A 72,089-nucleotide genomic window follows, 5' to 3' on the forward strand; every position below is an offset into this window, starting at 1 on the left:
TCTCCCAAACAAGCTTTTTTTGCCATAGCCCCTAGTCATGAAAACTCTTGCTGAAACTTCCCAAAAGCCTTTAAAGCATGCTTTTCCCTTCAGAACTGTTTTTGCTGTCAGTGTTATTTTCTGCTCTCGTTATGTTTTAGGGAGGAGATGTAGTTTTTAAGGCCTTCCTTCAGACCAGGAGAGTTCTTTTTCAGTTGTGGTAGCAGAGATGAGTTTGGTTTATAGCGGTATTTAGAGCAGTGTTAGTTTGATTATAAGCTCTTGTAAGTTAACGTTTTATGATTAGCCTTCCAGTTTGTAGAAGATGCCTCATTGTTGTGAAAGATTATATATGTGGAGGTGACACTTGGATTAAAATATCGCTTCATCTGCTTAGTTTTATGTTTTGAGGTTGTTCTTTTTTTTTTCCCCAGGTCAGATAAAACTCTCCAAGATATTGTATACAAGCTAGTACCAGGCCTTTTCAAAAGTAAGTAGCTAAACTGGGCTTTTTCTCAAGAGCAGAAAAGCTAAACCAGAGCTGCTGTCCTCTGTCAATGCCAGGAGTTACAGAGTAAATACTAAAAGAACAATCTATGCTTTTCCATCTAGATGAAATGAAAAGAAGAAGGGATTTTTATGCTGCTCATCCGTCGGCTGATGGTAAAAGCTTCTCATTTTGCACTTCCATAAATGTAACATTGACCTAGATGCTTTGCTCTTTCCTTTTGACTTACAAATGATGTCATGTACCGTGACATGATTTTAAGGAGTAAACTCAGCATGATAAAAGTTTATTGTTTTAACAGTTAGGTAGCTTTAATTCATAATCTTACTATGGAGATCTTTTTTCTTCTTTTATTTTTTTCTTGTTACTGAGAATTGCCATTCTTCCTGATTTGAAATTCAAAATGTAAATGATTGTGGAAATTTCTGCGCAGCTGCCAATGGCTCTAATGAAGACAGGGGAGAAGTGGCTGACGAAGACAAAAGAATTATAACAGACGACGAGATAATAAGCTTATCCATTGAATTCTTTGACCAGAATAGGCAAGTTCCAGAATGGTAATATTTTATGTTTGCCTGACTGAGAGCAGCTCTATTTATTATTTGTGGTAATTGTTTCATTTCTTCTCACAGACTGGAACGGAAAGGAAATAAGGAGAAAGAAAAATCAAAGGAAGAGGTAAATAACTTTCCTTTACTCCAGGGGAAGTATAACACACACAAACATTTTTGGGGCAGGTTTGGAGCTGAGAAAAAGACCTAGATACGTGTATCTAGAACATGAGAAGCACACCTCCTGTCATGGCACTAGGGACAGAAGAGGTAAAACATCTTCATACAGCTGTATATGTAAGCAACTTTGTAAAATAGAAAATACCTGCAGTATTAACTTTAAAGCAGAATATGATTTTTTGTCAAATTCTGCAATAAAATTGTATTTTAAGAAATAATATAAAAATTAATTTAAAAATTAATATGTAATGCATATATACATATCCCAAGAAGGGATTTATTATGACATACAAATCTTTATGTAAAAAATATTTGCCTTTTTAATTACTTTCTCTGTATCTGTGATTTATCACTTTATTTCTGTTCTTCCTTCTAAGGCAGCAGAAATTGTTATATTAGAGCTTATCATTAAATAAAGTGCATTTTTCTTAAAGATGGCATAAAATGTGCGAATACAGTTTTGGTGGGATTAATGGTTTGTTCTCAGTAGACTGACTTTCTGTACTATGCCATTAGGTGAATGACAAAAGATACTTGCGCTGCCCAGCAGCAATGACAGTGATGCATCTAAGAAAGTTCCTGAGGAGTAAAATGGATATACCCAACACTTTCCAGGTACCTCTGGGGAAAGAAGGATTTTTGGTTTTGTAATCAGTCTTGCTATTCTCAGCCCAGTGATGCTGGTGAACACTCGTTTTCTCATTGCAGCCAGTTCCAGCAAGTATTTCTGGTGTGTGCAATATGTTGATGGGATTATCAACATTATTTTTAAAATATCTATCCAGGCACTTTGGTGACACTCTGTAATTTCTGAATGCTGTAAATATCTAGCTATCAAGAAATTGCTCCTTCACATCTATTTAATAGATATGAAAATTCCCTATTCCCTGCTGGGTTTAGGGTAGCTTTTTTTTCCCCCAGTTTTCTGATATATGTAACAGCGGGGCTGCTTTCACCTCAAAGCATTCATATGCTAGGGGTAAATACCTGGGTGCTCCCTAATGCAATGTTTCATGCCTTGAACAGATTGATGTGATGTACGAAGAGGAGCCTCTGAAGGACTACTACACCCTAATGGATATTGCCTACATCTATACCTGGAGGAGGGTGAGTATCTGATTCCAGTGTGCCTCCTCCTGGGGGATGCGGGGCCTGGCCCTGGGAGGGTGCTTACCAGGGTTTGCCCTTTGCCTTGCAGAACGGGCCTCTCCCCCTGAAATACCGGGTCCGACCTACTTGCAAGAGGATGAAGATCAGTCACCAGAGGGAAGGCTTAAATAATAGCGGGGAGCTGGAAAGTGACTCTGGGAGCGACAAGGCGAGCAGCCCAGCGGGAGGCATCCCCTCCACCTCCTCCTGTTTGCCCAGCCCCAGCACACCGGTCCAGTCTCCTCACCCTCAGTTCCCCCACATCTCCAGCACCATGAACGGCACCAGCAGCAGCCCCAGCAGTAACCACCAGTCCTCCTTTACCAACAGAGCACGGAAAACATCGATAAATGGCTCCTCAGCCACTTCATCTGGTTGATGTGCCAACCAGGCTACCACCCCCCTGCCCCTTCTTTATATAGATCTCTCCATGCCATTACAGCTTTATAGATGCTAATCCATGTGACTCTCGTCCAAATTGCTTTCTTTTGTAGTGACACTGAACTTGGCTATAAAAGGTGGACTAGGTGACATTCAGGATGGACGTTAATGGAAACGCAAGATTGAAATGTAAATGGTTTTCAGAGGACTGAGAAGCAAACAAAAGTTACACCTTCACCTTGTTCTGAGTGATATGGAATTGTTTCCGTCCCCCATCATCTGGACTGGGAGTCTCCAGAAGTCGATCCAAATTCCTGGGAAGTAGTTTGCTAATCCAGACTAACTCCTCCATTGCGTTCTCTTCAATTGTTAATGTTCTTATGCTGTTTTGTGAACCTGTAGAAAGCAAGTGCTTTTTCATCTTGAAATCCAACAAAACGGAAAGAATATGCATAGAATAATGCATATATGTAGCCATGTCACTGTGAATAACAATTTTTGCGTATTAGCCATTTTGATTCTTATGTTGCATCTTTTACTCCTCTGTTGCTGCGCAGAACCGATCAAAAGAAAAGTAAACTTCAGTTTTACAATCTGTATGCCTAAAAGCGGGTATTACCGTTTTATTTACTGACTTGTTTAAATGATTCGCTTTTGTAAGAATCAGATGGCATTATGCTTATTGTACAATGCCATATTGGTATATGACATAACAGGAAACAGTATTGTATGATATATTTATAAATACTATAAAGAAAATATTGTGTTTCATGCACTCATGATATGGTTGTTAAATTTCTAAACTGGTTCGACCCTTGCAGATGCCGCCTGTTTGAGCTTTGCTCATACTGCAAGAAACACTTTGCGTGTGAGAGCTACAGTATTGGGAAAGCACATTCGAGTCTCTGATATAACCGGAAGGCAATTGGCAATCTTGAAAGGATTTTACTGGCTTTGTCTTGTTTTTTTTTTTTCTTTTCCAAGTGATATATTTTTACTTTACCAAATGCTGAAGTGATGCAGTGAAGAAAAAAAAGAAAAAAGAAAAAAAAAAAAAGGTTGATGGACATGGAAGTTTTTGACCTGTTTGATTACCTTTTTATGATTTGGTGTGGTGGGACTGTGTTTTTAAAAGCACACGGAATCATTAGAGAAGCCATAAACTATTTGGTATAAATTTCATGGAACCAGCGAGTGGCTGGGTGAAGGCATTTTATCTAAATTTGTTTAATATATATGTATATGGTACAGTACTAACTTCATTAAAATTTAACAGGTACTTTAATATTTCAGATAAATCGTGGAGAATGTTACTCTTTAATGGCCTCCAAATGGGTGCATTTTATTAGAGGCTTCTAAGGGTATTTTGGTTTTGGGGTTTTTTTCCTCAGTTGAAGGAACTTTTCCACCATAAAGTCTGAACAGCCCGGAACACTTTTCAGTTTGTGCTTTGCTTTGGTCGAACTTCATGTGTGTTCATCACCCATCAGTTATACATTTGTGAGGGTGTTTATTCTATATGGATATTGTTTCATGTTTGTACGGGAAAATTGTAGTTAAACATTTCATTGTCTCCAGTCTGCAAAAGAAGCACAATTCTTATTGCTTTGTCTTGCTTATAGTCATTAAATCATTACTTTTGCATATAAATTGCTGTTATTTGTCCTGCTTGTTTTTATAGACCAGGTGATTGCAAATCCTCCACAAGGTTCTTGCTTATTGATGTATAATGTCTTGTTAAACAAGAGTTGATATTTTTTCCTGTAGTAAACATGTACAGTTCAATTTCAGCAGTAAAAACTTCAGTTTTATATACACGAATAACTTTCATTTATAGCTGATCAAAGAAGTAAACAAATAAAAGGGAAAATTCATTGAAAAATAGCAAATGATCTTTGTTGGTAATATGGTGTTAAAGGACAAACATCTTGTTCTCATTGGAAGTCATTCTGGGTGTACAAAAGATTTTAGTGACCAAAAGAGCACTAAAATAACAACAACAAAAAAATGCCTAGAAATCGCCCTGATGTGTTTTGGTTGCCTCCCTCGAAAACATTTGCTGTTCTTTATTTGACCCCGACTTATTCCTGAAAATTAGCAAACAGTATGTTCCCACAGCCCAGTCAGCCACAGGTTTCACCTCCTGTTTCCTCAGACCTGGCCCCTGTTAAACTGCACTGCCTTGGAAGGGAAGAATGTGATTTTTCTGACGGCAAGTGCCAGGTTCTTGTGGTACTCTGGGTTTCTGTTAAAGCCTCAGTGGAACTAAATAAGTCTTCATGTAAGGATATCTCTCTCCATGTCTATCTTGGCAGTATTCTTTCAACCATATGGGTTAATCGCACCGTACTGGTTGAATTAGTTCACCCAAAGACGAGCCCTGAGCCTGGAGCAGAGGCTTGTACGTTAACACATTGATCAAATCGAGCCTGTTTGTACTTGAAATAGCTGATAATCACAACTTTTAGCATCAAAATGGAACTATTATCGGTCTTTGTAGAGTGTCCGTGAAGGATAAAGCTACAAAAGAGGACTTTGAAAATTCCCTTCGAGGTTTACTGAGTTCTCACAGCAATTTTACCATCTCCCAATCTGACATCTCCCATCCGAAAAAGACCAAAACCTTTCAGCAGCACTCGCTGGGCTGCAGGATCCGCCAAGGATGTTTGTGCTGCCATGTGAAACTTTTGTTTTGCTGCTGACCCTGGGCAGATGGCACTGCGATGCGTGTATATTGCTAAGCACAATCGGGAGGACGATCAAAGACAGCATCTTGATGTTCTACTTGGGAAGCTGTGCTCTCAACCTCCCCGGTTTCACAGGATTTTCCTTCGCAGCTTCACAGCGAACGGGTTCCCTTACAAATGTACGGAAATCCTCTCTATTTGGAAAGAATTCTCAGCTCAGTATATGTAAGAAGAACCTTTCCATTATCCGACGTTGCATTTCTTTAGATCGGGAGATAGTGCCGAGTTCTGCTGCGTTTTTCTGAGCTTTTCAACAAGCCATCTGATCAAAGAGAGAGTCAGGGGCGGTCTGTGTCCGCTGGAAAATGATGGGTTTCTATCTCTTCCGACCCAATTTTCCGCCCTGGCTGAGGTGCCCGCAGCTCCAAGCAGTGCTTTGTGTCGGGCCGGGACGGGGGAGAGGCGGTAACGATCCAGTCCCGGGGAAGGCGAATTAGAGAGAGCTTGAAGAGCAGCTCGGGCTCCGGGAGAAGGCGGGCAGAGACAGGAGGAATGCAGAGATGTGCAGGAAGAGAACGAGAAGGAGCACGACAAGGAGGCCAACCCGAGCTGTCTGTCCCCTGCCGCTGCTCAGAACTACCTCCGACACCGCCTCGCAGCAGGCCGGTGCTGGCGGGCGGGCACCGCCGGGGACCAACCGGACTCCGGCGGCGTCCCGCGGGCAGGGGACGGGGCAACGGCGGCGCTTGCAGCGGCGCCGGGGGCCCGGCAGCACCGGGCGGGCTACAGGGAGCTCCACCCGAAGGCGACGTTCTCCGGTTTTCTTCTTATGACGGGGGCAGTGAAACCCGAAGGCGGAGGCATAGCGAGCGGCAGGCGTCCTTCAGCGGGAGTGATGCTGAGGGTCCTTCCCCTGGCTGCCGATGGCGTCCCGCCGGTCACCTCCTTCTCCGCCGGGCAGCTGCCCAGGATTCACCCGTTTCGCAGGGTATTTTCAAAGCGCGGCCTCGCTGGGTCGGTACCGGGTCAAAACCTCTTGTTTTCCACCTCTGTCATCCGTTTTCTTCCTCGCCACGGTCCCGGACTGCCCGATCCCCTAGCCCAGGCGGCAGGGAGCTGTATTCCTGCCTTCCACACATCACTTCTGGACTGTTCATCTCTCACCACGCAGGAACTCCTGCAGTTCCGATCTTTGCCACAAAACCGGTTCGCGAGGATCGGTTTACTCGCCGTGCCCGGCTCCGGTTCATCAGCTCCGGTGCCGCACGGGACGGGCAGGTACCGCCGGGGCAGGCGGGAGGCTGCGGCCCCGGGGAGCACCTTGCGCCCTCCCGGTTTTAAGACGGTGAAATTCTGAGACAGTGTTTACTCAGATAAGTGTTTCCTGTTTCCGCTGTTAATTTTTAACGTTCTTGCTTCTACTCTGGGTACTTGAAACGGATTTCCTTTATTTTACTATGAACAGTTTCTTTTTCGTGCTTTCTGCCGGTCTTCTATCAAGAGGACGCCTTGAGAAGAACCTGCTCTCCCGCCCGCGGGGCCGCGGGTCTCCGCTCTTCGGGGTTCAAAGTCGTTGCCCCACTCCGAGAGTTCCGAGCCACGGCCGCTTTGTGCTTTATTAATTCAAGAATCGCAAGGGTTCTGGCAGCGAGCACTTTTTTTCCACCTCCGGCTCCTTCACTCCCTTTCCCCAAGACTAACCGAGGAGCAGAGGAGTCCCACCAGGACAACAGAAAAACCGCTGAAGCCCGGCGGGGACTGAGGCAACTTTCGGTCTCAGCGTTTTTGGGGATGGGACGTTTGTGTTTATTTAACAGCGATGATGTGGGATTAAAAAAAAATGAAAAAAGGTCGGTAACGGGTGAAGCACGAAGGACACGTAATTCCCGTGGAAAACGGAGGTTTTCCCGGCCGGGGGTGGGCAGGGAATGGGATTTCCACTCCCGGGCGCTACCGCGGGGCCGCGGGCACGCCGGGCAGGACAGCGGCGGCCGCGGAGAGGCCGCGACTGGCGGCGCCGGAGGCGGGCAGTGGCTTCGGGGTGCGAAGGGCCCCGCCGCCGGGACGTGGGGCAGCCACCTCCCGCGGAAGGCCGGCGGGGAGCTGCGGTACGACCGCGCTTCGCTGCGCGCTGCCTACCAGCGGGGAGGCGGGAGGCGCGGAACGGCGCCGCTCGGCCCCTCCGGAGCCACGGACCGGGCCTGGTCCCTGCCGGTGCCCCCCGCGGACCGCTCCGCCACCGACCCGGCTCCGCGCCCCCCGCCACCGCCCGGGCAGAGGCCATCTTGCGCCTGCGCAGCTCTCCCGCCTCGCGCCCGCGGAACTTCCCCGCGCACCCTGTTCGAATCTGGCGGCGCGCAGGGACCCCCTGGGCGCTCCGCGCTGCACCGCGCAACGCTGCGCGGCGCCCCCCGCGCAGCGCTGCCCCAGCGGCCTCCGCGGGAAGCCACGGCCGCGTGCGGCGCCCCTCTTCGCCGCCGGGCCGGGCAGGGGGAGGCGGGCACGCCAGGGTGGGTGCACACCCGGCTGCCACCGCCCTCCGGAGAGGCGTAGCTCCCGCACCGCCCTGCTCTCCGTTCTGCTTTCCCTCCCCCATCCTGCCCCTGGGGTGGGTGCTGCAGCGAGCCCGGATATTTGGGGATGTGCGCAACGGGAAGGGGGCACAGGGACGTGACTTTCCGGCATTCCCGGTCCAGCTGCGGGGCGCTGCAATTCCATGTCCCCGCCCGCCCTGCCGGAGGGACCCGGCCTCCCTCTGAGGCCGGCCGGCCCCTGCCTTTCCCCCGGGCATGGCGGAGCCCAGAGGCGCTCCTACACCCTCAACCCCCCGTCCGGAGAGGTGACAGGGCCGCGGTAGCCATTTGGCGCCTGTATTTTCGTGGCACGCAGTGGAATATCGCACCTCGTCTAGACAGACAAAGGGCTGCATGTTCCCCATCGCCGGGGAAAGGCAGATGCGTTCCCTGCGCCGGTGCTCTCAACGGTGTGGCTGGGGAATATTCCCCAGGGAGAGGCCGGTTGAGTTCTCCCGGTGGCGGGGAGGCACTTTTACAGTAGCGGAGGCGGCCCGCAACCCTTCCCCCTCCGCGCCCGGCGCCGGGCTCCGGCCACCGGTGTCTTTCCCACGCCGCATCCCCGGCGGCAGAGGCCGAGGTCGGGAGGTGCCGCCTCGCATTCTAGGGCCTCCGCGAAGCGCGGAGCTCCTGAGCGGCCCTTGCTCACTCCTCCCTCGGCAATTGCTGGGGATGCTCGAAAAGTGCCTTGTCGACGAGGCGTTCTCTGATCTGTGAGACAACGTCGTCGTGCCAAAGATCCTGCTGTTGTTGGAGGCCTCTGAGATGGACTGATCCCAAATAAAAATACACAGAAAAAAAGTAAAAAAACCCCAAACAACAAAACCCACACCCACAAATAAAACAAAACAAAAAATCCCCCAAAACAGCCTTGTACACACAACCCAAAAACTTCAAATGGGAAATACGATAAAAAATCCCCAAGCAAACCTCAAACCCAACCAAAACCAAAAAAACCCCAAAGCAATGGGAAAGCGGTGCTGTAAGGGGAGGTGTTGGCATAGTCAACGTGTTGGGGTGCTCAGTGAATGACGCCTCTGAGAGGCAGCTCTCGCTGCGCGGGGTGCGGAGCTTGTGCGCACTCTCTGCGGGTTCCCGGAGCCAGCAGCCCGCGAGCAGTGCTGGGCTGCCCAGGGCACGGAGCCGCCGTCCCCCCGGCCACCGTGTGCTCTGGTGCCGCCGGCCGGGACGTGTCCCATCCGGAGGGATGGGGTTTGGTCTCCAGGCTGGGTGGGCTGGTTGCGGAGGGCGAAGGTTGAGCCTGGAGCCCAGGGGGACAGCGAGCTAGGACGCTGCTCCCGGGCAGGAGGGCAGGGAGAGCCCGGGGGCACGGCGGAGCTGGCAGCAGCGGGGGACGGCGGAGGCGAGGCAGGCGCTCCGCTCCGAGAGGGATGCCTACAAGCCACGGGCTGCCATTTTGTCTGTTTTACGTGGGCTGCCTTTCTCCTCTCCGGGAGCGCCGTGCGCGGCGGTGGCAGCAGCGCCGGCCCTGTCCCGGCCCTTGCCCGGCCGCCCCCCAGGAGGCAGCCCGGGGCTTCAGGAGAGGTCCCCCCAGGAGAGCGCCCGCCGGCCTCTGCCTCTCCGGCCTCGGCGCTTTCCCTGCCACCTCCGCCCTAGGTGCTCGGGGTTTGCAGGCTGTTCAGCTGATTTGTTGCTAATAGCAACCACACGACAGCGATTTGCAGCCTTTTCTGCTGCCAGTGCCTCTCGTTACACCTTCTTCTGCAGAGCGGGGACCGTCCTCTGGCTGCGGCGTGTCCCCACCCCTCCAGCCGCCGCAGCCGGGGACAATGACGGGGCGGGAGGACGGGGCGGCCTCGGCTCCGCCGGGCAGTGCGCAATTTGGGTCCTTCCCCATCAAGAGCTAAATACTGGACAGCTCCAGCCCTCCCTGCGCCGCGGCCGCGCAGGCTCCGCGTACTTCGCATTGTCTGGCAGTATTGTTGTGAGCTACCAGCGCCCGCAATCCTGCCGGCGCGGGGGGAGAGCGCTGCTGGGTTTACATATGTAGATGTGGGCAGCGTTCAGCGCCAAACCGACACACACCCTCCCCCGGAGCAGCAGACACAAAGGAAGACCTCGTTCCTTTCAAGTTCCCAGAATAAATTAAGCTCCGGCTTTCAGTTTTGGAACGTCCCAAAAATATTTGTCTATTTATTTATTTATTTATTTATTTATTTTTCTTAATGGCACTGCACAAGCGCTGACGGTTCCGTAGGAAACCAGAGGTGCAACCATATGCACGTGGTATAAAGGGCTCAGCCCTACCAGCTCATATTTCCTGGTCCCATCCTACAAGTCAATCTGAAACGTTTTGCCCTTTTCCACTTTATTGTTCCCTTATAATTTTTGTTCTGCCTTTACCTAGGGCAATGGCGAAGCACCAAATCTTCACTAGCCAAGTCTCTACCGTTTGCATGCTTACGGTTACAGATTTCTGAAGCGAAGAAAAAGGAGAAGTCCTCTTTCTAGCGGGTTTGAAGTGCCTCGACGTTCCTGTCTTCGCCTCACAGAACTAGTTTATTCTATAGGAAGGTCTCACAAACTAAACTCACCACCGAAGCTCTGGAAAGAGGACCCCAGAACAGAGCGAGCCGCTGGAACCCAGAGCAAAAAATCAAGGAACAAGAGAGGGGACTCTCCACTGCTCGGTCCCTGTGACACAACTTTTGCTAAAATCAGGCAATGGCAAAGACGAACTTAAATTTTAAAACTAAATTATTCAAGGATTCAAATAACACACAGCAGTAGGGGCTATACACGGAGCTGGAGATCCTTCCTTCAGTAAACTGCCTTTGAGAGAGCACTTCGGTTCCTGCATCCCATTCACTTCCACTAACCTCTTCACACTTCACCTACCCTCTTCCAGCAGCCTGTCGCTTTCGTCTCCGAGCCGCGGAGCCAGCAGAGGAGTTTGCTCATTTCTCCTCCCACGAAACGTGCTCCGTCCTGGAAGTACCGGATTAAACCCCTAGTTTCGGTAACTCTGTAAATACCTGCTCCAAGCCTTGGACAATTTGCCAGGCTTGTTGCAAGCAAAGGAGACTCCCCAGGGGCAGATCGGGCGCCCCAGCGCCGTGCCGATGGGCGCGGGGAGCGGCCTGGGGGCTCCAGCCCTGCTGCCCCCCAGCACCGACGGGCTGTCCCGGCGGGGTTCCGCAGCTTATGTGGAAGCCGCCACGCCAAGACGCGGGAAGACCTCACCTTTTAACTGGCATCGCGGAGCTTCTAGCAGCAGAGGAGCAGCCACGGCTTGGCTGTGGGATACGGCGGGGCATGAGCCGTCGGGGGGCAGTGAGAGAGACCGTGACTCTGTCACCCAGCGCCCCTTCAGCCGGGGGCTGCCCCAGCCAACAGAGTCACCTGTTGCCTTGACCCGCGGGGCCGGCCCAAACCAGGATAGCCCGTGGGAAGCCCCCCGGCACTTCTCACACCCCAAAAAAAAACTCGAGGAGCAACTTCGCCCTTTACCGACTTCGGGACAGTGATGCTTTCCCGCCTGTTACGAGCGTATTTCCGAGTGAATCAAAGGCTGAGATTAAAGAATACCCACCAGAAAGCGAAGGCACGTTATTAAATTGGATAATTGTTGCCTAATCCTCTAGTCTCCGGTTTATTTTTTTAAGCTGACGTGTGCAGTAACGCGGTCGTTACTAACACCACCAGCCTGAGGATATAGGTTTCCCACTAATGAGCACCCCAGCAGCGGGCAATGAAGTCTCACAAGTACGTCATTTCCATAAATGATTTTCCGTCTTCAGTACTTCTGGAACCGGTGACATTTCTGTAGACCGCATTTGCGTGCTGTTTATTCCTTATTATTATTATTATTAACCATGTGAACAGAACCTCAGTATCAAGCAACGAAATGTGACAGCAAGTCTTGGAGGTACTCAGGGTGCGTTTTGTTGTTTCATTTATGGGAACATTAGACTCAATGAGACAGATAAATCAATTTACCTGTAATCAACGCATCTGCTTTTTTAAAACCCCCAAAACTCTGGAAGTAATTCATCACCGTTTGTTTATTTTTTTATTTAACTTAAGAACAGAAATAAGTATAAAGAAATGTGTTTAACAGCTGTTCCCTTCCCAAATACACATGGTGATAATTTCACAAAATATTTTCTGTGGCAAACGACCTTCTCACCAACCTGGTTTAATTTGTCTCATTTATTTGTAAAGAAAGGCATGTCGCCTGCTTGGTTTGTTTCCTCAAAGAGAGGGTTTTTCCCGCATTAAATACTCCTGGAAACACGTGGCTCACTTCATACCCCGGTACTGTTTGGGTTAACCCCCCCTCTCCTCAGCTGAGGATCCCCGGAGGTGATTTATTAAAATTAGGCGTCTTTCTTACACTTTCCCAAACTTTTAAAATGCGGCTGAAGTAACTTCAGCCTTTCAGCTTTAAGGTGTGAGACAAAACTTTGTACTGCCTATGAAATAATGTGTGTATAGTGTCAGCCACCTGATTTTGTACATTTGGAGCTTTGCAGAACAAAGTAGCAGCCTGTGAAATCCTGAAGCCACTGTGCGGTGGCGGGTGGCTGCAGAAAGGGACATTTTTTTACTGAATAGTAACTCTGGGTTTCCCTCGGAGCAGCCTGATCTATAGCAGACCTAACCAGTAACTTCGTTCACAAATATCCCGCGTCTTGGGAATCGCCCTCAAAAGATACTAGAGGAGATGGAGAGCCTATTTCCATTCAAATCCTGGCCACCCTGATTTCATTTTTCAGTCCCACCGTTTGCATTAGTTGCCACACAGACCTCCAAGGTTGGGTTTACTCATACATAAACCACGCCTTGGCCGACCGGTCGTGAAGGGAATTATTCGTAAATTATCCTCAGAGTGGAGGCACCAAGGTGGGGATAGAGGAAGGCAGCGCCTGGCTTATCTGCCAGAATGATGCTCTGATGAAAAAAATCATAGTACAAAATCCTGTTGTGGTGCACAGGAGCCGCAGTACTTGTGCTTGGCAAAGCCAGGGGGCTGCTGTGGGGCCGCCCCCCCCGGCCGCTACCCCTGCGCAGGGAGCGCAAAAGGACCTCCCGGCTCTGTGCGAATGGATGCGCAGGGCACGGGACGAGCTGCACCTTCCCCTCCAGCGGGGCCGCCGCTTCTCCGCGGCACTTGCACCGCAGCTCCAGCCCACGGGTTCGCCCCGGCGCTCCGCGGGGGCTCCGCATGGTGAGTTTATTCCCTGCGGCGCGAAAAAAGTCCAGCGTGGGCCGGCGCGGCGGCATAAAGTAATATTGGGGTTCCCGAGGAAGAATCTCAGGGGTGGAAAGAAACAGAGAAAGAGACAGAGGAAAGAGAGAGAAAAAGAAAGAGAAGGAGAGAGAGAGAAAGAGAAGGAGAGAGAGAGAGAGAGAAAGACAAAAAGAGACAGAGAGAGAAAGTGAGAAAGACAGACAGAAAGAAAGAGACAGAGAGAGAGAAAGAGAGAGAAAAAGAAAGAAAAAGAGGAAGAAAGACAAAACGGAAAGGAAAAAATTGAAATCAAAGGATCCCCTCCCCGAAGAGTAAATGCGCGGCGGCGTGCGGAGGGTGCAGCCCCGGGAGCACAGCGGCTGCTCTTATTTTTATTTTCTCCTCCTTTTTATTATTTCTCCCTCACTCAGGGGTCGGAGGGGGAGCAGGAGCCGGGCTGGGGGAACTCGGCGTGGGACTCAGCTAGGAGGACGGGGCTCTCCCGCCCGCCCTTGGCGAGCTGCGCAGCAGCGGAGCGGGACAAGGGGGCTTTCGGGACCGCGGAGCATGCACGCCCTGCGCAGGCAGCCGCTCCTCGGACCCCTTCCCGTCGAGGCGCACCGGTGGGGCGGCCGCGGCGCCACTCCTTGATATCATCGAGGGCGGCCAGGCCCCAGTCCTGCCGTCAGTCCCCGCCTGCTCCGCGCTGCCGGGACGCGGAGAGACGGCAGCGGCAGGCCGTGGAGGGTGAGCCCCTGCTCGGATGCCAGCCCTGTCCCGTCCCCAGCCCCGTCCCGCGGGCGCTGCCCGTCCTGTGCCCGTCTCTTCCGCCGCTGCGCTCTCGTAGGAGCAGCGGCTCCTGCACATGTTCTCATGTGCACCCACGGCCGCCCTGTCCGTCGCGGCGTGTGCACCCGCCGTTCGGGTGTGCCACAGGGGCCGAAGTCTTCTCGCTGCAGAACACCCACGCCCCTATGTTTCACACACGGGTGCTGCACCTCGCCCGTCGCGCAAACGCTACCGGTACCCGCAAGGCTGCGCGGCCGCGGAGCGCTGTCAGGGGCTGCTCGCGGCGGGCGGGCGCGCTGACGTCACGGGCGGCGTGGCCAAGGTCCCGCCTCTCCCCCCGCGGCACGGCTTCCGCCCGGTTGCCAGGACAACAGGTACACAGAGTGCGGGCCTGCGCGGGTGCGCAGCTTGCTGTGCCGCTGCCGCCATGAGCCAGAGACAGGTCCTGCAAGGTAGGCCGGGGCGGCGGGGCCGGGGCTGGACCAGGGCTGGCGGGGCGGCCGCTAATCCGGTGCCCCGGCTCTGCCGTCCGCAGTTTTCGAGCAGTACCAGCGCGCCCGAACGCAGTTCGTGCAGGCGGTGGCCGAGTTCGCCGCCCGGCCGCAGAACATCGACACCCTCCAAAATGCAGGTACGCTCCCCTTCCTTTCCGCCACCCGAGAGCCGGCTTCCGCGTCCCGGCACCGCTGCGTAGCGCCCGACGGTGGGGAAGGGCGGGAGCGGCGGGGGCTGGCCCGGGACGGCGGGGCTGTGCGGGGCGAGTCCCTGGTTTTCTTTCCCCCTCTTCTCCCCCAGGCTGGCTGCTTAGTTTTCCAGAGGTTTGTTCCCAAAAGGGCTTGGCTGTCCCCCTGCTCCGCGGTACGAGGCTGGGCTTGCTGAGTCCCCTGCGGCGCGGTGAGGAGGTTACATTAGGCTCCTCCGTCAGCTGCGAGCGCGGCTAGTCCCGCTTGTGTGTGGAGTTATGTCTGTGGTTTGTGTTCTGTGTTTCTGAGGTAGATTTCTCTGGCTGTGATCTCATAACTCATTTCTATTTCAGGGAAGTTTTCTCCGTGTAACCCACTTAATGTACTTTTTTGTGCTTCCAATGCAGCTTTATGTGAAGCATAGAGAAAGGAATTCCCGGTGAAGCCAGTGCTGACTTGCCTGGGAAAGCTTGCTTTAGAAGTAACTGTTTTTATACTGGCGTTGTAAGTTGTTCCTGAATTCTTCAGTGTTTTTCGCCAGCAGATTTGCTCGGTTGAAAAAGGAAGCCGCTTTTGTTATATTGCTGTCGTGGGATGTCGTGAACCAAATTGAGCATTTTTAGAAACAGGAGCTGCGGGAGCAATTCTACCAGCTGTTGTGCTGCTGGCATCTGGCAGACCCACTCTGCTTGGCCAAAGTTCCTGAGCTTTAAAGAGGAAAAAGAAGTGCTCAGTAATTGATTACCTGAAAGACAGTTTGAAAAAGTGCTGTAAATCAGTAGTTGTTTTACCATATGGTATTCATGAATTGATTATGTTTTGGTTTGTCTTGATTTTGTTTTTAATTCTTGTTTCCCAAATCTAGTAAAGCTGTCAGTCTTTTATGAGATACAATGGGATCAAACAAACAAAAGAAACGCAATCGTGTAAATACTTTCAAGTTTTTGTTGTTGTATTTACAGCTGTTTATTAAAATAGTTTTATTGAAAATCTGTTACTTAAATTCTTGTTAAAGAAACATTTGCTTTGATTATAGGAGTGACATGTTGACACCGGGCCTCTTGCATTAGCTTGTTGTGCCTCTTGGTATTTTTTAGTGAGTTAATGCCCCTTCTTTAGTTTATACAAATGAGCTCTGTTTACCAAAGGGACATCTTGGCCATAGGAATAATTTATGCCTCATTTGTAAGACGAGGTCCCTCTGTGTCCGTTAACAGTTCTGGTTTTAGCTACTGACAGAGATCCCATTTAGGCAGGCTTCTTAGCTTCAGTGTTTTTAAAAATGCAGAAAATCTCTTACTTTAAGAAAGCAAGCAAAGGGCCAAGCTAACTTCAATTAAATTGTATTTCTTCTTAAAAGAATTATGTGATGTAATCTGGTTGGTAGCTCCACCTCAGAACTGATTTATCGCTTGTACAGAAGAAATCAGTTCAGAGGCCTGAAACTTTCTTCTGGGCACAGCTGGTGTTGGTTTGAAGCTTAACTGTACGAGGATCAGGCTCTGGGGTAGTATTGTGGAAATGTGAATTTGCGTAGGTTGCCATCCTTGGCTCATTCTGGTATTGAGATGTTTTTTTGTAGGCTTTAGCTTTTCAGATGTTAGAGAAGAGGGGAATATCTGCATTTTCCAGCCTTTCTTATTACAACTTGTTTGGATGCTTGAGGCCCACAAATATTTTAGTGTCTTCCCCCACCTGTGCCTTTAAAACTAATTCATGGTTATATAACTAAAATGATGGCTGTTAGTTTTGACCTTTTCTAGATACAGATTTTAAAGCCTCCTCCTAATTAAATGTTATTAAGTGGCTTTTAAAATCCCCCACCAAATAAAACCTCATTTGATGGTGCTTTTTTTGAGCACTTAACCAAATACTTCAAGACATTGCTGTCTAGCAGGTTGCTGGCATGCCTTTTATGGTCTTGATCCAGTGTGCTCTGGAGCAATGATTTGAGAAAGAAGTATGTCTGTCTATACATGTATCTCTGTATAAATCCATATATAAAAGGGTTGGGGCTTGTTTCTTCTTCTGGTAAAGAAAGTTAGGTATCCCTTAGGGAGATTGCTGTTTTAAGAAGATGCAGAAAGTCTTTGCCTGCTGTCATTTTCCATCAGCTGTAGGAGTTAGTGGCACCTTGCAGGGTTCTTTGGTTGTCTTCTCAAAGGTTGTCAGGATTTAGTCTTCTTCTGGCTGAAGCAGAAGGCAAGATTACAGTGACTTGAATTTGAACAAAATTGAACCCGTAAAATGTACTGTACTGTTGTATTACTTGCCTCAGTTTATATTCCTGGAATATCTGAAATTCAGACTGGTAGCAGCGAGAGATCAGTGCTCAAGGAATAAAGCGTTTGGTCACATTTATTGAAGTCCTTTTGATAAATACTTAATATCTTATAAGGAAAATAAATAGTAGTTTGAGACCGTGTGCTTTGTGGAGGTGCCTCTGGACACCATGCTAACATCATGAAAGATGGAAATGTGTTTAAAAAACCAATTCTTTACTACACTGTAAGCTCTGCTTCCGTGGTATTAAACCAGGTACAAGCAGTGGTATTGTTTCAAATCAGGAGATGGCAGATGGCAACATGGAGGGGAGCAAGTGGCCACGATCAGAGGTGGGAGTTTCTTATGCTGGCTTGGCTGTCGAGAAACTTTGAGGTGCCATTATTGTGGAGACTCCTATGTATGACCTGTAAGGAGGGGGAACTGGCAAGCTAGAAAGAAGCTCAGAGAGGGCCAACAGGAAGCCCACCTTTTCCCAGAGTGTCTCTCTTCTCATCAAGCTCTGGAGCTGCCTTTCCCACTGAGCAGAAATCCCCTTACAAGTGGTTGTAACCAGGGAACTGGAATCTGGCCCTGGACTTTGACACGTTTACGGGGCACTGGTGCTTTCTGCTGAGGAATGTCCTGGGGGGGGTCTGTGCCTAGGAGCTCAACAGCTTTCTGGTGGCAGGGAGGTGCAAGGAATGATCAGAGAAATTCCTTTGTCAGAACTCATTCGCAAGTGTTTTCCAACTCTGTGGTTGGGTTGTTCTTTATGGTGGAATATTACTACGAATAATCATCACAGGGTTTGTTGTTTGAATGTTTAATTAATGGATACTTAAATAAATCTCAAAAACTCGTGAAGTTTTTCTGTTTAGTAAATACTTATTTGGAACAAAGACAATTAATTTATCAAATCTCATTTCTGGAGAGCTGCTGACTAATGGGAGAAGCTACTTTGATAGTAATGGTTTTAAATATAGTCTTTAAAAATACATATATTCATTTGGCAGCTATAGTTTATGAAGTTTGGTACTGGAATGCATTATTGAGCTCCACACCCCCTCACTCTTCCAAAATTTACAAGCATAGAAACAGACTATTTTCAATTATAATGTCAGATGAGCTTGAGCTCTCTTTCTTGTGCTGAGATTTAGTCAGCTTTCTGTCTTGTAGAAGATGTAGGAGAAAATCTGTCTGGTTCCAATAGATTTCTAAGAGTGGAAGTCACAGAGGGTCTAATTCTCCTTTACTCATCTGCATTTTGAAGTGCAGCACTCTGTAAATAATAGTTCCTTTGAAATAGCATTTTGTTTTAATATTTTTTTAGAGGCATTTACAATTCGGCATTAACAAATGTATCAGAAGACGACTTGAATTACTTCTGGATGTTCATTTTTGTATTTTCTCATAGTATGAATTAGGCTTTTATTTATTTTGCGTTAGAGCTTGTGATAGGATTGTTGCTTTTAATTTGTAAGTTATTTAAGGATACTGTTGGGAGTAAGAAGCAGTTTAGTGTTGCAACTTAGCCTTTGACTTAAAGATGTTACAGGATTGGCTCTTTAACCTCTTTCTTTGGGCTGATCACATTCTTAAGTGTAATGACTGTGGAAGTCGTAGGGAAAGCTGAGTCTTGAATGTGGAAGAAGAAATTTGAAGCTGTCGGGTCTAGCAGCCTGTGTGTCACAATGGGATCTTACCTGTGTTTGTTTCTCATCGCTGCTGGGGTAGCTTTATCATCTTGGACAGATAACTTCAACTTCTGTTCCTCTGCCTTACCTACTTAAGGCAGGGCTCTAGAAAAGCTCCAGAATGTCAGTGTAAAGGAAGACCCTTTCCCAGTGAATCTGTTCCACCTATCCTCCCATTCTGTCAGCTCACAAACCTGAGCCCAGGTCTGCTTTCCTCTCTGCCTGGTGTGAAACTACTTCTAAGGCCTTATACTCCAGCATAACAAGCTATGTTTCAGGACTGTCATCTCCTCTTTTACCTCTGGGCATCTTCCGCTGTTTCTGTTCCTCACGATCTGCGTTGGCAAGAGGGTATAGCCTGGGGGTAGGGCTCCACCACAAACCCTGGTGGCATGGCAGATTTACCTACTTCATGGTCTGGTTTTATGCAGGTAAAGGATGATGTCTTGAGCTTTGGTTGTCTCCCAGCTTCAGAGCTATTCTACAGGTCACAGGTTTTAAAAGCTGTTATTTCCAAATCTTCACAGTGGTTTGAGGAGTTGTTGTTTTTGAGACAAGACGGTTCAAATTTATTTCCCTCATCCAACTACACTGAGTCTTTTTGCTCATGCTTTTCTCAACCTCTCTTCCATATTATAAGCATACCTATTTTGAACATGACAGTTGGCCACTTGGCCCTGTGTAAGCAGGATCAGACTCTGGGAACGGATTTCAGAATGTAATTCCGTATTTTAAATTATATGAGAGAATGTGCTCTGGTAGGACAGTGCTCTGTAGAAAGCCTGCTGGGAGCACAGGGTGTGTAGGGAGGATGGCTTTTGAGTTGGCTCTGCAGAAAAAGCTGCTCCTATAAAGCACCTGTGTTTTTGTTCTACCTGGGCCTTGGAAGTGGATATGAATGGACAGAGTCAAGTGCCCCCATATAGCCAGTTTTCAACATATGGGTTTATGCACCCTGTCTTGTGAAGGATGCTGCTGGGTTTTTTTTTTAATTTGTTTGTCATTATTTTAATTTTGATTTGAAAGCTTTGCTGAGCTTTAGTGGGAGAAGTGGGAGAGAAGTATGCAATGTAGCATGAAAGGCAAAAGGAGCTGTAGTAGATCAAGTGAGGAGAGTGGCTTTTCCCAAGGCTTAAGGACATGGTGGTGCGTGATGAAAGGAAGAAAGCAGCTGTATATTGAGGAAAGTACCAGAGAGATGACAAAGAAAAGGTAAAAGTAGCTAAAGCTGGAGGGCTGGCTTTTACTGTAACTCACCTGAAAGCTCAACTGCTCCAGAATTGCTCCTCTTCTCTGCCTCCTGGCCTGTTTGGAAGAGATTTCTGAGTAAAATTTCAAAGCCAGAATTTGTTAGGAACTTCAGTCTCATTTGAGCAAGTGGTCATTAAAAAGAAACAGCTCCTTGTGACCACACTGGTTTTGGTGTGTCTATGAAGGATTGTGTGGTGGCCACTAACTAGTCTCATGAGGGGCATTTTCAGAAACTCTGTACTCTTGGAACAGGATTAGTTCTGCTTCATTAATGCAGAAACAGTGTTTGGGAAAATATCAGCCAGATCAGCTTGTAAGGAGGGACAACTTGCTGCTCCTCTATCCTTCCAGAAGTCTGCAGTCCCACTGTCAAACTGAATCTGAATTATGTCCAACCCCATCTGGTAATTGCTGTATGAATTACTTGATTACCCGGAGTCTCTGTTGCCAAGTGGTGTTTATGTTGCTTTTGATATTTGAATGATTGTAGTTGTGTTGTGCATGGAACTGTTGCAGTGAGGAGTCCTTTCTCAGGGTGAGTCACACTTGCAGAGCATGTACTTGAGACATACATACTTCGTCATCTTGGGGAGAGGCTGTGTCAAAAGGAGTGTGAAAGTTTTCTCTCACTGTTCTTCTGGGAAATTTGTTTTAAGTCTTCTGCTTGAAACTCACAGCTATGCTGCTTGTAGGAAAGGGTAGTTGGTAGCTGAAGATAAGGAGTTGGGGTGAGGCAGAATAAATTTCCATTTTATTTCCTTGCTAAATCAGCTGAAATTGATATCAGGAGCCCTCAAGAATCAAGGTGATCGATGAATGTTTGAGTGCTAATGGTAGCTTGGTGAATGTTCTTAGTGTAACAGGTAGCACACAAAAATGAAAAGACAACATTGTATTTGATCCAAAGCGTAAATTAGAAGGACAACATCTTCAAGATAAGTGTGTCCAGAGACAACACTTGGTAAAATTACTTTTTTCCACATTTACATTTTAAAGCAGAAATAAATCTTGCTTTTAAGGAAGGAAAATAGGATAGGAGTGGTCGTCTTCAGGTTCAGACATGGAGAGAATTTCAAATGTAGAGTGACGTTTCTCTGACTTGTGACTATTCACGTCTGACAAGGGTTTGGCAAGAGTAAGAGGAGGATAGAGTGATTCTGTGTGACTTCCAGGTGGTTTTTCCCAAGAAATCAAAATGACCAATGAAGATTGCTATCTCCAGAATAGTGACTCTTTGTTTGGCTACTGGAACTTGGAATGAAAAAAGTTGGAACCTGCCACTGCCTTGAGTGGATTTTTTTCCAGATAGGAAGCAGCCAGCACTTGCTTGCTAAAAAGAAGCACATCAGCCCTGTGCACAGCAGCTCCACTTCAGAAGTGGGTGATTCAGCTTCTAAAGTGTGTCGTTCTTTGAAATAAATCTGAGTGGGAAACTGAGGATGGAAAGTGGAATCATTCCTTGCCCAAGGTCAGTCAAGTTTCTGTGATGCGAGAGGGTATTTGGCAGTAATTCTTTGTTACTGTGTTTCTGAGTTGCTAGTGGGAACTGTTCCAAAACAAATCTAGTCCAGTGGTCTAAGTGCCTTATTTTGTAGTTTAGTTTCTGTGTTGTTGCCTTTGAATTAGTTAATGAATTTCTTACTTCTGTAACAACAGACTTATTTAGAAGGCCAAAGAGTTCTCCTGAAGGTTTCAGCAGCAAGACAGTGCTACTCCCTGCTCTGTATGGCCCTGTTCACTTAAGTGAATGGCAGAAGTAAATGGAAGTTGTTGGAAGGTTCTTACCTATTTTCCTGCTCCAAGACAATGTTAAATGTATTTGAATTTAACTCAAAATGCCAATAGGAATCGCGGCTTGGACCACTTTGGAAAAGGGGGATAGACTTTGCTGCAGACAGGATAGTCAAAAGAAAGGAAAAGATCAAATAGATCAGCTCACCAAAACCAGCTGTGTCTAGGAGAAAGAGCTGGGTTGGGCCCAGGACAGGAAAGCCTCCTCCTGTGTCAGGCATGCCTGGCCTTTCCAGTACTATCTTCAAAAGTCACAGAAGGAAGAGTGAACATCTTGTTTTTTCTATAGGTGTTTTAGTGGAGACCATATAGTCTCTAGGTAGCTGTTTTCACACTTTCAGAATTAATTGTTTATTTTTTCTAAGTGCTGTAACAAAAGAAATGCTCGGTTTGCTGAAGATGTAAAAATTATGATAATGGTGAAAGCTCAGGCAGTTGGTCTTGCAGAGGAGTCAGATAATGGATAGCATCTCGATGCGGAGAAAGAAACTGGTTTTAGGGAAGGTGGGAAGCAGCGGTAGAAGCTTTTAATTATATTCAATGCACAAGCATAATCTAGGCCTATACACATCTCTCAATTCTCGGCTAATTTAATGTCAATATAAGGCTTGTATAATAACAGGAATTGAGTTTTGGGGTTTTTTTTGGTTTTTGTTTTTTTTGTTCCTCCAAAGCTGTTGTCATGATCACTATTTATTCACTGTCTTTTCTCACATTCAAGCATCACTTTAGGAAAATATAGTCTCCTTAAGGATCTGCACAATTTCTGTTATTTCTAAACCTTTTCCATCCATTTACTGGTTAGGTTTTTTTTTTCGGACCCTGTTTTAGCATCTTGTGCCTTTTCTCCAAACAGTAACTACCATTTCATTTTTCATCTCTTTCCTCACCTTCAGTTTCATCAGCTAAAATAATTAGCAATAGAATGTTTTGTGTTGGCACTTAAATGTCATCACCAAGCTCTACATGGTTTAGACTACCATGAAATGAATGGTATTGGTCATGGGGAGGCTTGCTGCTTAGAAGCGTATTCAGGCTCAAGGCTTTTTAGCTTATTCTAAAAGTGAAATCTGTATCGGCTAATCTTGAAAATGCATATTATATAAATCTTGTATTTAGGACAACTCAAAACATATGTGTGTATAAGCTTTCTTAAATGTGGTTTTACATTTTTGTGGTGTCTAGGTATGTCATGCAGGCCAGAAACTTGTCATGTGGTCTGGATCTAGCTCATGGGTTCCTCCTGGGTAAAGTGATTCTAGTCTGTTTAAATGTCACTGCAGTTTGAGACTGTCACGAGAACTCAAATGTCTGCCACATCATAGTTGAATGTCTCACCCATCAGCCTGTTGGCTTTTCTAGGGTTAGGACACTGCATGCTAAAGTGCTCCTATTGCTCTCCTCCAGCCACCTCTACCAGTCTTTTTTATAGCAGTAAAACTAATTTTTTACCTCCTCACCCCCTTTTTTATTTATTAAATAATCTTGTTTTTGTATTATCTGTACACTAAATACAAGTGTACTACTTCTAACTGTTTCTGCTCTACTGAAATACCTTCAGTGTAAATAGAGTCAGAATAGCATGAGGTCTCCTTAGGAATTTCAGCAGTTGATTGACCATGCAACTGATGTTAGAGGGAAGGACAAGAAAATGCCCTCCCCTACAGGGTTCATGTAACTTGCTGGAAATAGCTCACTATAGGTGATATGTTGGGTTGGCCCCACCTCGCGTTTGTTTTGTCATATAAAGTACTTGGTGCATTTTGGTATGAGGCATAACCTGCTAATGAGACCATACCTGCTATTTGGAAGGGCTTGTGAGAAGATGTCAGTATGATGACCACATTCTGAAGTAGTGATTTCTGCAAAGTGCTAAATGAATTCACATTGATCGTTACAATACTGGAGGATCAAGCTTTTGTCTTGGTACATAGGAGGCCTCTTTCAGCTCCCAGTGGCTTTGACAGAAGTGCGAGCAGGTGCCAGCTATACTACAGACCTATTTCCATAGGTTCTACATGTACATGCTCAATTAATGCATGTTACAGAGCCACTTTTGGTGTTTCTGTAATGCTATTAGAAATCACAGTTTCATTTTGCTTTTCTCCTTTTACTGCATGCCCCCCTGAGGTCTGTGTTATTTTGAATTGTGAACATCCAGCGTGGTCATACCTCTCATGGCAGTGCAGCTTCTGTCTGGAGTATTGACCTTCCCAGAACAAATTCATTAGTGGTCAGCATGGCCTCCATGGTTAATTTTACCCCCATGACACCCTTTTGGAGCCATGTATAGATTATTAGGCTGTTTTCTTCTTGCTGGAAGCAATTTATTTCTAATGTTCTCTGTGAGAATTACACTGCTGCTCAGCTTACCTTTTCCATTTCAGTGTCCTTCTACGCAGAAGTATGCTACTGGTGTAACTTGTTACAGCCTCCATCCTTTTGGGCTATTCCTTGCTCTAAGACACTTAGTTTTCCTGGTCATGGTGACCCTGTTCAACACTTGGGTGACACTTGCCATTAGGCAGTGATGCCACTGTTGTGGGACTGTCGCATCAAAATACTTTGTTCAGTGCTTATAACCATGCGAGGCCTTGAGAAAGGAAGTGTTACTTTCTTCTGCAGTTACCCTGTGAAATCTTTATTTTTGTTAGCAAACAAATGTAGTAGAAAGAACTGAGATGGAGATTTCTGACTATGGCTCTGAGTGTTTGGTGTTTTGTTGTAGCACTTCTACATCTTTAGAGAGCATTGCTTTCTGGCTGAGGTATAAAGCTCAGAAGTATTAATTCATGCAGCTGGCTGGTACAGGGACAGCAATTTTAAGAATCATAATACAAGTAACTTTTCACTTCCCAGACCTTATAAATCATGGTTTTTATGTAACTGGGTGTATCTCATTTGTATTCTTATTGAAGGAGTTTAGTTTAACTGTAGGAAAAGCTTCTACATACAGACCGTTCATCTTTGATCATCCTTATTACCTTTCACTGAACCTTTTTCAGTTCTACTGCCAGGGGAGGGTATTAAATATAGGATAGATTTATACAGTGGCATAGTGATGGTCCCTGCTTTGGCCTTTTTTCTTTTCCAAGTGATCCTGTACTCTGGATACTTCCGTAGGTAAAGTTTCTTCTCTGCTTCTGAGCAATGAGCTGGTACCTCTGTGAAACTGCCTGTTCTAACATCAAGATCTTTCTTCTGGGCGGTAGTGATCTGTTTGGGGTTCATCACTGCATATGTGACATTAGGATTGTATTTCCTGTATGTGTTCCATTTCATTTGCCATTTTGTTATCCAGTCATTCAGTCTCTAGTTCCTTATAGTTTTCCTCACTGATACTACCTTGAATAACTTTGGGTCAACAGCAAAATCTCACCTCACTGTTTGTGCTGTACTGGATCAGAGATGTATACTGAATAGCACATGTCCCAGCAGAGAGGCCTGCAGAACTGCACAGTGACCTCCTCCCTCCTATTGCAAGAATGGAAAGTTTACTCCTTTCATTTCCTATTTTTGGCCAGGTTTTTATCCATGTAAGGACTTTCTTAGCCTGTATGCTAATGCATGTCACAGCTGCTCACCCTACCTATAATTTCAAGTATGCATTGGAAGACCACATTAGAGAATGGACTTCCATATTCTTTCATGTTTAACTGGATACACTGTAGACTCAATAGTGAAAGCATATCATAAATAATAACATGATAAAATTTTCAGCTGGAGTGTAATATATTATGGATATTGGTCCCCAAATAAATCAGTCTAATAATAACAATAATAATGTTTATAATAGATGAAATACAATTTGGTGTAATTTAACATAGAGGTTCTGCTGGCATGCTGAATGAGCAACATGCCAATGTCAGCTCACCAGGACCTTCAGGTGGAGTTTCCTGTGCATACTTCAACACATGCATTTTATGTATGTTTGAATATACTTTATTTTCTTGCATATACTTTAAGATCTATATTTTATAGATGTTTGAATGTGGCTTATTTCTACATATGACTTTTTATATCAGAGGTGTTTTGTACCTATGAAAAATGGGCAGAAACATTGCTATGCATCAGCAGTGCTATCCAAATGCCAACTTCATTTCAGTGGAACACCTGGATTTCCTTCAAGTTCTTATTACCTGGAAGACTAATTCAATAGGTTTTTATGAATAAAAACAAATGTTTAGAAAAATGTCTGCTTATCAAATGAGCTTTTCTCTTCTTGGTATAACTCAGGTGTAATGACTTTGCTGAGACCTCTTTTGCTGGATGTCATCCCAAATATTCAACAGACTGCTGCTTTGGCTCTTGGGAGGCTTGCCAATTATAACGATGCCCTGGCAGAGGCAGTCGTGAAGGGAGACATTCTTCCACAGCTCCTGTGTTCGTTGTCTGAGCAGAATGTAAGGCATCATTGTTTTCTTAAGTTATATATATTTACATATATATATATATGCACATATATATGTACACACACACATACATTTAACTAATGCACAGGGGAAGGGAAGCCTTTGTATCAGCTATCTGCTGTTATCCTAATATAGCAATACATGTACTGGAGTCACAGACAGCATGCGTGTTTGAACCCTGGGAGATCAATGTGTATTGTGTGCCTAACTTTGACTTCAAATAAGCTTGACTTTAAAATATTGTCTTACCTTTTGGTGCACTATAAGAATTACATTCATGGCACTCTTATGTTTTTAAAATGTTGAGCGATGCTTTGTAAAAGGTCCCTCTTAAAAAATGAAACAATTTGAAAGTTGTAGTGCTAATTGACTAGGATTTGTCAATGATACACTTGTAAAATACATGTAAACCCCGGAATTTCTGTAATTAAATATTTAATATCTTCAAACACAGCCTTTCAGAAATTTGTAGCATGAGAAATTTCAATCCACCAACACAGGAAAATATTCTGAAAGTCTTTCAACTTCATGTTTGTCAAAAACAAACACACAAAAAAGTGTGGTCACAATTGCAATGCAAATAAATCTGCTGGTGTCTCTCCTTTCCTGCCATTTTTCTTCAGGTTTTGCATATATTCCAGCTTTCTAGTGTTCCTAACCTAGATTAACAGAAATACTTTCCAATAAGGTTTCTAGTAACTGGAAGGAGACAGCTGAGTGCATTAATACCACAGCCATACTTAGGTTGCAGTTTTGATTTATTAGATTTAGGAGAAGTAGGATTTCAATTGAAATATGATTTGGCAAACTGTATGTTTTCATTTTTAATCTTTTGATGACAACATAAACGTAAGTACTCATTGCATATTTTTCTGTGCATATAGGTCATTGTCTATACGATTCATCTTTAAAAAAAAAAAGCTAAAGAAAAACCTTCATGTCAAGATACTGGTATAGTATGGAAAGAAAGTTAAAATTTTAGTTAGACAATATTATAACCATTTTGGTTGTTTTATTTTTATATTGAAGTGAAGAAGAACAAAATTCTTTATACTCTTGTTTTGTTTTGGAAACTATCCCCCTGCTACAACTCAAAGACCTCACTAAATTAGCTTGAGTACCCTGATTTATGTCTTCCATGTTACTGCCTGTGCTGTCCTTACATCAAGATGGCTGTAATTCAGAATCACTTGGGGCAGCAGGAAGATTAGTGTGAGGTCATGGAAAGCCCACTATGCCTTGGTGACTGAGGGCAAGTGAAGGAAGCTCATTATCCAGTTCATACAGAGTTTAGCAATGCATGCAGTTTGTTACTTCCCATAGGCAAAACCCCCTGTTTTCATTACATTCACTCTTCGTCTATCAACATCTACATTTAAGGAGCAGATTCTTTGAGGACACTATAAATACTGATTCTATTGATTTATGGAGAACAGTTACAGGGTTACATCTCAAATCAATGTTTTGTCAATTAAACTGAGCAAAATACAGTTTTACAGTGTCTGTGCCTGTGAATATGGTTTGTTTGTAAATAAATGTGTTTTAAATAATAAAAACAAAGATGTGTTTTACTTTGCCAGGAGCATAATGACTTAGCAGAAATAAGATACCCATATTTGCAGACACAGACTGGTGTAAACAACTATAGGACTACTGAGTTCATCAAAACTTATGGTACCTTAAATAGTAGAATCCTTAGCTAATGTATCTTTACTATTTCCCTTAACTTTTGTTTCCCCTAAATGAAATTTAATGCTTTGCTTGTACGTGATCTTTAATGTACTTGCTTGAAGGCCTTAGCTTAAAAGACTGGATTTTTGGCATTGAGCATTTATATCAGTACTGTTAAACTAAGGAGGGTTGGGGCATGTGTCTGAGCACTGGAAGGTGACAGGCTCTTTAGATTGTTAACATGCTCTCTGATGAAGTTTTAGCCAATGCCAACCATCAAACTAATCAACAAAGCCTGGATGTGGTTTAGGGGATAGCACAAGGCAGAGGCAGTCTCCAGTAGTGTAGATGAGGCCATTGTGCTTTGAGAGAAGAAGAGTTTAGTTGGATGGATGTGGTATGTTGTGTCACCTTCCTTCAGGGCCAGGGAGTGGGCCTAGGTCAATTTTACTTCCTGTGGAGCCACTGCAGATATTCTTCTATTATACCTTAGTGCTTTAGATTTGAGACTTTTGAAGGTGTTTGGGAACCTTACAGGAAACACAAAAGCACTCACATGGTTCTTTGTTTCTCTGGACTTGTTCCAAAAGGGATGTGGGTTTTGCATTGTTCACCTTTTTGGGTACCTTGTGAGTAGGAATCTAGCACTGCCAAATGCCCAGGCTCCCTTTGTGGAGCTGGGGAGAATCGAGCACCTTGGAATGAGGTTAAAGCCAGCTGGTAAAGAGAGAGAGAGCCCTCTACAGCTTGTCCACAGGGGTCATCTGTCAACTGCCAGGCTGGAGAGTGTACTCCAAGCACATAGGCATAGCAGTAGATTACTTGTGTCACAGTCAATCTTGCACTCATTGCCGTGCAGTGGCTTCAAGAGGTAGGCGAACTGTTTCACAGCATGGTTGTTTCTGGCCAGAGTGCTTTTAACTGGGCTTTGGATTTTGAAACTAAGATGGGAATAATTTTAATCTTCAGTTTCCACATCCCAGTGATAGTTACAAAACTGCAGGAGAAGACCAAAATGTGATTTTTGGAGAAAAGACTTTTAACTGTGCTTTTAGTAGAAACTACATGGAACCCCATGATGTGTGCAGCATAGTACACATAGATAGTTATCTATATGCTCAAAACATATTTGCTCCAGCACTGAGGGAGATAGAGAGAAGTGAGATAAGTGCTTGGATTTTGCTTGAACTTATGACAGAGGTGCCAAGGTGCTTAGTCCTGTTGAAAGAGAGCTGTTTCTGGGCACATGCAGGAGTCTGGTCAAAACTGAGGGCTGTCTGATATTAAGTGTTTGGTAGGATGGATTTTCAGGGTCTTAGCTGTGGACTTAGGCAGTATTTAGGCATTTGAGAATTCAGATCCTAAACCCTTTTGTTGGATCTAATCCTTTGTGCCTCAGTTTTCTGGTTGTAAAGGTAAACAAAGTTTTCTCATAGAGATGTTGTGAGGGTATATACATTAGAAATTATGAAACCTTGCAAGTGTCACAGATGGGTAGAATTATTTTAGAAGCTTGCCCCGCATAACCTGTGTAATTTGGTTAAATATGTTAAGAGCTATTGTTTTTGCAGCTCTTATCATTCACTACTGACTTAAACAAACAGACTTATCTAGATTATTATCTTTTCCCCATATCCTCTTAGGCCTCTCATTTTTTCTGTTTGTTTATGCACTTACTGCAGATTTTAGATCATAAGTTGTCTCAAAGAAGGACTGTAAGTTCATTGTTTGTGTGATGTCTGGTGGTCCTGATTTGGATCTGTATGAGATATTGCCACTACTAAAAAAGTCTAATTTATGCATGTCTGTACTGTATTTTGCTTTGAACTACTTAGTGAGAGCTTTTATTTTTTCTTTTTTTCTGATTTGTATAGCGTTTCTACAAGAAAGCAGCTGCCTTTGTGCTAAGAGCAGTTGGTAAACATTCTCCACAGCTAGCTCAGTCAGTAATTCAGTGTGGAGCATTGGAAATGCTTGTGATTTGCTTGGAAGATTTTGACCCTGGAGTCAAAGAAGCTGCATCTTGGGCACTTGGGTATATTGCCCGACACAATTCAGGTAACAGGTTTCACATGTATTATCTTTCAGCTTAATGCTATGTGAGAGTTATAATAAATTGCATTATTGTAATGTTCATAAATAGAACAAGATGCTTTACTGCTACAAAATTCTAAATTTGGAACAGAAATGTACTTTAATATACTAATCCACCAGTGCTGTATCTTTTGTGGGGAACTGTCTTATCTGACACCAGCAGTGCCTGGTTATGAGAGGTGCTCTGAGAAGAGATGCACTGGGCCTCTGGTCAGGAAATGATGCTTGGCTTTATTCTCTTTCATGAAGAAATTTCAGAACATTTATGTATTGTGTAACTGTTACTGTAGAACAAAGTTTCTTACTCTTAATATCAGTTCTTAGTTTATAAACATAGTAAAATGGAGAAGCCTAAGAAGAACCAAGTTTCATTCAGCTTACAGCAGTGCCTGCAGGATAAATGTGCCAAATTCTTTGTATTTTCTATGTTATCACTAGCCAGTAGACCACGCTCTTTATCTCTGAGGGTCAAGAATAGATCCTAGGAATCCGATATTGAGAAGTTCACTGCTGTCTCACAAGCAGTTGTATAACTCACTGGCAGTGTCATGTTCCTATTTAAAAGCTGATCCACGAGGTTGATAATTCTTTTACCAGCTATTTATATAGTTCAAGTAAAAGTTTAGAGCTATGAGTCAAATAACTAAAGGAAGAAACTGCTGGCTGGAAAGGGTGGGAGAAATGGCTTGTATTAATATTGTTTAATATTAATCTAGGATCATAACTAACTCATGAATTTGTTTGGTTTTGGCTCTAAAATGTACGTAGACTGATTTTGGAAGTTATTTTTTTCTCTTTTATTCAATTGATATGGAGTGTTGGACTGTGGAAGGCATTGAGGATTTCCCTTTCCCACTTAGAGAGTTTACTTACTGGGACTGACTCCAAAGTTGTCAGCACCTTCCTGCTGACGGACTGCTTTTTCTGGGGAACAAATCCATGCTTGGGGCACTTCTGTGGTAAAGGTCTTTTATCTTTTGTTCACTGGGTTTGAATCTCACTCCTGGTGGAAAATAATTGTTGTTTCCATCTGAAAGACATTTGTTTAAGTGTCATTTAAAAGTGTTCGTTTGCATAAATGTGTGTAGTGTGTGTCTCTATGTTACTCTTAACATAAATGTTTCTGTAGTTTTGTTATGTCAATAAATCAATATTGACTCACTTCAATTGCCCTTCATGCTATTCACTGCATGAATGCTGGCTGATCCTTAGGGTGATCCAGTTCACTTGTGATGGCCTTGTCTGCAAAGGAGGTGATGTGGGGGTGTTGAAGACAACAAACTCCTTATACAAATTTTAATTCCATGGTTATGAATTATTTGTTCACTGATGGTGAAGAGGTGCATGTCTCATTTCAATTTATGCCAGCAATAAGATCAGCATTTTCAGAAACCAGGTTGAAATTGTGAGTGCTACCAAGCCTGACAAGCGTCAGGACATAGACATGTCACTAGGTGTAATCAGTTAAAAACAACCAACCAACTACCTGCACAGGAAAAGAAAACAACAACTGAACAACCCACCCCCCAAAAAAACCCTAAACCAAAAGCCCAACAAAAAGCCACACCCCTGCTTCTCCCAAAAACCCCACCCAAAAACCCCCACAAACAACAAAAAGCCCCAAACCCAACAAAAAACAACCCGAAAAAAATGTTCTTTCTCTGCCCAGCTACAGCCAGTTTGGGGGATTTACCTTCCTCTATAACACAGGAAGTCTCTAAAATGATTACTGAATGTAGAGGAGTTATACTGAGGAAAGATCAGTCTGTGCATAGTATGTTTCTTCCACAAGCATGCCTTTGCAACAAGATATTGTTGGAGATGGGATGCAAAGATAGATGGACCTGTTCTTATCAACATCTGGTGTTAACTGTTCAAGAAGCTCTGAATTAGACTCACATGCTTGCGTTGGCAAAATTTAGCAGTTATGATTTTCTGTCATTGACTGTCTGTGGACACATATTGCAGCTTAAACTCTATTTTTAGAGTTGAGTGTGAAATGGTTTTCCCCACCTACAAATGGTTTTTCAGTTTCAAAAATTGTTTCAGTTCCAAGCTAGGACAACATTATGACAAGATTTTATTCTCTCCTGAGAAGACTGGGGGTTAGCGAGGCTTTATTTGCCCCAGCAAGAAAAGTTCAATGCTTAGGGCCTATGTCTGGGATGTATGTGGGAAGCAGATTAAAGTCCTCATCTGTCTTAGGCAGGTTGTGAACCTCTGTCTCCCTGAATGGAAGCAAAGGCTCCCAGCATTTGCTGGGAGACTGTTGGCAATGGCAGGGTCTCTCTGCTTTTAATCAGGAATGACCTGGTAAAGCTGCTTTTGGAACTGTGGTGTGTGTTCCTATGAAAATACTTACATTTTTGAGAAATACTTTTTTTTCCTTCCTGATGAAAACATTCCCTGGTTAGCAAGTTCCCTACTGTCTTCTTACAACAGGCTCTTAAAAATGCAGTTCTTCTGTGAACAGGTGTCTCCAGAAGGCCTGTAAGATTTTAGGTCAAGACAGATGCCTCATGAGATTTCAAGACACTAGAAGTTTTGCCAGGTCAGATTCAAAAATTTAGGAACGGCTCTTGGAGTTCTGTTCTTTTTTTGAAGCTCCCTTTAAGCTGAATTTAAGATGCTGATCTTGCTCCAAAGCATACAGATCAGTGTGGTCTAATTTTGGCATTCATTATTTCTAGTATTTGTGTTTGAGTGTGAAGTGTTTCAGATACCATCAAAATACCATCAGGTCCCTGAAAAGTATTTTGTTAATTTTTACTTACACCATATTCAGTTACTATTAAAATGCAAAATGCATGTTTGAAGTATGCAAACAACTTAGCTTTCCATTTGCTTTGCCTACATAAAAGGTATAATTTATTGTCTCTTACCTTCTTCAGCATACTGTAAATTGGTAGGAAAACAAAAATAAACAAAACTATTTATACTGAAGCATATTTGCTGAGAGCAGAGTTTTGCTCATTTTCTGCCATGCAGTGGTACTGTTAGGATCATAGGGTAGTTCAGCTTGGAAGAGACCTCAGGAGGTCTCTAGTACAGCTTCCTGCTCAAAGCAGGGTCAGCTACAAGGTTAGACCAGGTGCTCAGCTCTTCAGTGATTTGAGGCTAGCAGTAACTTTGTCTAGTCCAAATTCTAAGCTTGCCTTGTAATTAATGACCTTCATTCTTCTCCTGATGAAAGGTTTTCCCACTGGTTCCAGTGGAATCTCTAGCACTGTGGTTGTTGTGGTCTGCATAAACTTGTGATTTTGAAGTGCAGCCTTTGGAATACCTGTGGGGATCACATTCTTCCTATGTGGCCACTACATGATCACACAGTCCTTGGGAAAATACAGTGTTGGAGGGCTTTATTGGTCAACCCTGTTATTTCCTGTGGATACACCTGCCACCACAGTAGTGTCTGTCTGAGAACCTTGGTCTGGACTGAAACTTGCATTTGCTTCCAGGAAAAGGTTCGCTGCTGCTGCACTATGTGAATATGGCATTTGTTCAGAGCTGATTTTCCTTCTCTGAGGACTACCTGCCTGCACATTCACTTTCTCACGTCTTAAACTCTGAATTCTTTCTTTATCAATCTTTCTTCTACCTCCATGTCTGTGTGCCTTCATGTCTTCAGTATCTCCTATTATTATAAACTATTATTATAAACTACTACTATGTATTATTATGAACTATTTAGTCAAATAGTTATTTGAAAATCTTCCTCGTATTGTTCTGGACAAAAGCAACTAATTTGTGGTGGATTTTGAGTGTTATTTCTCTTGTCTCTAACCATATGTAGAATAACACTTCCTACTTTCACACATGTAGGGAGAAGCCCTAGTTTACCATCATGTAGTTAGACAGATTCCTTGAGCTGTACCCCAGACTGAAGTTTTGAGCCCAAGGTTTTCATACCTTTCTTCGGAATTATGTCCATAAGTAAGTTTTTCTCTGCTGTCTTTCTCCTCTGCAGCTATTGGTCTTGTCTTTACCCTTACAATGCAGTGTTGTCATAGAATCATAGAATAGTTAGGGTTGGAGAGGACCTTAAGATCATCTAGTTCCAGTCCCCCTGCCATGAGCAGGGACACCCCCCACAAAACCATGACACCCAAGGCCTCATCCAACCTGGCCTTGAACACCACCAAGGATGGAGCATTCATAATCTCCCTGGGCAACCCATTCCAGTACCTCACCACCCTTGCAGTAAAGAATTTCTTCCTTATATCCAATCTAAACTTCCCCTGTTTAAGTTTGAACCCGTTACCCCTTGTCCTGTCACTACAGTCCCTGATGAATAGTCCCTCCCCAGCATCCTTGTAGGCCCCCTTCAGATACTGGAAGGCTGCTATGAGGTCTCCACGCAGCCTTCTCTTCTCCAGGCTGAACAGCCCCAACTTTCTCAGCGTTTCTTCATACGGGAGGTGCTCCAGTCCCCTGATCATCCTCGTGGCCCTCCTCTGGACTTGTTCCAACAGTTCCATGTCCTTTTTATGTTGAGGACACCAGAACTGCACACAATACTCCAACTGAGGTCTCACGAGAGCAGAGTAGAGGGGCAGGATCACCTCCTTTGACCTGCTGGTCACGCTTCTCTTGATGCAGCCCAGGATACGGTTGGCTTTTTGGGCTGTGAGTGCACACTGAAGCCGGCTCATGTTCATTTTCTCATCGACCAACACCCCCAAGTCCTTCTCTGCAAGGCTGCTCTGAATCTCTTCTCTGCCCAACCTGGAGCTGTGCCTGGGATTGCTCTGACCCAGGTGTAGGACCTTGCACTTGGCATGGTTAAACTTCATAAGATTGGTATCAGCCCACCTCACAAGCATGTCGAGGTCCCTCTGGATGGCATCTCTTCCCTCCAGCATATCAACCGAACCACACAGCTTGGTGTCATCGGCAAACTTGCTGAGGGCACACTTAATCCCACTGTCCATGTCACCGACAAAGATGTTGAACAAGACCGGTCCCAACACCGATCCCTGAGGGACACCACTCATTACTGGTCTCCAGGTGGACATCAAACCATTGACCACAACTCTTTGCGTGCAGCCATCCAGCCAGCTCTTTATCCACTGAGTGGTCTACCCATCAAATTGATGTCTCTTCAATTTAGAGACCAGGATGCCGTGTGGGACAGTGTCAAACACTTCGCACAAGTCCAGGTAGATGATGTCAACTGCTCTACCCCCATCCATCATCTACCCCCCATCATAGAAGGCCACGAAATTGGTCAGGCAGGATTTCCCCTTGGTGAAGCCATGCTGGCTGTCACCAACCACCTCCTTGTTTTTCATGTGCCTTAGCATGCCTTCCAGGAGAATCTGCTCCAAGATTTTGCCAGGCACAGAGATGAGACTGACTGGTCTGTAATTCCCCGGGTCACCCATTTTCCCCTTCTTGAAAATGGGGGTTATATTTCCCTTTTTCCAGTCGTCGGGAACTTCACCTGACTGCCATGATTTTTCAAATATGATGGCCAGTGGCTTAGCAACTTCATTCACCAGCTCCTTCAGGACCTGTGGATGGATGTCGTCAGGTCCCATGGACTTGTGTACGTTTAGATTTTTAAGACGGTCTCGAACCAGATCCTCTCCTACAGTGGGCCCAGGGTCTTCATTCTCACAGTCCCTGCGTTCGCCTTCCAAGACTTGGGTGGTGCGGTCAGAGCCTTTGCCAGTGAAGACCGAGGCAAAGAAGTCATTCAGAACCTCAGCCTTCTAAAAGTTTTTTTGTAACTTGTTCCAGCTTTTTTAATTTCTTTGACTGAATATTTGTTTTTAAAAATTTGTTCTTGACAACTGTATTTTCTCCTTTAACTCCTTTTCATCCTTCCCCTCACCCCTCTCCCTCCCCACCTGTGTTTTATAACTGGATACCAAAGTTTCATGAATCTTTTGGTCAACAGTCTGAAAGAAAGTTGTTCTACCAAGTGGGAACGTTAATTGAGTCTCATTTTGAGGGGAAAAAAAAAATCATTACAGTTGTCCTGGAATCATTAATATTTAGAATTGTACTTCTGGGCTGAGCGTGCAGGGGAATGTGATGGGAAGATATATATTTTCTTTGTCCCTAGCTTACCTTTCCTGTTTTTCTGATAGTCCGTTTACTGCTTATCTTTCTTTTGACACATGATCCAGCCCTCCGTGTGGTAAATTATTAGCCATGAACCTTATAAACACCACTGGAAGAAGAACCATTTAATAAATCATGACCAACAGTAACCATCAGTATTTAAACGATACCAGACTTACATCAGCAAGAGCTCATCTGAACTGAATCAGATTTAGTTTGCTCTTTTAAAATAACGTTTATGGTTACTTTTGCATGCCTAGGTGAAGCTGTGACCTTAAAGTACTGCTCTTTATCTTGAACTTCGTGATTTAATCTCAGAAGGCATCAAAGAAATCCATTCTTGTAGTAGTATCCTGTCCCTCTTGACATGATTTTCCTGATATTAGCATTTCCTGGCAGACTGTAGGCAACTGAGTTGGTTGCTTGGAAGTTGCTTCTGAGGCATAGTCCTATGGATTAATCTGGACTGTTGGTCAGTAGTATGTGACGTATTCCGCTTGGTCAGTGTACAGCATCAAACTACAATTTGAAGACATCAAGTGTGTCTTCTTCCACGAAAAGCTAAATGGAGCCTGTACCTCTTATTGACGAGCTAGTTTTCAGGTTTGTTTTCAGATATGTTTCAGGTACATTTAATTTCAGATTTGTAATGAAGATACAGTGCTTGGGTTTTGTTGGAATTTTAGGATTTGTGCATATTTGGAGGATGCGCACTCAAATTTTTAGTCAAATAGTTATTTGAAAAGTGAGCCCGAAGGGTTAATTTTGTATTAGTTTAAAAATGATTGCATTATTTATTATTAGTTTATGAGGTAATAATTATATTACCTTTAAAAGATTACAAAATAACATACAGTGTAAATATTTGGCTTATCGCATGTGTTGGAGTGTGTGGCTATAACTCACTAATTGAAAACAAATCTGTTCAGGAACATTATTTAGATATTAACAATGTAATGATGATATGACTTACAGATTTCATGAAAAACTATATTAGTCTATGTATATTTAATGAAGTATGCTATATTTTTCTTAGTATGAAAATCTCTTTATGGATGGACTATAAATCAAAAGCTAAGTTAGAGTCTTGAAATACAACAGCCATATGTTGCCATGGTACTGTAAGTCAAGATAAATGTTAAAGATAATAATGGATATGCATAATCAGGTGTAGCACAACTGAACTAAAAACCTAATAGATTATTGAATCCCCCATGATTTTTATCACTTTTTCAACACTATTTTAAAATAGCACAACTTGGTTATAGTATAAATTTTGCTTCTAATATACAGTAATTCTTATTTTAGGACTGTGATTAATGTTGCATGCACAGGGAGAGCTAATGAATTTCTAATAGTGTAATTTTTGTCCATGTCAGCTAATAATGTGCTGAGATTTTTTTCTTTTTTATTTAAGGTGCAGTTAGTTAAAGATATTGTACTAATCTCAGACACACAGTATCTCACTGGTGATATTTCTTATTTGTGTAATTGTGTGTGATAACATTTTCATGTCATTAAAGTATAAATTCTGTTTTGTCCCATGGATGGTAGCAAATCCTAGTTTTGATCTGCAAGTTCCATTTTCTCAATCTTTTATGTAAGATAAATCTTTTATGTATGTTTTTTGTATTTCTGTTTTTGGCATTTGATCTATGCTAATATCTGCTTATCATTTAAAGAGGGTAAAATGCTCTCTAATTAGGTGGTTGGTAAAATTTTGGTACTCTGGCTTTCTGTGTTGTTGTTAGCCATGCATAAAATGCTTTCCTATTGATCAGTGTAGAATAGCCAGGGTTTAAACAGCTGACATCTGCTTACTTTAAAAAAAGAAAAAGAAAACAGAATAACAAACCATTTCAGCCTAATCTACCTCAAATGTGTGCATGTAAATGGGGGTCCATCTATTGACCTGCATTCTTTTCAGTTGTGGATTGGTCCACACGGTTTATGAAACCAGGAGGGCTGATTTGAAATGCAGATGTCGAGACAGTGAACTACACCCTCCCCTTTTTCCTTTGCTGTATCTGTCAGGGTGAAAAATGGCTTGCACAAGGGTCAGTCACCCATACTCACTTAATTACTTTCCTTGGACCTACAGAACTGTCACAAGCTGTGGTGGATGCAGGCGCTATTCCTCTTTTAGTGCTCTGTATCCAGGAGCCAGAAATTGCTTTGAAAAGGATTGCTGCTTCAACTCTCAGTGATATTTCAAAGCATTCTCCAGAGTTAGCACAGACAGTAGTGGATGCAGGAGCTATCGCTCACTTAGCTCAGCTGATCCTGAACCCTGATGCTAAACTGAAGGTATATTTTTAAAAATTATATTTTAAAATCTCCATTATACCAGTTGTTACTTGATATTGAATCAAAACCACTGATGTGCATTTTTATTTAGGAAGCTCTTGTTCCAGGCATTAACAAAATGTAACTATGTAATTAGTGACAAAGAGTTCTGAACATAATCACAGATTTAGCTACTGGATTAAAAAACTGCAGCTCTGTGAGGAACAGCTAAACTAATCTTTAAAGTAAACAGTATGATATTTTGTTCTAGAATTATGTAGTATATGAAGAATGCAACAGATATTTTTAATAGATAAAATGCGTGCAATTCAGTTACAAAAAGGTTTTGCATATTTAGAGTTATATTATAAACCAGTTAATATTAAATGTATTATTGTATTTTAGGTGGACTATCTGATGTGAATAGCTGCTGTTGAAGGTTTAATCACTAGAGTTTGACAAAAAATTGTTTCTTAATAAAATCTTTTTGTCCTACTCTAACAGAAAGAAGACAACATAAAAATGCCACTTCAAACAAATAGACAAAAATTCTTTAAGATTTGACAGATCAAACTTATGCAAATAAAGATACCGTCTTAGATTACAATAAATTTTAAATTACAGTTTTAAATGGTATATATATATATATGCATTTCTTCTTTTTATTTTTCTTTTTTTTTTAATACATAGCAAGCTTGAATGGGGTAAAACAAAGGAGAAACTTTTATTCAGGAACCAGTGAATGTTCTGTGCCATTATATTTGTGTGTGAATTGACTCAGTGAATTGTAAAATAGCTGCAATTGTTTTCCCTATTCTGCTTTGTTTTCCTTGATGCAATAGATTTTTGTGTGCGGGAGGAGTGTGTGTTGTGGGATGTTTGTATACTATTGATTTTATAACAATTTTTATTTACTAGCGTCAGGTGCTGTCAGCTCTAAGCCAAATAGCAAAGCATTCAGTGGAACTTGCAGAGTTGGTGGTTGAAGCAGAAATTTTCCCAGTTGTGCTCACATGCCTGAAGGACTCAGATGAGTATGTCAAGAAAAATGGCGCAACTTTAATTAGAGAGATAGTAAAGCACACGCCTGAGGTAAAACCTTGAAAATGCAAATACAAGGTCATATCATTAGATTTTACACTTTAAATAAAATACAGGATTATTCTGTCATTTGCTTTTCGAAAGGGAGGGCAAATAGCTGTTTGGCGTGTTCACTGGAACAATATGGAAATGCTTGCTGATATTATGAGATGTGTATTGAATATGAATTGGGTTAGGAAACCAGGAATCATATAATGTATATCTAGCTACTTCATTCCATAAGATATCGTCACAGAGAGGGAGTTCTAGCCTGACAGTATTGTCAGTCCTCGATATTAAAAATACCATGAGAAAAGCCTTTCAAAAGTCATGATATCAGCTAATAAATGACAAGATCATCCTAGAACAGTAATAGATGGTGTATGTCTTTTTAAAAAATCTTCTGGGATGCTGGGATCCCATTTTAATTATTTTTCCAATGACAATGAAGGTCGTATTATTATCTGTTATTTATTATTAAGCTGATTGTAGTTTCTTTTATTAGCTTGAGTTTGTGATTTGAATCTCAGCATTTGCAGTGTTTTTGCCAGTAATTGATAAAGGAAGGTGGGGATTTTTGGCAAAGTCAATACAAAATAAAGAGGAAAACCAAATAGTTATAACTATGTTAATCTGTCAGACCATAGAGATAATTAAAAGGCTCTAAATATGACTCTGGGATAAAATACTTGCAATGTATTTGTGGAACACACTAATGCTGAGCGCTGTCATTTCAAAATCATGAGACTAGCTTAACAATTGGAAAGTGCTTAAGCATGAATTTTGTGGTGTTTCTTCAGCCTGCTAGTTTTTGAGCTGCTGGTGATTAAAGGTTGCAGTCTTGTCACATTGCCTGCTCTCTCTCTGTACTTACGAGCAATGCAACTTCACTTTCTCAAAAAAGTGAAGACACTGTCATTATTAAAGGGGGGCACTAGAGTCAGAAGCTGGAGGCCAAATTTACAAGACTGCAGGCAAAGTCAGAAGAGCTGCTGGCACAGGATCTTCTATGCAAGGGAGTTGGCCATTCTAGCCGCAATTCAAAAGAGCTGTAGGAAGTATCTTGGTTACTCCTGATGGGAAGTCACAGTCCACGTTTGACTTCAGAGTGACAGTGATGTCTGTCCGTCTCTGAGCAATGATATTCAAGCAACATGTGTTGCAGCAGGGACAAATTGGCAAATGATATTTCTAGAGGAGCTGGCTGTGTCAGTTGTGAATGTTGTGGCTTTTGGATCTCAGCTATCTTTATATGCACTAAAATTCATGTGAAGTAACAGGATCGGGGAAGCCTGCAGCGGGGCCTGAGGGTCACAGCACCAGGGGGTATGTCTGTGCAGGAGCTCTATGCATCCCAGCACACACGGCTGTGCCCAGATGTAGGACTTGGTCATCCCTGGTTGCAGTTCACAATCATGTGAATGGTTTTTCTTAAGTTGTAACTTTAAATTTTGTCTAGCTGTCTCATGAATAAAACAGCCCCCTTTTAAAGGTTCTAAGGCAAAGGTGGATTTCATGTCTATAGAAATAAACTGGATTGGGAATCCACATGCCTCAGTTTTGTTAATTTAATTTTGACTTTAAAGAATGTATTTGTTTTGCGTTGGAATCTTTGGGGGAAATGGGGTATATGTAACAAGACAGAAGAAAATAATCATAATATGAATTTTTAAATTCCTGTGCATTGTTGATATCATACATACTCTACTGGTGTCCCTCTAGGGATATGAGAAGTGATAACTTTCGGAAAGAAACATGTTGCATAACTTGATTATCATTTATCAGCTAGGCTATTTAATTGATATTCTGGGACAAACTCCATTGCCCATCAGGTATGTTCCCTGGACACTTCCCTCAGAGTACCATAATGTGGCAGAATGGTGTAGTCCAAGTTGGTTTTGTGTGTGCATGACAGTTGTGTTTGGCTTCATGCCTCAGTGGGGGAATCCAGAAAGGCTTTTATGACACAGAGGTTATCTACAATGCAGGTGAAAGAAGTGAGCCTTTTCCCCTGTCCTGCACAGTATGATGTTGGCTTGGGAATAAGTAGATACTGGTATGAAGAAGTATTTGGCTCAGTAGGTGCATTTTCAAGGGATTCATATCTTAGGCTGTCATTTGCATGTTTCTTTGGTGTGTACTAATGGAGTTGAGAATATGTCATTCCATGCTATACAGCATCAAGAATTCAGAGTCTTGATTTCCTTGCAGTAAAGTCAATCAAAAAATAGAGTTGCAGAACAACCTCATTCCTGAGAATTTCACGCTGCACTTAGTGCCCAACAGAGTCTGTATGATACATCACTCTTACTCCAGCTTTGTTTTGTAAATCAGGAGCAATACATTTAAAGACTTTTCTAATGTAGTTTGTTATGCCTGTTGATACTTCACAGTATCTAATCTCTTCCATTTATCTTTTCAGCTTTCACAGCTTATAGTAAATGCAGGTGGAGTTGCCGCTGTGATTGATTGTATTGGCAGCTGCAGAGGGACTGTCAGGCTGCCTGGCATCATGATGCTTGGTTATGTAGCAGCTCATTCGGAGAACCTGTCAATGGCAGTGATTGCCTCCAAGGTTAGCTATCACTTTGTCGTCTTCCTATAATTCTTCAGTGGTATTCTGAGAAAGAGATACAAATTAACATAGGCAGAGAATATATTTTGTGACAGAATTATATACTCACTGTTGATGAATGCACTTTCTCCTAATATTGCTGCTTGCAATGTCTGAAATTGTATAGTAACCTGATCAAAGTGTGCCTTTATGAAGTTGAACCTTTTATAAAATGTCTTGGATTAGTTTATGAGTGCCTGCTTGTATTACAGTACATGATTTTCTGTGTTGCAAATGCATGGGTACAGAAAATAAGCCAATGAATTTCTATGGTCTGTTTCCTCTTAAAATGAATGTTTGTGGCTACATCAAAACCCTTTTTGAAACAAGAATGTTTAATGACACGTTCCTCATTGCGCTAGCATGACTCTGCTAGTACCACTAGAATAGTCTTGCAATAGAAATCTTAAGACTTGAAAAGACCTCAGTTTCTAATGTAGTCTGGTTTGATTTGGTTGTGCAAGTGACATTTCAAATGAGATAAGCTATACATTTTCAGGTTTTAATAAATTAGCAATGATATAGAAGGGAGGGAATTTCCAATATTCTCAGTTCGTGAAATTAGTGCCTGACATAATACTTGGATGTGAATAATGCTAACTAATGACAGGAGGAGGTAATTTCACTGAGCATTGTTGGCCAATTTTTACACCATGTCAGTAATTTTAAAATATACTGTGTGAGTGGAAACAATGAAACAATAAAAATGGAGAAACAGAAATGTCTTCTGGTAGGAATGCAAGTTAAAAATGGAAATTGCCACAATATAGCGTCAGTAAGGACGCAGGAAAGGTAGGAATGATCAAACAATGCGCTTCTGCATTTGAAAACTAAAGAAATAGACTTTTTTCCTTGTCCTCTCTGGAGGCTTTTCTCTGGATGTTTCTGTCTCTCCACTTTCAGGGGTGCCTAGAGCATATATACTCCTACTGTTGAGTGCTTAATGTTAAGTGGGATGAATCCAGGATTAAGTTAATGAGGAAGCACCTAAGTGATAAATTTTTGAAGAGTAATAATGTTTGCTGCCATAACTGAATAGGAGTGCAGTAAGAGGTTTTGCAGAGATTTGTGCACACTGTCATGAAATGAAACATTTTAATGAATGAGCCACAAAAGAAACTGAAATAAACCCAAAGCCCAGTAAAAAACCATAAAAATTGCTTCAGGGGAAACTAAGCTTGTAGAGTGGTACATGGTGCTGAGGGCAGGACATCGTAAACTGGAACCATTCGAAAGAAATGCACTGTGGCAAACACACATGCAGTTGCACATCTACAATGTTGTGATGTAAAGTGATAGTTCCATTCTGTGGGACTGTATTCTGCAAAGGATGAATTTTGAAAAATTAATTTTGGGGTCATACTGGACAAACACTTCATTGTGGTCTTCTGGCACAAACCTGAAAGGTTGGCAGTTAGCCCTGTGTGGTATTAAAGAACAGAAGATGGAGCATTAATGGAAAGAGAAGTTAATCTGTCTGTAATACCAATACATATAGCTCTGATGACTGTATTTTAAAAGGTTCTTGAAAAAAAACCCTGAAGAGTGTGCAGAAAAAACTAAAAAATGAACCATGGAGTGGAGAAAAAGATTTTCTAGTTAGAGGTTTAGTAACCTCGCCTTACCTGAAGTAGCATTAAATGATTCCTACTGAAGTATTCTGTCATAGAATACCAGTAGCTCCATAATCCTTTGGAGAAAGGATAAAGGCTGTGACCTTAAACCAGAAGAATTTCAGTAACAGCTGGATGTGAGTGAGAGATTCTCCATCTCTTATTGTCTTCAAAGCAATAATTGAAACCTTTCTGAAAGTGATTGGATGAGTCAAACATGAACTATTGGACTCAAGAAGAGATTGATAAACTGAAATTTAGTGCTGTGGATTAAAAATTAAAAAGACTCAATGATTGAGCCCTTCTGATCTTAAATTGCTTTCACAGATTCATAAACACTCAAATTCTTTTAGTTTCAGTCTGACAACACTGAAGCCTTTACTTTTAGTACGGACTGAATTGTGTCATGTGTTCCTTTTATCCCTTAAATTTGTGTGTTAGCTGAAACCGCCTTCTGACTTAGAACATTGAATCTGTTTCTCTCTTTCCTTTAACTAGATTTATTAAGATTTATTAAAAATTCTTGCGAGACATGATGTTGTAAAATATATGACACCACTAGCATGCATTCTCTTATAGCTTATTTTAGAAGAAGAATGTAAGTAGAAAAACATTTTCTAACAGTCTGTATCAGTTTCAAGTTGTCCCTCCCTGGTGTAGATTTGTAAAGGTTGTGCTTTTGATTGATGCTGCAGGGAATACCACCACTGTGTGCCTGCTTGATAGAAGAACAAGAAGATCATATTAAGGCAGCAGCTGCCTGGGCATTGGGACAGATTGGAAGACATACTCCTGAGCATGCATGTGCTGTTGCAGTAGCAAATGTGCTACCCATACTGCTTTCTATATATATGGACGCACGCAGTTCAGAAGATCTTCAAATAAAAGCAAGTATATTTGTAGAATCTGCAGTGAGATATTTACTGTAACCAACAGGCAGATGTGCTTAAAAACTACTAAATTGTATGTGCTTTTATTGATGTTCATCGAGTCATGGATTTCCTGGATGTAGGTGTCCGAAGGCTGTATGTTATTTACTAGGACTGGTTGGTCCTAATGGCTTCATGCATATAGTGCATACCGAATCATTGGTACAGCCACAGCAGTCTAGTCCCTCATTTTCTTCCCAGTTTAGATCAGAGCTGCATCTGCCCATAAATGATATAATTTCTTGTGGCTGGTTTCTAATTATCTACTTTTTTTATAAGTATAAGCTCTTGTACAAAATATTATAGTCCTGTAGTAGACTTCCTTATGTTTTGATTATTATAATAAAACTGTAGCAAATAGTCAAAGTTCTGCTCTTGAAAGCATGCAGGTGTTGATGCTTGGGGCCTTCCTTCTGGGGAGCTAGTAGAGTTGCAGTTCGGTAAAGTGTGTTTTTGAGCAACAGAAAGTGAACTAACTGAAGAGTATGTGACAGGATTCAAGAATATAATACGATAGGATATGGTCTCCCATGTTGTACTATTCTGTACATTCCATTGAAGTATAACTTTCCAGATCTGTTACATAACTTTTGTATAGTCATTTTCAGTGGTCACCAAAATATTAAGGCCAAATGAGCTGTATGATCTAAGCCTACTCAAAAAGGTCATTATGCTTGTAGCAGTCAACATTGAGTCTGTTTTCAGAAACTAGGCGCTAATGTACAACTGTTTCACTCTCTTTTTCTCTCCCGCCTGGACAGCAGTCCACATTGCTATCCCAGACCAGCAGACTCTCCTAGTAAGCCACTTCTAAAATACAGTCTTTTAAAATGTGTTTTGATTTAGCTTCCTTATTATATTACCACACTTCAATTTACTTAAGGGGTCTTCTCCTGCTTCCATTGTAGTCAAAGAAAAATTGCCATTACTTTGACTGTAGATAACATAATAAGAATATGATATACTGTAGGTTTTGAGGCTTAATAAATCTAAGTAGAAAATTGATTCTTCAGTAAGTGACCTGATAGGTATCATAGTTTCTATTCAGAAAATGCTCTTTGAGAATTCTGATCAATTCGCTTTTTTTTTGATCAGACTTCAGTAATATATAACAGGAATTATTGTTGTTTTCATTCATGTCTTACTAGAGGAAATTTATTTTGCATTTCAATAGACTAAAAGAGCTTTAAAGAACATCCTTCAGAAATGCACGTATCTTCCAGCACTTGAACAATTGCTGCATGATGCTCCTCCCAATATTATAAAACATATTGTTGGACAATTTAGTAAGGTAAGAAAAGGCTCTGCTTGTGTATATGTAAATTGTGTAATATGTAAATTGTTTTCTATTTAGCAAGGAAGCTATTTTGCCAAAGATGAAGTCTCTCTAAAGGTCTCAGTTGTTTTCTCAGGATCCTCAAGCATACCCTGCAGCAGCGGTTTGGAGCATCCCATTCTTTTGTCTGACAAAGCTGGATACTGTTTCATCTGGAACCTGCCATAATGCATCCTAAGACTGGGAAAACAGTTGCTTACAAGCAAAGTGGTTTTTTTTTCTTCCTTGCCTCTTGAGATTAAGTGGAATATTAACTCGTGCAAATATTTTCACTGAGCCAATTTATCACATAAATCCCAGTCGCATCTGTTTTCGATAAAGTACAAGCTGTCTGTACAGGAATGACTTAAGTTAGGTATTTTACACTAATCTAGAGTATAAAGGCTTCACCACTTTTATCCTTGTTAATTTTCAGTTTCAGTTAAGGAAGTGTAAAAATTCCAAATCTTTCTTATTCCTCTCAAAATCTGAAACTGTTTGGTGTTAATAACATACTGCTCAAATAATATTTGAGCGCAGCATGTAAAAAGTAATACAATTTGATAAATATATTTCAAATTATTTAAATAATTGCTAACTAATTAGGAGATTCCCTGTGTCTGCAGTGTTCACCAGCTGTTGAGAATCCTGCTCAACTACAGTCTATCTTTTGTACAACACTCTGCAGTGTAATCTGTTAGCAGGAGATACCAGGCTCTCTTGGTGAAATGTTCTTTCTGGAAATGGCAAAGTAAAACACTCTTGGTACTTAGTTCTGATTGTCACAGATATGGAAGCATTACTGTTTGGAGTGCAGATCCCTGATTACATCGCCACACTTAAGTTTTTCCTGTCATCTTGCTAAGTCTGTACAAAGATTGGAGATTTGCATAGAATTCAGTGCCTTTTGCTTCTGCGTGCTGACTGGAGCTATTAATGAGCTGAGTGCATAGTAATTGGTTACCCAGTGTATAGATGTGAATGTTGTTTGCTGCTGAAGTGGTTTTATACCCTTCATATTAGCTGATGCTTTGTTTTGTTTTGTTTTTCTTCTTCTGCATTGTATTAAACAAACTATACTTGTCTGGCATTTACTTTTCTGAAGTATACATTTAAAATTAATTTCTCTGCAGTAAAAGCATTTTTCTCTCGTCTACCATAGTTTGGAAATTTCCTATTCTTAGAGCTGTGGTGTATTACTTATTTGGCCTTATTTATATTATATCACAGTAAAAGCCTTATTTCTGAGCTGTGCTTCAGAGCTGGATGCTCTCAATTCTTGGTGCTGGACTGTGTCATTTAAGCATTATCATTTTCAGGGTCTGTGCAATTCTGTGCTCTCTCAGCTTGGACAGAGGGGAGGGACTGTCTCAGAGGTGCTGTCTGCTTTAGGGCCTCTTCCAAGAGAGTTTTCTGCTGTCTTATCCAGCCTGGGAGTCACAGTGTGGAGGAGGAAGGCAGGGAAAGGGCCATATCCTGTTGTCTTGCTGGTTCCTCCTTGGCAGTTCTTGTTGTGGGAGATAGGTGGAAACAGCTGTCTTCAGTTCCTACAATGAAATGATCACAGTTGTTTCTGACACTTATACAGAGCATATGATAAGAAGTCTCTGTGTTCCCTTGATTTTTCTTTACCTGTCTGTTGATTTCTTTACCTGTCGATTTCTTTTCTTTGTCTGTCTCCTTACAGGGGCCAGAGAAATGAAGGCTGCTTGCCTATATGTGTGGCAGCAATCTCATCTTTCTTTTCCTTCATCTTTTTATGATCTTTTTTCCTCCTTCAAGTCTCTTGTTTTACACTGAGATACCATCAAATTTATGGCTTGATTTGTCTGACCAGTGTGAAGGCTTACAAAATGCTTTCATCCCCATAGTATGTAACTCTCGGAGTTGGTTTTAAACCCATCTGGTTTCATTGTAGATGCAGCTGATGTCTTGCATTATCTCTCTGGGTTCTTTTTCCCTTTTTTAAAAGTATTTTTGCAGCCCTGTGGGCCTGTGGACTACATGCTGTCATTCTCTCTTGCCTGGCCCAGCCCCCACCTCCTTCCCTCCCTCCTCTCCCATCTTCTGGACAGAGCTGCATATTGGCATTACTCGGAGCGCAGAATGTATTGTCTGATCATTTCTGCTTCTCATCCCCTTTGGCTGCAGAAACTTCACATTTCTGCTTTGTGTGTGTGTGTATTTGTAAAAGGCTTCCATGGCTACACAGTGTGTTGTAGGATTTTAATATCTAGGAATTTAATAGTAGCATGTAATGCTTCAAGGCTGCATTGTTCACTTGCAACTATTCTCAGTATTGTTTTCATGCACTAATCTATACTAGATCATTATAATGGTATAAAATTCTGCTATACAATTAAACTGTGGGAATTGACATAAAAGACCTGAATAACTTGGTTTAAGTGGAACAGATGCTGTTGTTATTCTATGTTAGTGTTCTGGTTTTATTATCTACTTAATCTCCACAATCTTACGGTCTCTGTAGGAATACTTCAAGAAATATAATTTACGTGAAGATAAATATTCAATTCATTATCTTTATATATGTTATGTATTACAGTACATGTTATATTGTGTTATAACTATAAAGGGCTGGTTTATGATTATTTTTCCTGTGCAACTGGGTATTAAAATACAGTAGTCATTACACATGTTGTACCTCTGATGTTCCATTTTGTGTGTCCTCTGAATTAAAAACAAATAAGCAATATTTGACCCTAGTAGCATAGAGATTCCTTTAAAAGAAAATATTATCTTTTTTTAATGCACTTTGCTGTGTGTAGGTGTTACCACATGACAGTAAAGCACGTCGCCTCTTTGTAACAACTGGTGGACTTAAAAAGGTTCAAGAAATAAAAGCAGAACCTGGGTCACTTCTTCAGGAATATATCAACACTATTAACAATTGCTATCCAGAGGAAATAGTAAGGTAGGGAAAATGAAATTTAAAAAATTCATACTTATAACACTGCTAGATGTTTTTCACAGGAACAACTCAAAGCAAGTATTTCATAGATTAATTTAACTGCTACATCAATTTTGTTTCTATAAAACCAGGTTAACATTTGGTTAACTGCCCCAGTGTTCCAGACACATACTTTTGAACACTGTCTGTTTCCTGATTATATTTGGAATCAAATTTCTTTGTCTGTAAAAAACAAAACCAAAACCTTACCAAACCCCCTCCCCCAAAAATCAACAACAACAACAACAAAAAGCCCAAATAATTAGGCTCTTGCAGGAAACTGAGAAGAAAAATCAGTCCTGCCCTACGCAGACAGACTCTGAGGCTTCAGCACAACTGCTCTCATATTGACAAATGTCCGTGGGAAGTTTAGTTTATCTTGGTAGCTTATTTATGGATTACTCAGGCTCTAAAATACCAGTATTGGCGAACCTTCGGTTGCATCCTTGACTTTCCTAAGAGCCTGTCTGAACTAGTGTATTCAGAGGCTCCTTTGAAACTTCCTCTGATGTACAGAGGGTCCAGAGGCTCTCCTGCACAGTGGCTCTGCCCACAGCTGCCCTTCCTCCCCCAGCCTCATCATGAGGCTTAAGTGTTATATAAAAGGCCCATACACCAGCTGTCTGCACCAAGTTGAACTTTGCCCTTAATGAATACAGAAACACTATTAAATAGCTTACAGTCAAAATGTCACCATCCTAAATTGTAATAATGAGAGAAATGCCCTCCTAGATTCTAGATATCCATTTACCAGTCCTTCACTCCATCAGCACATCAAAAGGATGTTGTACTTGTGCACTGCCTCTACAGGCTCTGAAAATCTGCATCATCAATTTTAATTACCCCAACAGAGTTCTTCAGCTAATAGTAGCTACAAACTAAGTCATGCAACATGAAGCCGTGTTTGTCTCCACAAGGAGAAGCCAGTGGTTTTCAAATGACTAAAAATCATAAGGAAACTTTGTTCTGCAGCTAATACTTAAGAGGGGGGAAAAGGGGCATTTGCTTACGCTTTTCTGGATATAATTAATGTTTCTTTGTTACAGCTATTTTTTTCCCCCCTGTAAATGAAACAAGGTTGCTTATGTAGGCTGGGATGTAATAAAGAAAAGGGCCCCTTCGAGCATCTCCTGCTTGCCTCTTTGTGCTACTGCCTGATGTTGGTTGCGCTGCCTGAGGCACAGCTGCTATAATAGACTCCAGCTCTGGGTTTGTCCTGGAGACCTGTGATTTTAGGCTGTTTGCAGACTGAATATAATAATGCATTGAAAAGTTAGCTTTACAATCGGCCAATTAATATGATTTTTAAAAAGAGTTACACTATGCAGAAATAATCCAAAAAATGAAAACCGACAAGGTAAATGGATCTTCCTTCAGTGCGGAAACATTGGGGATTTCTACTTTAGTACAATTTAAGCATGGATTACATGGGGGGCTCAGACATAACAGTTTACATGCCTACAAAACCAGAAATGTACTGAGATGTACGGTTTTTAGAATAACACAGCAATAAATTTTAGATACTCTTAACTTGGAAAACAAGAACTAAATGCAGCTTTGGTGATGCTTGCATATTGGAAGCATGTAGCTGGTCCATTGTGGAAAACTAACTGAATGACAGCAGGACAATAATGGCACCATAGAGTCCCTACTCTAATGAAAACCTATACGATAATCTCCGTCCTTGAGTTGGCATTAGGGAGAGAAGGTCATTGTGATAAATTTTTTTTGTTCCAGAATCAATGTCTCTTGCACTGATGGAGACTTCACATTAGCTTTGGGGTGTGTGCTTATGCTTGATGAACAGCAGTAGACTATTGTTGTCTGGCAGCCTATGGTTCTGTGTAAACTCATGCTTTTTTATTAAAGGCCATAATTTCAAAAGAAGTTAACATCTACATTTCTCAGTAAAGACAATGCTTATAGCTGCTGAACCTATCTAAAAGCTAGCCAGCTACCAGGACCAACCACCTATGTGCCCTAAAAGAGGTTAAACATATTTTTGAAAACCTGACTTCCAAGTATGAATGATAACATAAGTTGAAAAGCAGGCTCTTAAAACATTGGAGGGGAATAACTGTAGAATTCCTTGACTAGTGTTTAATGTTTAGGATTTTTTCCTGATCAATAGAAATATGAATAGTGTTTTGTTACTTAGCATAGAACATGCCTTGTAGTCTAATGCACAAACAAAATATTTCTCTTTCAGGTATTACTCCCCTGGATATTCTGAGATACTTCTGGAAAGGGTAGAAAATTACCATCCAGTTTTATAAACTTCAATTTTTTTATTAGAGCTGTATTTCACATGTATGCCTTTATGACTAATACAAATACAGCTGTTGAAACTGCTCAAACTCCTGTTTGATTCTGTAATATCCTACTCCTGTTTGAACTACTGGAAGAGCTCAGCAACTTCAGCAAGCTATATTTTGTTCTTTATAAACATGTTTGTTGCTAAGTTTTTGTTCGTTTTTGTTTTCCTCTAACATTGCTACCAGATATTGCAGCATATATGAATGGAATTTCATGCAGGGGTGATGATTTATCACAGAAGCTTTTTTAGAATCAGTCATTTCCTTTTCCTTCAACATGAAAGGTTTGTTATTATCTCATTCAAATTTTAACCTTCTCAGTACTGTAACCATTTTCCCCTTTTGCCTTTGCATATTGTTTGGAGCTTCCCAAGCTTCATGAGGGGGGAAAATAGGTGGCCCCTGTGCTTTCTCTAATTATGAAGTCTGTTCTGCTACCTTTCAGAAAGTAAAGTGATTTTGCATCTCCAAACATGTTAGTGGCTGCTAAATAAAGAAATAATTAAAGCTGGTGATGATGATAAAAGGGCTGAATTCTGCATATTATAGTGTAGGGGTCCTGATGTGGTGGATAATGTATGTTCTACGAAAGTCCTCCGAGTTAAGGCAGGACTCACTATGGAGGGAAGGAGCAATACACTGGTGTATGCATCATTGTTCCTCTTGTAAGGGACAGAGTGAACTTAGAATATGACAGGCACAAAGAGAAGGACCTTGGGAGGTTCGGCTTCATTTGGGTTAGCAGCAAATTTGTGCAGCTCAGACGACAGGAGAATTGCTTGGCTGCAGGAACACTGTTAGAAATGTTCTGAGCACATTCAGAGGAAACGTGAGGATACTTGAGTCCCACTGATCTGAGTGGTGGGTCTAAGGCTGCTCAGTACTTATTCTGCAAGAGCTGAAATTGCTGCAAAATTGAGTTGAGAAACGCTTGGAATTTAGTCTTGAAGTTGCAGATCACATTGACGTGGAGGTTATTGAATGTATGAGCTCTTGCCTATCTGTAGAACATCCTGGAACTGTGTTTTTGCTTTTTATGTACAGTGAAAAGACTTTTAAATTCAGCTTTCTCCTCCAGTGTACTGCCGTGGCAAGGAGCAGCATACAACTTTTTAGTATCCCTAATATGTAGTTGTCATTTACCGTTTTTGGTTCTTCTAACCTTTTTTCTTTTCTTCACATGCAATTTTTCATTTGTTGTATTTCTTTTTTTTTCTTTTCATTTCTTTTCCAAAGAGCAGTAAACAGTGTTTCTGGAACAGGATGTTGGAATACTGGCAGCCACAAGGAAAGGCAGTATTTGAAAACCCCTGCAGGAGAGAAACTTGTCTCCTTTCTTAAACATATTAACTGAATGAGTTTATAAAACAGGGATAGTCTCTTCTATTACTTGTAAAACAGGAGCAAAGACTTACTGCAGTTGGAAATGATTTAGAGTGGCTTTTCTCTGCCAAATTCCAAACGACTATTTTCTCTTATTCTTGTCAGCATATTTTTCAGCAGTTCACAAAACCACTGATGGGCTATCTTGTGTTAAGGTTTAATTCTACAGAGGGTTGAGCTCTCACTGTGAGGTACTTGGTGCTCTTAGACTGCTCTTCAGGAGGAGCAGGGTACGTACAGTACCTGGCTGTATGAGGCCTAACTGAGATGGAAGCTGTTGGTGTCATGAATGCGGGTATAGAAACCACACCAGCTGGGTTGTTTCCTTAGCCCACATCAGAGTAAAAAGTCTTGGAACTAACTTCTACCAAATGCCTTTTCAGTTTTGGTATTTATATTCTGACATTATTAACGTTAGGACACTAGTGGAAAAAACATTAAGTCTATTAAAAAGATTGTTGTAATACTCAGTAATTTTCTTACATGCATTATGGTTATTTAAAAGTTAAATCTTGGATAATCTCTGAAAGAAAATGTAATGGAAGGGCTTCCAGACAGTCTTGAAGGATCTGAAGCCTTTATTTACCCTAATGGAACAAAAATGGTGCGTAGGGCTGAATTCAGTTGCAGTGCAGATGGGAGGCAGGGTAGGCATGGAGCTGCATACCCATGGCTGCATCATGTGCTTGGGAGCACACCCACACCACACAATGCTAATGTATATGTTTTGTGCGGAGAGAGCAAAGGGGCTTCAATCCCCTGACAAATGTGTTCCTGCTGTGTCACACTGTGCTACACTGTAAGGATTCCACAGGGTTAAATTTCAATGCCTAAACAATTTGTTCACAGTCTTTTCACAGTCTTTTTCTGATTCCTGACAAAGGGAATGATTGCACAAGGCAAACCTTCAAAGCGATCTGATTGTGCAGAGCACAGTCTAAATCAGACCTAGCATAAATATATCTTTACGCCAGCTAGGCAGTTCTGTCCTAGGCCATTGGCTGTTTGGCCCCTCGTTGCAGGACTCTCCTGGATGGTGTCACATCCTATTAGGCTGGGGCAGTCCAAAGTCCCCTCCCACATATTTTGAGACCCCCCTCAGCTCTCCTTTACTGGCAGGCTCCTTCCTTGCGTTGTACGTACACATTTATGGCTGGAGGCTTCCCTGAAGGTACACATCTGCACAAGGCAGGTCTAGCCCTTTACAGGAGAATTATTGCTAACTCGTATTTTAGGCATACATTACTAGGGCAAGAGTTGCTTTTTTTTTATCTCCCCTGTAATGTTTCACAAGGTCTGATATACAGTGTTTCTATTCCATCCTCTTTTTTGGCTTAAGTCATAATCTAAAGCTGTATTAATGTTTGTAATTGCTACTCTGTCAGGTTTCAAGTATGTATCATTTGTCTCAATTTCATAGAATATAAAATGCAGATTTGCATTTTAATTCATTGTGTAAATGCTGTTTTCATGCTGGTTTGTAACTGTGATGCTAGAGAAGATGAAGAACAGGCTCATTTTGCAGCTTGAGCCTGATACCACCTTCGGATGTTTGTCTCAGGTTACCACCACTCAATAGTGCCTACTTCTGAGCTTCTGACGTACAAGCGTTTTGAGTAAGAGTCCTTCTCTGTTGTGGTTTAAGCCCAGCCGGTAACAAATACAACTCACATTGGCTGCTACTGCTGAAGCCAGGACATTCTCACAGAGGTGGCTTATTAAGACACACAAAGAAAATTAAGCCAGTGCTTTGGCTGAAATAAATGTAAGCAGAGACAGTCCTTAAATCATTTTGCCAGTTCCTTTGACCGCAGCATTGGGGTTTTCCAGCCCAAGTCTTTAAAGATCTTCTGGGGGGGCCTGAGCCATGATTTTTGTCTACATTATTACAGCTATTATTACATCTACGGATGTAAACCACAGCCTTGAAAGAACATGCGGATGTGTAAAACTTTACCATATTTCATTCAGTGGATGGATTAACTGGCCTACAAAAGCTCCATTCTTTATCTGAATGACTGGAAACCAAGAGGATCTGAAAAGGGGAAATTCAAGGAGTTCGACTTTTGTGCATGTAATATGTTCTGCATTTCCAGAGGGATTTACCAAGGGATTGCTTTGTCTCATCTGAAGTGATCAATCTGCTGGAGATCTGCATCTTAACAAACAAATGAACAAAATGTTGAGGGAGCTGAATGGAGCTGGTGAAGGAAGAAATGAATCTCATTTTCTGAAGTGAAGCATAAAGTTACTGTAATTGGGAAGTGGATGGAATGTGGGTAGATCCTCAGTGTTCTTGATTTCGTCTAGGGGCTTGTGAATTAGCTTGGCCAAAAGGGAGTTTTAGGTATACCATGATACCAGGATACCATGGGATAGCCTTCAGATTCTGGTGTAAATCATAGTCTTCTGATTTCTGGGCATGTAAGGATGGCTGACTATTGTCTGTTCAGGTGAGGAATCTGTGAAAGCATTCTTGCCTCAGCATCTTCCTTAATAGCTGTTTGGTGTCTAGTATCTTGGTGGTTAGAGTTTTAGATCTTCCTGTGTGACATGGGTAGAAGGGAAATACAGAGTAGCACTAGATTGCAAAGCCAGTGGTTTCACTTCTTGCGCTGACATAGGATTGCTTTTGTGGGCTTGGATGATTATTACAGATCCCTATGTATCATCATCTTCAGATGTGAAGTATCTGTTATAGTCCTTTGTTAACTTGCAGAAGTGCTGGGAAAATTAAATTCATATAAGAGGTCAGTGCAGCAGAACTAAAGTTCTTTATAACTAATACCATATTTAGAAAGGAATATTGTTCAAGAACCTACAAAAATGTACCTAAGAAATCTTTGAGATGCTGATTTTTAGAATCTGAGTTGAACTGAAAGCCAGTGGATTTTGTGAGTTTCCACATCTGACACAATTTGAAGGGATCTTGAAGAAAGAGGAAATTAGAATGTCTCTCATGACTGTACTAAAACTATTGATGTCATTTTTGTATAATACTTAACTGTTAATATTGATGCTACTAAGCTGTATTCTGTAGTCAGCTCTATAATTTAGCTAGTGAAAATACTAATTACATTATTACCACTGTACTGTATTTCTAGATACTGCACAAAAGATTGAATTAGAAAATACATATAAGCGATACTAAAGCGTGTTTTGGTGGTGAGAATGCCTTTTGAACCAGAAAATGATATTGTGCTGCCTTTCACAATAAGTTACTCTTACTTGGGTTAAACACATATTGCAGTTTTTTGTGTTCCCTCCCATCTAGAGGTCCAATAAAGAGGCTCACTGAGTACTCTGCGAACTGCTGAGGGCCATGATCTACTCTATGTGGCGGAAACCAGTTGTGTTCAATATCATGCATCAGCAAGCTATGGAGAGGAACAATGTGAGTGTACTAATGTCATAATCTTAACAGACTTCCAGAGATGTTGAAGGCTTGCTTTTTCTTTGTTAAAATATGCTTGTTCCTACCTCCAACGTGAGTTAAAGATCCTTCTGTAAGAAAAATTGTATTTTGAGAAGGGGAAGGTGTTTTAATGTCTTTAAAACATGTTCTTGATTATATTTTGTGTCAAAATCAACAACAAAGCCCTTTTCAATCTTATGACAAGATATATGCCCTTTGCTGTCAAGGAAAGTTTTGTCTTCACTGATATAGACGAGTGATGTGTCTGATCCCCATAGTCCTCTTATAATTAGGTCTGATGGCCTCTGTACATGTTCACCTTTCAATATTAGGTCAGTGTTAAAGCCATTATCAACCTAAAAGGTTGGATTACTACCAAGATTCAGCCTTTGTTGCCCCACAGTGCTATAAATTATATTACAATCTATTGTTAAAAATTAATAATATGCAACATAGAGGTCTGATGGAATCATGTTAATGAGAATGCTGAAGCTTCATTGACTTGCAATATCATTAGAGCTCTGAGACAGGTTTATAGCCTTGTGCAAAGTATATTTGTGTTGGTTTAGACACAGTATTTATTTGGTCACACCCAGCCAAATGTTTCCTTACTAAATTAAAATAAATGCTGGTTAGTTCAATGAGCTACAAAGATATATAGCATAATATCAGGTTCTCAAGTCACAGAAAATAAGCCCCAACAATGGAAATCAGTAGAGGATCAAAAATGATGGATATACTAGAGTGAATATGAACAAAGAGGGAAAGGAGTTTACTGAGTTGGGCACAGTTAATTTTTTATAACTCAAGCAATGTATAGAATTTGGAAAGAACAGCTCCCATTTGTAGTCTGCTCTGATCTTTATGTAACCCCTACCTGAATACACATACGTGCATACTAGCAAGCATGGTCAACCAGAATGTAATTGCAATGATTTCTGTATTTGCTTTGCAAAATTTGCTTCTATAAAGCATCTTTAGTGGCTGGAGGAGAGCAGGTCATTGGCAGGTCCTCTGCTCACTAATGCCAGCTTTATGGTACTAATTTCCATTAAGGTCAACAGCATCCACCTGATTTCCTTTGCCATGAGAATCAGGCACTGGATCTGCATCACCGATACTCATTTGTGGTCTGAACAGCACTGCTTTATGCTGGAAATAAAGCAGAAGTGATAAAATTATTTTTTTCTTCCCCAACAGTGCTTCAAATGAGGGGAGGGAATGGTAAGAAAACCTTTCTAGAGCTTTTAGGGAATGGCTCATGCTCTGCGTCGAAAGCTGAAGCCCCAGCTCTGCAGGGCATGAGATAAAAGAGAGATTAGAAGCATCAGTGACATATTGGTGTTGCAGATGTTACCTGCTTCAGGAAATGAGTATGTAAGGAAGCATCAAGTTTTCTGTCTCCTTTCATGAGTAATACCTCCTTGCTGTGGCCACCTCCAAGTTCAGTCATGGGGCTTGTTGTCTCTGCCTTCTGCTTTGAGTCCAGGTGGTTGCATCAGTCAGTAACACAGTGGCAGTGCTGCTCATGTGCCGGATCATGATTCCTACAGGCATTTTTGTTTTATGGGCACAGAAAGGAGAATAACTCCAACAATTCTATAAGCAGTTTAACAACATGGAATTTTCTTGCTTTCGGTCACTCCACAACAAATCCTATGCCAGTTTATCTGTGAAGACTACAAGGGCTCAGACCATACCAGAGAGGGAAATTTGACAGTGGGAGGCTGGGCAGAGTTCAAGGGCACCAGACCTTGGGCCTGTGCTGCTTGTAGGCTGTCACAGCCAGAAAGCTGACGCTGAACTCAGTCTGTCCTTAAGTGCGTGGTTTAAGACCGCACCCTGCCCTGGAAAATGCAGAGTACAGCACATACTCATAGGACTGAGAGGCTTTACAGATTCCTTTCCCCTTCTCTGTCCCATGTCTGTTGGCAGCTGTGCACCAATGGCTGGCTGGCTGGCTTACCTGGCTGGCTCTGTCACAGGGAGGACTTCCATCTCTTCAGAATATCCCAGGGGTGTTCATTAGGGCTTTGAAGCTGAAAACTGTTATGAGTGCTAAGTGTTATTACTGTTTACCAGTGTGATCAGTCCGTAGCTGACCTGAAGTCATTTTGTTGTGGTAATTCCCTTGTTTGAAGTGGAGAAAATGAACCATTTTGATGACAAGGTTTTAAGAAGCTGCCATTTCAGAAGCTATAGTTATGCCTGTGATACATTGTCCTGTCCCAACAGCAAGGGTGGAAACTTGGCATTTTCTCTGAGGTGTGGAGCTGTGGTTTGGACCATCACCCAATATTTATGTATCCTTTTATATCAGACATGACCTATGAGTAGCAAAATCTGTTAAAATTTTTGCCATTGGTTCAAATTATCATAAAGTCACAAATTGTTATTTTAGGCCCTCCAAGTGTTTTCTAAATTCCTGATTTTGTGTTTATGTGAATCTAGCCATGCAATGGGAATGTTTGGTAAAATTGCTGTTTAATTTACAATGGAAGAATGCTTTAGCAGCTGTTTTATAGCAGCTTAACTACTGTGACCTAAATGACTGCTCTTAAGAGGTTGAAAAGTAATTGGAAAGGTGAAAAAGTGCAGGACTGTTCTCTCCCTCCCCCTTTTTTATTTATTTTTTAATGTTGTGTGTTTCTTTTTAAAAACATCTTTGCAATGGCTTTATAAGCAATTCGAGTTCCTCTTCGGAATTCACATGGGAGAGTAAAGAACGCCAGCTTACTGGGACTTGTTCTCTGACCACCTGAGAAAAATGAGGTTTTCATCCTTTTGAACATCATCTGGAGTTATAATAAAATGTGCTCTCAGCTGGATTCCGTCTGTGTGAAAACAGAGCTACATCATGACACACCTAAAGGAAGGACATAGACTACAAAAGCATCTGAAATCTGGATTTTTCCTGCTCCTTGGAGACCACAAGTAATTTTCTGTAATCTTAGTGGAAATTATTTGAATCTTGAAGGAGGGATATATCTCTGTTTTCCCCTCAATCTGAGTAGTCCAAAGGACCAGAGCTAGAGACCCTTTTATATGCAGCTAAGTCTCCTGACAGGATCATAGTGTGGAAACCCCCAGCAATAGCTATTGAAGGAACTGAAAAAACCCACAAAACTAAAAGGTAATTTTGGAAAATTCACTGGTAAGCGAATAAAACTTCAGCTGAATGTTCCTTCCAATCTGTTGCAGAGGAATGAAATGTGGTGCTAGTGTGTTGGAATCCCAGGGCAATAGGCACATGAAGAATACATAAAAGATAGATGTTAGTTAACCAGTGCTGCAGACAGTCTGTCCTGCTTGCCTGGGGAGCTGCTCCTGGAAACCCTCAGCCAGGAAAAAGCTTTTGTTGATGTGAGGGTGACTGTGCACTGAAGGGAGGTTCCTGGGTCCAGGCATATGGCAGTCAGATGACGGCGGCATGGCTCCCGTGGTGCGCTCTGGACTGGTGGGATGGTTAGAAGACAAAACTCCGCAACTTCACACAAGTGCGCTGTAATTTGAAGCTGTTCTGCAGGAAAACCGTAGGCAGCAAGTACAATTTCTAAGCCTGATATAAATTCCATCCTGTTTAACTGCCATCAGTTCTACTGCTGCAGATTAGCAAACCAAGTGAAAGAACAAAGCAATGGAGAGATTTGATCTGGCTTCATAATGCAACTGAAAAACTCCTCGTTAGAAGAGCATTTTCCATAGCCCCAAAAGCACAGCACTGAGGTCTTCGCTGGTTTTTGTTGCTGTATTGTTGTATCCTGAACGGGTAGCTGGTCCCTTTGCTCCCTTCTCTTTCTTCTGCTGAATGAAACAGTGGTTCAGTTACTTTCTTCAGGATTTCCTTCATTTTGTCTCTCCTTTCAGCTCTTTCAATGCTTTTCCAGACCTCAGGTACTTCCTCTGTTCCTTGATTCCAGGTTGTGATGCACTTGAGATAATTTGTCCTGTGTTTTTGTTTATTTGGCTAATTACTCTTCAGATCTCCTTCAGCCCTTCTGAATTACCACTTCACACATTGCTTGTCACAGTTCACACTCCTTTTGTTTGACTTGGCTTTTTCCACTGAGTCTTGGCAGAATTGTTACAGCATCTCACAAACAGCTGGTTTTTGCTGTGACAATAGGCTGATGTATACCTCAAAAGCGAGCACATAGGCCTGCATATTAAATGCTCCCAGTGTCGTGACAAGCACAACCAATTATTTAAGATCCTTTAAAAAACAATTAAGGTGGAGATTAAAAATAGAAAATAGTTCAAAAGAAACATTCCCAAACTGGGGAGCAGGCATGCTTGAGATGAGCCACAGACTATCAGCTGTGGGGAAAATCTCCAAGAAGATCTCTTGCAATGAAAGACCACAAGAGGAGAGGAAAACTGTGGGCCCCATGACAACCTGCGTGTAGCCAATGTAGCATGTGGATGCCTGCACAGTTTCTGCTGGGTAGTATCCCAGTAAATGGTTCATGAAACAAAATGCAGCTCTACTAACCCAGCAAAAGAGGGTATTTTACAGAATTCATTTATTGCTTCAAATAAACTGTTTTATCAGGCAATGATAAACATCATGATCACTGTAGGCATGTATTTTAATGACTGCTTTGTTTTAAAGCTGTGTGGAGCTATGCTACCACCCTCATCATCCGCCTTGCCATTATTTTCCTCCGCTAATGTTTGATGCATGCTGTAAGGTATGTCTGCCCGACTGTCGGTGGGTATTACTTTCACCAGCTTTTCTTTGCAGTAGTATGTCTGTAAATGGCAGGCGGCATCATTCCTAATTACACGTTGCCCCCAGATGCTCCATGGGTGATGCTGATGGATCGCTGTGTGGGTGGTGTGAAGGGGCTGGGGGAGGGGGAGCTGGGATGCAGCTCCTCTAAGTGGTAGCAGAGGTCTCTCTTCGGGCTGGGATTGTCAGTCCTCCCACAGTAATGTGAGCTCAGGAACCTCCGAAATCCTGCATCTGGGCATTGGAAAAGGGGATGTAACACAGGGAAGGCTTCGGGATACAACATGAACAAACAGGGAAGCAGGAGGAGCTGGGAGAGACAGAGAATTTACCCTTTATCCACCACTGCAGAAACCAGACAGCACAGAAGGCTGACAGACTGCAGAAGCTGCTAAATCATGCTTTCTCAATTTCAGTTCCCCCCAACCCTTCATTCTGTGCCGGGCAGTGTCAGCGGTGCAAGGCAGAGCCTTGCTGCGGCAGTTGGAGGATGTCTGCTCTGACGGCTGCAGGGGCTCAGCTTCATTGCGTTAGTGGTATTTCTGACAGTGATCTTCTGCGTGGATTAAGGTATTCCTGTCATGGTCAAGGGCAGACTGTGCTTTGGAACTGAATCGGGCCATTTTTGGTTACCAAAAATGTGGCTGTGGAGCTGGCAGGCTAAGCCACTGACTTCTACCAATTGCCTGCTCAGAGGCTGGGTCTGTAGAGGACGTGGGTAGAGGAGAGGAAGAAACAAGCATCTGCAGACTCTGCCTTTAAAAGGGACAGGTCTTCCTGCAGCACAGGGATGGACATGCCTGCACCAGCAGACTGAAGAGGAAGAAAGGGAAGCTGAGTAACCCTGGACTTTGAAAATACGCTCTCCAAACCCCAGAGAAATCCAAGGGAAGGTGTGGAGGTGAAAGCAGGAATTTCCAGTCAAGTGTTTGTTCTTTTTGCACAGACCTTTACTCTTCAAAGGCTGCTAATGGAGAAGGAGGAAGTGAAAGAGTGAACGTGTACGAAAATGCATCTGCAAAGTCTGTTTCCTTCTCTCTTTAGCTGTCCTGTGATCCTTGAGGTGTTTTATATTTAGTGTGCCTAGTGGGTCAGCCTGCCAGCAGGTCACCTACTAGGAAGACATGGAAGAAGGCATGCAGTACTGGCTTTGGGAACTGAAGCAATTGAACTCCATGAGTTTTTATATCCCAAGCTTAATACCAGGCTGGAATTCGCCCCATCAGAGTGTGCACTGAAACTAGGAAGTGCCTTGGGATGGTGTGCAGAAGCACATTCAAGAACATTAGACTAACTGCTGCATCAGACTAGTGGTCCATACAACCTTTAGTCTCTCCTGCAGCAGCACGAGGCAGTGCTACCTATAGAGTGCGCATGAGCGTGGTCACATCCTGCTGCCTGTCTTCTCTATACTCTGCTGGCATCCCCAGCTGTTGGGCTTGGATGTCAGAGACTCATTACTTCCTAACACTTCTAGCCTCTGCTTATGGACCCATTGCCCACCCACTCAATTCTATGAAGTCCTTCTAGACTTATCTGCCTGAAAGAGCTTAGTGTCACACACAAACTTGAGGGCTTCACTGTATGTTCCACTTTTCATGTACTCACTGAGAATGCTGAGTAAAGCCAGTCTCTCCCACAGCAGGGAGACCTTGTTGATGCCTATTGTCCACCCTGAAAAGTGACTGTTAAGCCTTATATTATGCTTCATGTCCTGCCTCCAATTTTCTGTCTGTAAGAGTCTTTTCTCCCATCCTGTGCCAAGTTGTTTTCTCAGACAACCTTTGGTGTGGAACCTCATCAAAAAGCTTTTTTGAAATTGGACTATTTTGTGTCTGCTGTCCTGATCTCTGTCTTTACTGATTCACTCTGAGGACTTCAGTGGGTTGATGAGGCAGGGTTTCTCTCTGCAGAAGCTGTGCTGCCTTATTCCCAACAAGATGATGTTTATCCATGTCTACAGTGACTTCATCTTTTTAGACCCTACTGCCTGCCAAGGATGGATAGCAAACTTCCTCGTCTGAAATTCCCAGGATCCCTTTTAAAGTCCTTTTTGTAGGCTGGGTATTGCAATGGCAACTTGCCAACCCTCTGGCAGCCTGCTGCTTGCCCTGCTGGGTTACCCTTCCTGTCCCACATAGCCTGAAACTGAGATATGAAGGTGAACCATAGTAAGGGGCAGAGTGGAGCTTTACTCAGGAGTGGAAACCACCACCCAGAGAAATATCAGTAACTTTGTTTGTTTGTTTGTTTAACTTGAAGACACATTTGCTCAACTTCTGAGGTGAGTACTGGGGTGCCAGATATTCTATCCTGTTCTTCTCTTTATAAGGACGAGGCATTTTATATGGCTTTTTATACAGTGGTCTGCAAAATACAGAGAAGGTGGGTGTACAATTTCAATCATAGGTCTTATAGCTGCTATTAATATATAATTGATAATTCATGGGATATTCCCTACAGTGTGAGCAGCATTGACAGTTTATTAGAGTAAAAGGGAAGAGAGACCATAACTCTACACTGAAATAGTTTAGATTAGGATTCAGCACAGAACTGAGGAACAGAGTGAAATACGGACTCTTTGGGCTAAAGAAACAGGGCAATGAAAAGGTTTTTTGACCAACAATTAAAACCAGATATTTCTTAGGTGACATCTGACAAGGGATAAATGCTAAGGAGACTCTGCAAGGATCCAGCTTGGGAAAGAGGCTGGAAGGCAGAGGAGAATTTTGTTGTGCCCACTCACAGGCAATGCAGTTTTGCAGGTAATGTTCTTTACTGATCATCACCAGGATGGAGAGAAAGAAAAATACAAAAGCAAAAAAGAAATAGTGAACAGTAAATGAAAACACAGGAGGCAGCAGTAAAAGATGTCTTTTTTTGTTGGACTCGAAGCAACTGCCAAGGAGCTTTGTTCTGGGAAGAGAAAGTGCTGCAGCAGGATGGGAATGCTTGGCTTGGGCAGGCTGTCATATCAGTCATCATTATAAGCATGGACAGATGATGATGATCTCTCCATTCTGTTTCTGGTTTTTCTCAGTCTCCAGAGATGCTCATCCAGCTGTTTTCACCACAGAATTTATTCAGCTAATTTGTCCATGTTCCTTTCTCCTTTTCTTACAGTGCTTCTTACCTTCATCCAGCTGGTAATGTCTTCTCTGTGCCCACTGCTACATTCAGCTTTACCTGTTCCTGGAGATGCTGACTACTTTCCTGTGATGCCCAGTGGTGTGTTTCTGTCTCCCTCCTGCACTGCTTTTCAGCTTGTCTTTCCTGCACAGCAAGGCATCCACACCATGCAAGGCAGGGGGATAAAACCAGGCAGCAACTGGGGGCTCTTTAAGCAGGTCACTTCTCACAGACAGATACAGCTCCTTCCTCTTCTCTTATGGCTCCCTTTCTGCACCCATCCCTGGGGTAATGACCCCGTGTTTGTCTACTAGCCTGCAGCAGCAGTGTGTCTAAAACCAAGCACATGACAGCACAGTTTGTTCCAACTACTGCTATAAGATTTTGAAGGCAAGCAGGTTTCACATAGCTGCAGCTGAAGGGGCAATTTCTAGAAGCCGGTTCCTCCCCAGAGCTTTTGGAGAAGATGTGTACGATCACCAGTGTTTCACAGTCTCAGTTTTTGTAGGTGAGTTGAAGAAAGGTACTCTAAGTCCTTTTTTTCTCCCCCAAATGATAACAACCACCCATGCAACTGCAGTGCGAAGAAAATGCCACTGTGATGGATGATGTCCAGGTGTGACCTTTCACCTGCGCCGGTAGCCAAAAATCTTTGCGGGAAGAGTGCATGATGGAAGATTATGGGATAATAAAAGAAAAAAAGATCAAGCAGGTGAAGGATTCTGTTGTTAGGAAAGTATTAACTGTTTTTTAAATACGCAATCATCTGACAGGCCAGGCCACACCTAAAAGGGCTAATGATAAAGCCATGGTTGGCTGGAGTGGTTCAGTCCAAAGGGCAGGCAGGTTTGTTGGTGAATGCAGAGCATATCTTCAGTGAGCTGCTACAGCAGATGCAAGAAACTGAGCACAACAATCTATTATCAAATGCATGGTGGAAACCTGACATTTCAGCAATGTAATACACTTGTTTTTCCAGCAGCATGAGACTAATATACTCCTTTTCTGTGCTTGACGCAGCGTCACTAGCATCTGAGCAAAATAAATGGGGAAGATGATTTTTGTATCTATTCTTGGTATTCCTAATTTAAGTGCCACTGAGGAGAAGCATCCCCCCCCCTTTTTTTTTCTTTAAGAAAATGTAACAAAGCACATGAGCCTTAGAATAAATATAATTGTGGAGGGCAACATTATTGCTCTTTCTTTGATGCTGGCACTTTGATAGCTGCTGTACATCCCTTATGTTGTCTGAAATGAAAACCAGCCATCAAACTCTGACCCAGTGGCATTATGAAATCTTTCCAGCTCCTCTGAACCCCCGAAGCAAACCAGGGTTTGTGTAGCTGGAATAAATATAGAATAACTCTGAATGAAAGCTTCTTAATTCAGCTCCATCGGTAGAAAAAATTACTTTCTTCAGTCTAATTTCTATGCTGCATGCATGGAAATTCCCAATTTTTGAGTCAATACCCTGTTTCTCTTCTGCAACACCTCCTTCTACTGTTGTGGTAGTTTGTAACATGCAGATCAGCGTATCAAACAAAAATGGTGGAGAAAGGGTTGTGCTTGTGATTTTTTCTGCTTCCAGCCTGCTTCCATACTCCTCTGAAATGCATGCAGACATACTTATTTCCCCTATGATATAGCTCCTATTATGTGCTTTGCATCTTTAAATGTGTGAAGCATCGTGCCTGCCTGGCAGGACCCTGAGATTCAAGATGGAAGAGAGACAGGCTTTGTTTTCTCTCATGGAGATTTTGCATTCAGTCTTCCTTTACCATTACGTTGGCATGCGGAGAGGGTTAGTAAACAACCCCGTTCTGTTTCCCAATGCCTTTACATCTTCTGCACACAAAGAGCAAAACGCACATTTTCCCCCTGCACAGGGAAATGCCAGGGAAGGAAAGCGTACACAACCGCAGCGCGGGAAGCAGCGTCTCCTCTGCTGCGGAGCCCCGTCGCAGCAGACAGGCAGGCTGAATGCTTGCGTTTGAGGCTGCAAAACAAAGAAAATAAAGTAGCAGGCACACGTTCTTGAGTGCCTAAGGACTGTTGCTGTGCCTCACCAACCTGCGCACAGCCAGCACAATAACGAAGGCGCGCTGCTGTGTGGAGGCCCCACACCTACTTACCTAATTTGCAGATTAGGCATTTGCCTTTGCATTTTCAGGTCGTTTCATTTTTCCACGTGGTTCATCCATATTTTAGGGTACAAGAAAGTAAGAATACTGTGAAGGTGATTCCTCACCTGTGGGAGGTTGCTGGTTAAATCCGTTAAGCACTGCTCTGATTTTGTAACTTGTTCCACATGAGCAAGTGGGGGGGCTGCAGTCTGTGGGGTGTGAGGCTTGGCTACGTCCCATGGGGGTGGCTCTCTGGAGCCCTGAGTTTTTCAAGGATAGGTTTCCTTTTCCCTGCTCTCACACAGGCTTTGGAAGCTGCATGGTGGCTGCTTCTGAGAGTAGGTGACTCTAAGGCAAGCCAAAGTGAGTGAAGCCACATTAGTATTTGGGTTTGTTTGTATGGTCAGAGGCTTACCCATGCTGTCAGTTCTGATGAGTTCATGAAATTATGGCAATTTGTGGAGAGGCCTCCAGGCTCTTGGATGACTGGCTGTGGTTGGAGCTGCATTCCTTTTTCCCCCATACAAGTGACCTCCTTGGAAAAAAAAAACCCAGGAGTTATGTCAGAACAGTATTCTGCATTCATTAAATAGAGATGCAGCTGCCGTGTGTGTCGATGTGTGTGCACATGAAATAGCAGTGTTCATACCAACATCCTCCCTCAAGAATCCTGTTGCGGGAGGACAGTTATAAATAACTCTTTGGCCACTATAATTGTTCTGCCAGTGCAAGCTGCCAGAGAAATACATTGACTCAGCACATGCCTGAACAAGATCCTTTCCCAGGCAGCACCTCCCACCATATACACATCCCCACAAAGTTGTGTAGGTGCCTGGTGGGGCAGCGAGCCCCATCTGGCTGCTGCTGTAAGCTGGCATAAGACAGGGCTGAATCAAAACTAATGTCTGCAAAGCATACTGAAGATAAAAAGGCACTTCTCAGGCACTAGTTAATATTTTTCAGTGCCCCTGGTTCTAATTCTAGCTATTGTTGCAAGAACTGCAAGTGTCTTTCCCTGCAGTGGTGCTCTGGGTGTTTCTCATGGAGAAATGGATGTTGATCTGCCACTCACACGGAGCCACGATGGTCTTTACTGAGCCAAGTAAGATGATCTTGTATATGTTCATTGACAAGTGGAACAAAATTGCCCCCCGTGCTAATGGTCTTAATGTCTGCTGCTACAGTGGTTTTTATGCCTCTTCTGCCTGCCACAGTCTTACCAAAGAAAGCTCCCTGGCCCTGTACCAGGTAGGAGGCTACAGTCCAAATTTTTGCTGTTGTTCTTGGAAGGATATTAATTCTTTTTGATAATTACATGGGAGATTCTTTTTCTTATTTTAAAAATTACCTTAAAAATAATAATTAGGAAGCTGTAATTGTTCTTTCTTCAAAGCAGGGTCCACATGGAATAATGAATCTAGAGCTGTGATTTGCTTGTTATCACTTGGAGCACCAAAAAACAGCTATAAGTGAATTCAAATGTAATTTTCTTGAGAAAATAACTCCTCTGTTATGCAGACCCTGTTTGCTATACTTCTCAGGGCCTGTTTTACCTGTGTAATTTGAAATTACTCAGAAAAAAAATCAGCCTTTTTTGTTTGTGCAAATCTCAGTTCTGCCTTTTTTTTTCCTGCTAATTCTGACCCTGAGACTGCTTTTTCTGGTATTATTTATTCCTACAAGTAATTATAAAAAGCTTATATCTTCAAAATATCACTCTTTAGCTTTCCAAAACCTATTTGAACCTACACAGTGCTCCCTTAACTACATGGTTCCATTTAAACTATCAAAATCGCTTGGTAGATATATAGGTATACTAGTGTGCTATTCTAACATTGCTGTATCTGTTTCCTGAAATGGTGATGGCATAACATATACTAACGCATCATACCTTTGTATGAGTAAAATTGCATATGCAGTAAATGTTGTATCAGTGTAACGGCTTCAGTAAAATTAAATTATACCCTGCTTAATTACAGTGGAAGAAAACCCATGTGTAGACCAAGACTCACCAGTTAATTCTTTATTACAGTTTGTTTCCAGCTGCAACAGAATTTAAATATCACATTTTCCCTTTTGGGTTATTTTAATTTTTAGCCATAGTGTCACAGACTTAGTCTTTCTAAAGGCAATGATGACATAAGTTACAATGGGAACTTTTTTATCTTTGCCCTGTGTTCTGTAGAGACAAACCTCTAGAAGTCAAACAGTGAGCTTTAAAAATGAGTTTATCTCTGAGGTTAAACAAGGTGTGGCACCCCTGACATGGGTCTCCCACATCAGGAAAACGTCATTTTTCCAGCCCCTAATAGGGATCCTCATTCTGTGATGTAAAGATAGCTTTGTAGCTGGGTATTTACATATTTTTAGCACTGTCATACACTTTGTTTTCAATGGATGTTATATTTAGAAGTTTCTCAAAATGTGGAGCATGTGTTAAATTTCTTTTGCGTAATCCATCAAGACTAATTTGATTTGAGACCAGTGCCTTTTTTTTTTTCCCCCATCTGTTTGGAAAAGTGCAGTTGTAGAGACATCAGTCATGTAACACTTTCTGTGAAACAGCTTTACTGACAGTTGGGAGTTGTCAGTAACCATGTGGATTTCAAGCTCTCAGTCTGGCTACGATGAGAAAAACCTTCTGACACATAATTTCCACAGAGCCGCAGAATTTAAGGCCGGAAAGACCCAGTGTGATCACGTAGCTGACCTCCCGCCTTGCCAACCCAGGGATAAGTCATGTTTCAAACCTAATAGCTGCAGAAAACCCTAGCTTTTGGGACAAAAACACGCTCAGTTTAATAGCATTCACTTCCCAGCCACCAGCAATTTATTTCAATAATTAACAACTGTTATTTAGCTCATATACATGCTCTGTGCATAACTGTGGTTTGTTTCTTGTTTTCAGCTGATCCTGATCTAGCTTTATGAAAGCTTTAAGAGATGGGTTGCCCAGGGAAGTTGTGAATGCTCCATCCCTGGCGGTGTTCAAGGCCAGGTTGGACAGAGCATTGGGTGGCATGGTTTAGTGTGGGGTGTCCCTGCCCATGGCAGGGGGGTTGGAACTAGATGATCTTAAGGTCCTTTCCAACCCTAACTATTCCATGATTCTATGCTGAATCTGTGTTCCTTGTATAAATATGCAGAGCACAACGCCTGGTTGGCCCCCCTAGCATTCGTATGATGAAATTATCACTAGTGCAGTGTAAGAAGCTCTTGGATTGCCTGCTCCATGCTGCATTGCCCTTCCAGCAGAGGCCTGGATGGTTGAAATCCTCAGTACGGGTCAGGGCTGGTAAGAATGACACTTCTGTCCTTTGTTTGTAGAAAGCCCCATTGACAGGCTTCTCCCCGTTGGGCATGCCGTGAGCCCCGTTTCGAGCAAGACTGTCCCCTCTGCTTTTCACCCATAGACTTCTCTGGTCTCAGCTTGGACCTTTGTACAGTCAGAGAGCTCCCTAACACCAAGCACAACTCATACTGTTCATGTTTGTTTTGCTGTGATTCACATCATCTTGATTAATTCTGAATCACTTGGTTCATACCATTCTTGTTTCCTAGTCAAGACATTGCTGATCTCTAACCTTATAGCTAAATGCAGTCAAAGATAAGAAATCTAATTCCTCTTCTTATTATCTGGGCTTGGTATAGACACATAATTACATATATTTCCTTATCCTCAAGCTCTTTGAACCTGACCTGCACAGAATTTAGTGTTTTCCAAGTCAGGATATTTGCACATGGTGCCATCCAAAGATGAAGATGTATTTGCCACACAGCACTGCATTTGCACCCTAGCACGCTGCTGCAGCTGTGAAGGTGGAAGGCATTAGAGGGGAATGTGAGCAAATCTTTGTGCTGATCAAAGTCCCACACCAACATCAACATCAGGCGGAACAAGCAGGATTTTTTTCTTTATTGGTTAATCCCCCAAAGCCCCAAACAATCATGCAAGGAATACTCTTTTGAGTAAAAGTCACACATTAACTTTATGTTTATATTTTACTTCCACTTGAGTGGGTTTGTTTTTTTTTTCTCCCATTCATTCATTTGAGCAGGATTTTGTGTAAAAGAAGAACAGAAGTGAAGATCATGTACACACATATATAAATATATATATTTAATTTTATAAAGGCAAAATCCCGGTGCAGAACTTGGGCTGTTCCTGTTGCCAGAAGGTGCAGCAGCCTGCCTGCACGGTGACTCATGGCCCTGTGCCACATCGCAAATAATGCTCTTATTAATCTCTCCAGGCTTTGTTCTGGCCCCCCTCTTAGCGGTGTCTGATTTCACGGTGCGGTGTAGCCAAAGGTCAGATAAACTACATGATGGCCAGAGCTGCTACTGAAGAAAGAAATCGGAAATGCATCTCCCAGCAGTTCCAGCAACGAGGATGGGGAGGAAAACCATGATTTCTTTCACTGTGAACCTGCCTGATGTGTCATCTCGTGTTGCTGTCTCAGTGGAGGGAAGCAGTGGTACAGCAGTCACCCAGGGAAGCAGCCAAGCCCAGCTCTGCTGCAAACGCTTCTGTGCCTGTGCGGCTCAGTACATTTTTCAGCATAGATGTTCTTTCTTTAGGTGTTTGATCATTTGCAACAAACAACAGGCCCAAGCTAAAAAAGATGCTGAACTTTATCTCTAAGCTGATGTCATTGACCAATTAATTAATTGCCCACTTTCCCCCAGATTTAATTCAACATACCGTTCACAAAGAGATAACCAGTCACAAATTAGCCAAGCTGAAGTTTGATGTGCTTGGCTACAGGGCCGTTGTTTGTAACCAGTTTCAGATGAGTGATCACTCATGTGAAACTAGCAAGTGCTTCTTGCAAGTTGTTTCTTTTCCCCCATGGCTACCTAAAGTGTTTTTATTCAAATGAAATGGAGCCCACAGGCACTGGGCTGGAGCGTTTTGCAAGGAGCTAGCGCAGCCAGATCAGATGTGTATGCTTACTGTAAATGTCACACGGTTTTCCTTGCTCTCCTTTGGACCAAGCTGTGGTTTCTAGTGACTGCTGTCCCTGTGCTGTGGGCTCTGGGTGATACTGATGCATATAGAACTTATCTGGAAAAAGAAGGCTTTGGCTAGATGGACGTGGAAGAGTGGTAAGATCATTCTTTGAAGCTTCATGATTCCATGGACAGGCATTGCAATTCCAGCCTCATGACCTTAAAAATCACAGTTGAGTATATCCACAGCGTGTGGGGCTGCATTTTTTTCTCTGTCACACAAAGATGCTCCAGCCCTGCTCTCCATCGCTGTGCGAGGGCTTTCCCTTGCAGAGGGGCTCCCGCTGTCCATGTGTGCATAGGGCTGCTGTCGGCTGCATCCAGCAGTGGTTTGTTCCCACCTTGTGCAAATGCCAGTAACTGCACAAAGCGCAGAAAAGGGGAGAAATTGACCCAAGTGTTCTGCATTAAACCTGGTCTCGGTGGCAGCCAGGGCTGGGCGAGGCTTCACAGTGATCACACTGGGGCTTGTCAATCTGTTGACCGCTTTCAAGAGGAAGGACCCCCAGCTCCCTGCCCTGCTTTCCAGCTTGCCCTGTGGGACCCTCACCCTGAATCTCACCCCATTTCTGCATGTCAGCTCACTTGCTGCACCATGAGCCATGGCAGGGACTGCGGAGGTGACAGCTAGGGCCAGCCCCCCTGCCTCAGCCTCCAGTCTGAGGCTGTCTGTCTGTCTGTCCCTGATGGGTCTCCTATTAACCTGATGGCTGGCTGGTGGCAAGTTGTGTGGGAGCCCTGCCCTCTTTGGTTTGCTCACCTGGGGGATTTACTTTCCGGAGAGTGGTTACTTTTGGTCTTCCTTTGTTCTTTGTCATTGGTCCTGCCTTATTTTTATGTGGATTAACTGTTAATAATAACGTGAAGCTTGAGCTTTGTCAGCCAGCTGAGCTCTGCTCGATGCTGTGGCAGGCAGCCGGACATGCTGAGCTCTTGGTTCAGTGGCCAGCAGGAGCGGATGATTCCCACTGAGATGGGAAGGGAAGCGGGAAGGGCAGCCCAGCACATGCTGGCACAGGGGTCAGTGATAGCCCAGCTTCTCTTTGGCCCTGGATTCCTCACAGCCCTGCCCTTCAAGGCTCCTCCTCATTCCTCAGAAAGGTGGCAGGAGGAGAAAGGAGGGGACTGACGAGAGCTGGCTCTACTTATAGATGCTGCTGCTTCTGAGAGAGGCCCGGCCATTGGAATGTAGCTGGACAGAGGTGATTAATAGTGATACAAATTATTTTGAGTCATGTTTGGCCTCTTGCGTT

The 72,089-nt window shown here is 42.7% G+C and overlaps 2 protein-coding genes across 2 annotated transcripts in view; both read left to right on the forward strand.

Moving 5' to 3' along the window:
* BMI1 (BMI1 proto-oncogene, polycomb ring finger) overlaps positions 1 to 4,311 on the forward strand; it is a 10,692-nt gene extending 6,381 nt beyond the window's left edge. The window contains exons 4-10 of the mRNA XM_080610452.1: positions 414 to 469; positions 592 to 642; positions 921 to 1,029; positions 1,120 to 1,165; positions 1,735 to 1,833; positions 2,245 to 2,325; positions 2,417 to 4,311. Coding sequence (XP_080466578.1) covers positions 414 to 469; positions 592 to 642; positions 921 to 1,029; positions 1,120 to 1,165; positions 1,735 to 1,833; positions 2,245 to 2,325; positions 2,417 to 2,746 — 772 coding nt within the window. The 3' untranslated portion in view covers positions 2,747 to 4,311. The remainder of the gene's footprint in view (positions 1 to 413; positions 470 to 591; positions 643 to 920; positions 1,030 to 1,119; positions 1,166 to 1,734; positions 1,834 to 2,244; positions 2,326 to 2,416) is intronic.
* A 10,072-nt stretch (positions 4,312 to 14,383) lies between these two features.
* On the forward strand, positions 14,384 to 51,002 carry SPAG6 (sperm associated antigen 6; the record flags this gene model as incomplete). Its single annotated transcript, XM_080611459.1, has 11 exons — positions 14,384 to 14,443; positions 14,527 to 14,622; positions 25,912 to 26,078; positions 29,633 to 29,816; positions 38,023 to 38,228; positions 39,126 to 39,299; positions 41,710 to 41,862; positions 44,210 to 44,401; positions 45,618 to 45,734; positions 48,545 to 48,690; positions 50,936 to 51,002. Exons 1-11 carry the CDS (start codon positions 14,419 to 14,421, stop codon positions 51,000 to 51,002), a joined length of 1,527 nt encoding a protein of 508 aa, XP_080467585.1. The 5' UTR covers positions 14,384 to 14,418.
* Between the last annotated feature and the right edge of the window lie 21,087 nt (positions 51,003 to 72,089).

This window comes from Psittacula echo, assembly GCF_963264785.1.
Source record: "Psittacula echo genome assembly, chromosome: 2".
NCBI lineage: Eukaryota > Metazoa > Chordata > Aves > Psittaciformes > Psittacidae > Psittacula > Psittacula echo.